We start from the raw sequence: 72,089 nt of genomic DNA on the forward strand, positions 1-72,089 counted from the left end.
CAGAAGCCGGACCCTCAGTCAGTAAATTGATGCGAGGCAATTCATGCAAATGACAAATTCTTGAAGACACACTGTAGCTAACATGGGCACTGTGGGGATCTTGGATATAAAGAGGAGACAAGCGGGCTTAGTAAGATATTCTGTAATCACTAATAGGGCTTCACTGTGTGACTAATTTGTTTGTGCTGACTCTGATGACTCATTTATTGTTTCCCTTTGGCAGCAGGTGTCAGTTCTGGAACATTCTCAGTTGTCCTTTGCCAACCCTGATGACTCACTTGTTCATGCTGACTCTGATGACTTATTTGTTGTTTCACTTTTCCAGCACATATAAGTTCTGGAACAGACTTGAAGGCACTGCGTTCTGGGACAGCACCTCTATTTAAAGAGGGTGTGTCCTTTCAGCTGTGTTTGCTATTTGTGCTTGGTATTGAAAGAAGCTGCCACATTGAGGAGCCAAACACCCAAGAGGTTTCTCATTTCCAGAGAGCTATTCTGGTTTTTGCACAGATCAAGGCTGCACATGTTTCCTGAAACTGCGCTCTCTGGCTCTGTGTGCTTTCAGTCCCTGCTCACCTTCCTCAGATGCTCGGATGAGGTACTGGCTTCTAGCACTCGATCAGGAATACTTCTGGGCAGTAGGGAAAAAACAGCTCTCCGGTAAGGTGGCAAGTTGGGGGGTACATTTAGGCATGCACTAGTGGTGGGTGAAGGTAGATCAACCAACCATAGCACAAGAAACTCATTGGGAACTAACTCCTAGTTCCCCTCAGAAGAGATTTATTTTTGGTTAAACAGACTTGTTTTAGGAACTCACTATTGACCTTGAAAAGAACTGGTACAGCTTTTGATTAATGAACATAAAGAACTTAGTGTAGTTAAAAATAAGTAACTGTAATTTTGGACTTTGTTCCATTGTGTGAATCGTAAAAGAAAAAGTCTTTATGAAAGTAGAATTAAGAAATGGTGACTAACTTACAGAGAGGGGGAGTTGAAAGTCCACAGGTTTTATGTGGAATTTACTAAAGGCAATACATTCTGATGCATTGCACACCCCATGCAACAGGCAGAATGCCAGACTCAATCTCTCCTGCGAAATCAAGTTTGGGCGCAAAGGGAACATACCGGAAACAATTTTGTAACAGTCTATATTATGACCGACAAGCTTATGACAAGAGCACAAAGTGTTCCCTCCTCATGGATGCTTGGCATGTGGGAGCGTGTGCGTGAGTGTGTGCATTTGCAGTCTTGGGGTAGCCACTAGGTGTGTTCTTTATCCATTAAGCACAAACTGCCTGCAGCCTTTTTAACCTTACCACAATGTCCCCTAATCAGTGCAGTGAATTGCATTTTAATTTAATGTAAGTTGTGTCACTTTATTTGATTCTATAATTTTAAGATACTGTTTTGCTTGGTTTTTTAGTAGCTCCTTCTGTGAAACACCTGCCCTGATTCTTCCTCTCTGAAACTTCCACCAAAAATCACTCCTTCTTCCTGGCAGAAATCTTGGAAAGCGACTAATATTTAAAGATTTCTCAAGCATTAAGTCCCAAAGCCTACGTTGCTCAGTTGTAGATTGGATTTAAATATATTTACTCCGAGAAAAAAAAGATTTGTTGACTTGCTTTGTTTTTTCCAGGTCTCCTTCGCTGCAGTACTCACCCTAGTTTCTCTTCCCACTATCTGGCCACATCGATACTCTGGTAAAATGTAAAACTCAGAGTCGGTGCTGCCAGAAGGAGGGATCTTAAGGGCATTGCTTCTGAGAAACCAGGCCTAGCATTTGAGCCCCCACAAAATAGTTTCTCCAAAGAGCCAGGGATTATTTTATGGCCTCAAGTTTGCTATAATAAGTGGTATAATTGATCTCATATGATGTTAAAGATCGAGGAAAGTATGCCACAAGATATACAGTGCCAGTTTCCGGCTCTTTCTGGGAGAGAATGGTTCCAATTACATAATAAGAGGAATATGCCTTGACAATAAATGGCAATTCACTATTTGAGTATTTTGAAATGGGAGCTGTGGTGAAGGATCTTTTCAGTCATCAAAAGGTCTCTTCCTATTTTGCAGCCCACTGATAAATAATGCCTTTCTACGTGAGTCTCAAGATAAGTCGAACGATGTTAGAGAAGCTTGGTACAAAGGGCCTATAACAATTTGCAAAGCCCAATAAAAACAGGGATGTCTTTCATTATTTAGAAGCTGACCACTTTGTCTAGTTCATGTGAAGTTCTTGATACAAAATTCTAAAATCAAGGAAGAGGAGTTTAGACACTTCAATGAATCATTCTACCAACGTTGAAAACACAGAGTAGTGTCTCTGCCTCCTTATGATTTCTTTAACATGTTCTCTGTCTTCTTTAAGGACTTGGGGAACATCCAGATTTGATCCATATAAATTACCTCATATACATTCAAGATGTCCATTCCAATGTAATTGACGAAATGTGAGAATGTCGCCTGGGCTTTGAACAAGCCAAATGATATATACAGGTACTCAAAGTGCGTATATCAGATGTTGGATGTCATTCATCTCACAAATGTATTCTGGCAAGATTCTAAGCCACCCTCAATTTCCACTTAGAGAATATCTTTACCAAATTTGATCTTGTCTGGTAGTGCTGATATGAGAGGCAGCGAATATTGGTTAAGAATTGATATATATTTAAGTTCTCTATAACTGATGGATGGCTGGTACTCTCCCCCTGTTCGTGATAAAAAAATATTACAGCTTCTGATGGGAATGTGAAATGCCGGATAAGTCATTTTTGCTTATTTTCTTGTAAGTAATTATGGAGTATCTCATCCTCCTTTGCCGTGAGGGGATATATCTTTTCATGAGGAATCTAAACTTCAGAGAAAGGAATAATGGGGAGTTGTAGGGCGGGAGGTGTGATAATACATCTGTCTCTTGCTAGTGAAAACATCTACCAACTCCTTATAAGGTTCAGTAATCTCAGAAGGAGGAGATTCTGGTTGTTGTTCAATCTAACAAAGGGTGAACACTCACAGGCCCATTCTTAGTTAACACCTGATCAGTATCTGAAAGCAAGTCTTTTTAAAACGTACAGTCTTGGAGATGAACCTATTTGTTGGAAGAGAACTCAACTGGGGCCCATCCTTTACAGCCATGTTCTGAGGTTTTCTCATAGGTTCTGGCTGCTCTGTCCTGCTATTCCACAGAGGACAATCCTTTTTTTACGTCTCCTTTCCTTTTCCTCAGCTGTGAGGGTCCTGCTGGCATGACCAAGGATTGTGTCACCTCTTCATTGGGTTTTGCAAGGCAATTTTACCAAAGAAGGTTCTCTCTTGGCGTAATTGTTTCTTCTGCACATTGATCAATAGCTTCAAAGCTATGAGAGCAGCCAAGGCTGTGCAATGATTAACCTCTAAAGGTATACTTCATTTAAGTCTTTTCAGAGGCCCTGTTAGAATGCAGTCATGGCTGATTCATTAATCCATGCCTCTTCAGTCACCAATTGTTGAGATATACTGATATAGGTAATTAGGTGTCTAGGTGTCTGGAACCTTGTCGGAGGGTGAGTAACCCTGCACGAACCACCATCTTAGTTTGTTTCTTATGAACAACAGCTGTAAACTGTTGTACAGAGGATGAAAAATTAGACAGCCAACTCATGGCCCATGCTAAAGCATCCTTGTTTAAATATTAAAGGCTAAATGTAACTTTATACTGATCACAGATAAATTGTTGGAGTTTTGCCAAAACATGTTAATTACATTGGGCCCTAAATGCTCGAAATTGATGAGTCATCCACAAATATTTTAGGAGGTGCCTTTCTGATTACAATCAGTGGATGAGATGGAGGTCCTGGTATGGAATACACTGTTCTTTGAGTTGAAATAATATTAGACCTATTGACTGGTGCTGAGTCTGTTGCGCCACCTTTAAATGTGCTTGGAATATTTACTCTCCCGTTTGATTTACCTTTTCTAATGGGTAGGATCGCTCATGTTGCTCTAATGCTTAGTCATCTTGTATCTTATTTATGCCATGGTTTGCAGAGGGTTGGCCTCAGTATCCATTTTTAAATGGTCTGGCAATCTGTCATGACACAGGCAGACTTGTCTCTGAGTAGAAAAGCTAATCCTACCTTTCTTAGGTTCACATAGATACATCGTCCTGATCGCATCTGTCCTGAGTGCTCTCTTGCTTATCCTAATTGTAATTTTTTACGGAATAATTTGCCTGCCCGAGTCCTGAATGTTCAACTGATTATTTTAATCATAACCACTATGTCATTTTCTGTTTGCCGAACAGTCATATGCACGATTTAGCAGGTGGCCTGCAGAGTTTCAAAGTAACTCCACTTATTCGATCCTGAAAGTGCCTCTGACCTCTACTGGCCCCAAAGCAGCTGGAGCTCTGTCATCATAACATGTTTATGGGCCCTAAGCAAGAAATATTTTTGAGCCCCAGACAGCTTTGAATTTTAGTCTCCATTTTCTACTAAGTCAAGTCCAGTTGCATTTTCAAACAATACTTCTGTGAAAGACCTTAAAAGCAAACATACAATTTTACATCACTACACAGTTTAAGATTCAACAACAATTATATCAAACAGCATATTAAAAAATGTGTAAAAAATACACAAGTAGTAAGCAATTTATAAAGTACTTAATATGGTGCATTAATACAACAGCAATAGAGGGCTTATTATGTAGAAATCACGTATTAAAAATCGCAAATTGTGTGTAGTATGCAGACAACTTCTATTTTGCGAGTCGTAGGTTAGTTAACACATAGTGAGCGAATCAGATATAAATACAATTAGTCTTCAGCAAAAGGAGAAAAAGTAATTCATATTGTCTGCCCCAACCCATAAAATAGTCTGTCATATTTACAAATATCATACATTTTGTTTAAGCTTGGAGAAAAAAAAACTACAACAATAATACAAGGCAACAACAATGCTACAAATGTAATCCAATCAAGATGATCCAGAAGAGAGAATCTTGGGTCTGATAGGCCAGTCACTTTCTCAATTCTGCAATTGAAAACACAATGTAGGCTGTAGTGTCTGACCTACAAATTCTCGGTGCGACCCAAGATTGACGACTTCACAACATCCAACATAGGGGCACAATCCAACGCTTCCACTGTCTAGTATATATTGGGCAGAAGAACCAAAAATGTTCATTTGATTCGTCTACCTTCGAACAGACTTGACAGATTGTAATACCTTCAGTGGGACCATCCACCTAGCGGAGAAACTTGCAAGTGGGAGGGCACCAAACCTGAATATAATCTAGAGGGCTTTTGTGAAGGGAGGGTTGTTTTCGTCCATAAAAGGCTCAAACCTGGGTGTTGGTTCTCTCCAGGAATCTGTTTGTGAGTGAGCCATGGTTTCAATAATAGATCACAGCCCTCTCTTCATTCTCCCAGTAAGGATTCTTAACCATTATGGAAGAGGAAGAGGAAATCGGCATTAGGTTAGTCCAAAAGTTTTTAGACCCACAGAGGTAAACACCTCTTTCATGTTGTTAAGCCACTGGAGTATCACTCGGACTGTCTGCCTCTCCCAAATGTCTCTCAAATCAGCTCTATATCATTCTAGCTCAGCAGTGTACCATATCCTCAACCAGTATAAAATCGGCTTGAGTCTCACCTTGTGGATAATGGATTGCATTTCCAAGTCATGATTGAAAATTAACGCCCTCAAGAATTTATTTTCATCTACTCCTAATTCATCAGTATTGCAATGGACCCAAAGTTCCACTCCATTGACGGATGCCTCCACCGCTTAAGCTCTCCAAATTTCTTAATGGGGACATATGAGGTGGAGAGTGGTATTTCTTGCAAATTTCAATGTGGCTTTCGCCCTGTGATTTCACAGGAGTGCGCTCTTTTCAATCAGGCTAACCCAGGATTTACTACTCTATAGGTGGATACCCAGGTAATCAAAATCGAACACTCGCTCGAGGTCCATACCCTCTAGTCTGATAAGACCTTTGAAGTACCTGTGTGGATGTATTGCATTAAACTTTGTTTTGTTAGTGTTTATGGCCAAACCCTGCTTAGTGCAAAGCAATTTGAACCTGGTTAATAATTTGTTTTAATTTTTATAAGCGCATGGCAACCCGAAGGTATCCCAGTGCTGGGTAAGAGGAAACATCCTAACAGAATGGGGAAAGCACCATTAAAACCGATTTATTTGAAGAGCTAGCTCTGGATTGCTTTGCGAAAGCATAGCTCATTGTCTGTCAATTAGATCGGCAGGGGAAGAGAGTTCCAAAATTTTGCTACATTACATCTAAAGGAACGGCCACCCCGCCTTGCTCTTTTAATAGCCGGGAATGTAGTCAGATGAAGATACAGAGACCGGATAGTACGTAGGAGGCAAGATGGCGGCCCCGTAACGGAGGCTGATGCAGTTGGGCAGCGAGGACATCGAGATGCGTTAAGCCCCTAGGACACGGTCCGACCCGACCCGACCTGATTCCGGCAGAAGAAAGTACAAGCTCCGTGAATACAGCAACAAAACTCCGATATGCCGACGGCACTTACCGGGTGCCGGTTCTCGAGACAGGCTCTCCGGCTGGCGCTGGCCGCGTTCGCGGCTCTCACATCTTCACACGGATTCCGCGAGCTTCCCGAGAAGGGGCGGAGTCGGATCCGGAGGCCGCGGAGAGTGGTGCCTTGCAGTCTGCGGCCAGGAAAGCTTGAAAGGGGTAGTTCTGACAATCTCTGTAGGAGATCCGTGGAAGAGGTACATCGACGATGTACTGGTGGTGTGGCGGGGTTCCATTGAAGAGGTTCAGGCTTTTCACATCTGGCTTATTGAACAAAACGCCTTCTTGAAGTTCACTGTTGAGTATAGCAGACAGAGATAATCTTTTCTAGACATCTCCATCTTTCCTGTTGGCAATACCCTACATTGCGAACTTTTTAAGAAACCCATGTCAAGAAACTCGTTACTTTCATTTGACAGTCATCACCCTAGGGCCCTAAGAGAGAATCTCCCTGTGGGACAGTTCCTACGGATCAGGAGGAACTGTTCCACTAGAGATCTCTTTGAGAAACATGCCGAAGGACTGGCATCTCAACTCCAATCACGCCAGTACCCCAAACGATTAGTGCGACAGGCATGGAAGAGGGCCTCTAACAATAATCGTGATGCGCTGTTGGACAACAGCATCTCTAGAGCTACCAACGACAGGATGACTTTTGTAACCACCTTCTCAACCTTATCCAATAGGTTACAGAAAACCGTACGGAAACACTGGCATATTTTAAACGTAGCCTCAGGCAACATTCCACCTCCTATGTTTGCGTTTAAAAAGGGTCCCAGCTTGCGCAATAGCCTGGTACACACACGACCACTGACAAGCCCCACCCGCACTGATAACACTCTGTGGTCACTACCTCCCGTACGAGGCCACTTCCCTTGCGGGTCGTGCAGTGTGTGCCCTCAGACAACTAAGGCCACTTCGATCGACATTGGCACCAATCGCCCGTGGATTCTGAACAGCCACACAAACTGCAATTCCGAATGTGTGATTTATATGATCACATGCCCGTGCTCCTTACATTACATCGGACATACTACACGTAAGATTAAGGTCCGTATCAGTGAGCACAAGAGCACAATTCGGTGCAGGAAACAATCCACTTGCCTTACAGATCATTTTGTGGCTAAACAACATGGAGCCGATGAACTGAGGTGGGTGGTCCTGGAACGACCTCTGATTCCCCAACATGTAACAGACACTACTCAGTTTTTGTTTCTGCGAGAGCAACGTTGGATTTTCAAAATGAGAACAGATGTGCATGGCCTGAACGATAACATTCTGTGGACCTCTTTTTAATGTATTGGTCCCCAGTATCCCTAACGAACCAGTGACACTCCCTGTTCCGTCGTGGATCATTTTCCTAGGCCTCTGATACGCCCGAGGCAGTTGCTGTGTTAACTATCACTCACCCCTGAAGTTATGCACCTCGATAACTCTACAGTAGTTATATGCGACATGTTGTCTCTCTTGAGACTCAGACAAGGGAATACAAGCCCCTCAAGTCCAACTCCCAATCAGATCAAAAACTACTTGCTTGGGTGGCGGGTAAATGAATAGATAGGTAGTGTGGCCCTTGGTACCCCTCCCCAATTCTTTTGTATACATATACACCACTTGCCCTCCTACTCTACCTTTTCCACGAACACTTCTGTGATAGAATGAGATAGACTTTGGGTGATGACATTCGTAAGTCATGGCACAGTCGTGAGATATCTGGGTTACACACATCACTCATATATTGATGAGAGTAGGTTTGGGCCATTCAATGAATCTGACCTAAACATCGTGACACTATTCACAGTGGGCTTTTATATGAATGAGACTGTTGAGCTGTGCACATAAACAATCATGGGTTGCGCGGCAAATGGCTTGTCTATTGTCTGTTCACTCACTGCATGCAGTGTCCGAATTAGACTGACACCCCGGCAGCTGCTCGCATATCAAGTAACAGCTAGATTATCGACTCGAGTTCGCGGTCGTGTTCAATAGGTACACTGGGTTTGGCCCCTCACTGCAAGGGAGAATATACATGCACTGGAGGCGCTTTGCGCGAGTAGCGTCAGTAGAACACAGAATGTGATGTTTCGTAACAATTAGAACTGCGCATGCGCCATAGACAAGTGGCCCGATACCGGCACATGAGCGTTTCAGATATGAGGCTTCCAAGGATTGCGCAGGTGCAGGAGACTAGTGTCCCAATACCGACGCAGGAGTGTTACAGATGGGTGGACCATCGTAGAGGATTATTGCCTACACCTGCGTCCCGAGCGTGTCAGCGCTCTAATCAGAACAGGTATTTAAAGAGCTTTCCCCCCCCTGCCGTGACCTCCCAGACTGCACGGAGTCCAGATCGAGGTATCGACGGACAGGTAAGGGTGGGAAACCTGTGACTGTGTCTGAATAGAAATAGGCATTGGGAGTAAGTCTACATTTTGTTGTAGCCAGCAGGAATAGTAGCGAGTACAATTGGATGAGTACGATTGGATTAGTCTGATGTCTAAGAGCTTTCAGAGATGCAGTGGCATTTGTTAGCATTTATGACAGAAAATATACAGAGCTAGGCTTTGATTGTGGAACTGGATGTAGGATGACTGTATGTTGGACTACATATCGCTCTTCAGTTTTCATAATGACATAATTTCTAAGTCTTTTGGAATACTGGGTGGTATTCTCTGCCAGTTTCAGAATGCAGTGATTCCCCAATATATGTGACTAGGTCCGTTTGAAGAGCGGGCATTTCTACGCTGGACGACATATCGTTCTATAGTCTTCACAATGACATAATTTCTCAGTCCTTTGGAATACTGGTGGTATTCTCTGCCAGATTCAGAATGCAGTGATTCCCCAGTATACGCGACTAGGTCCGTTTTAAGAGCGGGCACTTCTAGAATCAGGGTTTTATTTGGTGTGGTGTTGTTCAATGCTGAGTGGGGGGTTTAAGGAGACAGGTATCCACACGCAACTTGTCTTTGTTTTCTTTCCCCACTTGCTAACAGAGCGGTGCCTCCTTCTCCGAGCAGTCAGCCGGGTGAGGTGAGGCTGTCCTCCCACAGAAAGCTGGGTGAGTTGATTCGTTTTATACATAAATCTTCCCCTTTTATAGTTTCCACATTTTGGTCTTTTGATAAATGAATGCAGTGTCTAGCAGTCACTGCGGAGCGATGGTCATGCAGGATTTTATGCGCACTAATGTTATACCTCTCCTATGGTTGTATTTGTCCTATCTTTCAGGAAAGAAGATGAAGTTCTTCTAATCAAGCAAATAAGGTTGCTTGCCTGGTAGGGTGGCTGTTGCCACACCAGATTTTATGACTTTTTCATTTTTTCACAATTGATCTCTGCACTAGTTGAGTTATTCTTGCAGTAGCTCTATTTTTCACTCACATAGGTCCTGAAGAAAGCCGGGTTAGTTGACCGCTGCGGCTGAAACATGTCGACCTTTTTGAAACCAAGCAGGAAATAGTCTATCCTTTCAAGACTATCTGTTTTTTTTAGATATGACACCTGGTCAATGCCTATTAAACATATTTTTTGCCCACGTAGTCATTTTTAACACACCTTCACTTGTGGCACTGCACACACATTTCAGCTTTAGTTTTGAGTCTGAATAAGTTGGACCACACATTGTGTCAGGAGTTTCTTTATGCAGGGATTAATTGGTTGGGTATCCGAGAGAGCTGGATGGCTCAAGAGTATGGGCCCCAACCATAATACCCCTCAGAGTCACAAATGACGAAGCTCCGCCAATGAGGGTGGGCTGATGGACTCTTTACTTCTGACACAGTAGTGTATCAACTATTCGGTGAGGTTCTCATTTTGTTTGTAGCTCCTGAGTGGCCGTTGTTCTCTAATTTTTGGACTTAGTACCTTTTCGTAGTTGTTGTCAGTGTCGTCTGGGGAACAAAGGTACTTTAGTCGGTAAACTAATCCCCTTCTTTGACCCTTGTGTATCGCGTTTTCTTGTTGTTTGAGCAGCTTCCGCTGCGGGTCATTCCTTTGGACTATAGTTTATCTAGTAGTCTCTTTCCGCTCCCCTCCTTCTGCTTCCCTGATTCTGGTACAGCTTGCTTGTAGAATGGCAGACTTTGCTGGCCTAGCTTTTGATGACGAAACACTCAGTAGCATACTCGCTGACAATCCCAGCATCCTTGATTCCCTGCCAGAAGTGACAGGACATCCCAGGGATGACTGGGTTACTCTGCTTAACCTTAAGAATACACATTCACGCACAGCAGTCCATGGGTTAATTATGGCTGAATATTTGAGAGGCAAATGTGCCCCGACGGGTTTGATAGTCACCAATGCACCCAGACTATTTCTTACAGACAAGCAATTTATGCGAGACTGGTCCCTCATCGCTTGGCGCTGCACCCGTGACTGGTTAATTTTAATTATCAGCACGGCCAAGCGCCAAGCAGATGCGATTCTTATTGAAATCCAGACATTAGAGGGTCAGATCAAAACAACTATTACATCGGCTCTATACAAAAAACATCTGGACGAGGCGAATAAAACTAACAAAGAATACAGGGACAACATCTTAATCAATAAGATTGACAAATTTAAAAAAGATCTGGCTCGCTTCTCGTGGGAGAATATTTATCCCTACACCAGTGATACGTATGTGGCCCCACTTTTCAACAACAAAGGGAGGCGCTACGGATCAAACTATTCCTCCTCTGGGTCTGAACCCGGGTCTACAGATTCTGATTCCTCCAATAATGGGTTCCCCCGAGGACGCGGGAGAGGTCAATCTCGGAGATTCAATAGGCGACGTGGAACACAAGGCTTTTACCCCAATCAGGGACAATGGTGGCCACCGGCTCCCTGGGGGTATCCTCGTTCACCCTATCCATCACATGTGCCATCTTTTCCGCCACCACCGCAACAATTTTATTCCAACCAGTCTTTTTTAGAACAGGACTGAGGCCGCACGAGGGGCAAGCGAAGAGGCACTCCATCGGTTCACTGGCAACCGGATCCGACATTCCCGAACACCCGGAGCAGGAGAGGCAACCCTCAACAAACCTCCAACACAACAGAATGAATGATCTTGTAGTGAACTTAAGCTCCAGGACCCTTAAGGACGATGAACTCACTGTCCTCAACAGAGGATTGGGTTTTGTCCCCACCCATCTAGGTGATCCATTTACTTTGCGAAGTGAGTTGGAAAAGTTTTTCCGTAAAATCAGACTCCATTTCTTCTTTAAAGACAAGGAGCCGAATGATGACACTGTCTCTAGCCCAGAATTACATCTTGCCAATACGGGACTACGCCCTAAGAGTCATTTCACACCTTTGGCACATCAGGTTCCCTCCCAGGTGTGCACTTTTGAAAAGGCGGTGATTTCTGATGCGATGGCCTTATGCGATACACGACCTATGAATTTCTGCAATTTCTCCAGAAAAGACAGACTAGCTCTCCAAAATCTATCAAAGGATACGTCCGTTACCATCAAACCAGCGGACAAGGGGGGAGCTACGGTCTTACAAGATACTACCGTGTACCGAACCGAATGCCTTCGGCAACTTATGGACACTAATTCCTATCGGATCCTACAAGTAGATCCAACTCCAAGACTAACTCTGGAAATCAAACACCTCGTAGAAGAGGGAGAGGCAGAAGGGTGGATAACTTCACAAGAGGCTTGTTTTTTGGTAACCAAGAGTCCGGTGATGCCCTATTTTTACTGCCTCCCCAAAATTCATAAGAGCCAACGGCCTCCCCCAGGACGTCCCATCACTTCTGGGATAGGTTCACTGTTGGAGCCTTTATCCAAGTTTGTAGATTTCTTTCTACGACCGATGGTTTCAGAAATGCCCACCTATCTCAAGGATACTGCTGATGTCTTGCGGCTGCTACCAGATATCGAGTTCAACATCAGTACCGATATCTTGGTGAGCTTTGATGTAGAGTCTCTCTACACCTGCATTCCGCAAGTTGAAACTCTAGATTCCATCAAAGGACTTCTAGAAGCACGAAACCTAGAAAGCATAACCCCTGTAGTTTTCATCATGGAGTGTGCGAGGATAGCCATGACGGAGAACTTTTTTCGATTCGAAGATCAGATCTTCTTACAAATCTCCGGGACATCCATGGGGAGCGTTTTTGCCCCGAGCCTCGCCAACCTCTATGTTCATCTGTTCGAACAACATCATGTACTAAATCCCAACAACCCCTTTTTTGAACATCTGGTGTTGTGGAAGAGGTACATCGACGATGTACTGGTGGTGTGGCGGGGTTCCATTGAAGAGGTTCAGGCTTTTCACATCTGGCTTAATGAACAAAACGCCTTCTTGAAGTTCACTGTTGAGTATAGCAGACAGAGATTATCTTTTCTAGACATCTCCATCTTTCCTGTTGGCAATACCCTACATTGCGAACTTTTTAAGAAACCCATGTCAAGAAACTCGTTACTTTCATTTGGCAGTCATCACCCTAAGGCCCTAAGAGAGAATCTCCCTGTGGGACAGTTCCTACGGATCAGGAGGAACTGCTCCACTAGAGATCTCTTTGAGAAACATGCCGAAGGACTGGCATCTCAACTCCAATCACGCCAGTACCCCAAACGATTAGTGCGACAGGCATGGAAGAGGGCCTCTAACAATAATCGTGATGCGCTGTTGGACAACAGCATCTCTAGAGCTACCAACGACAGGATGACTTTTGTAACCACCTTCTCAACCTTATCCAATAGGTTACAGAAAACCGTCCGGAAACACTGGCATATTTTAAACGTAGCCTCAGGCAACATTCCACCTCCTATGTTTGCGTTTAAAAAGGGTCCCAGCTTGCGCAATAGCCTGGTACACACACGACCACTGACACGCCCCACCCGCACTGATAACACTCTGTGGTCTCTACCTCCCGTACGAGGCCACTACCCTTGCGGGTCGTGCAGTGTGTGCCCTCAGACAACTAAGGCCACTTCGATCGACATTGGCACCAATCGCCCGTGGATTCTGAACAGCCACACAAACTGCAATTCCGAATGTGTGATTTATATGATCACATGCCCGTGCTCCTTACATTACATCGGACATACTACACGTAAGATTAAGGTCCGTATCAGTGAGCACAAGAGCACAATTCGGTGCAGGAAACAATCCACTTGCCTTACAGATCATTTTGTGGCTAAACAACATGGAGCCGACAAACTGAGGTGGGTGGTCCTGGAACGACCTCTGATTCCCCAACATGTAACAGATACTACTCAGTTTTTGTTTCTGCGAGAGCAACGTTGGATTTTCAAAATGAGAACAGATGTGCATGGCCTGAACGATAACATTCCGTGGACCTCTTTTTAATGTATTGGTCCCCAGTATCCCTAACGAACCAGTGACACTCCCTGTTCCGTCGTGGATCATTTTCCTAGGCCTCTGATACGCCCGAGGCAGTTGCTGTGTTAACTATCACTCACCCCTGAAGTTATGCACCTCGATAACTCTACAGTAGTTATATGCGACATGTTGTCTCTCTTGAGACTCAGACAAGGGAATACAAGCCCCTCAAGTCCAACTCCCAATCAGATCAAAAACTACTTGCTTGGGTGGCGGGTAAATGAATAGATAGGTAGTGTGGCCCTTGGTACCCCTCCCCAATTCTTTCGTATACATATACACCACTTGCCCTCCTACTCTACCTTTTCCACGAACACTTCTGTGATAGAATGAGATAGACTTTGGGTGATAACATTCGTAAGTCATGGCACAGTCGTGAGATATCTGGGTTACACACATCACTCATATATTGATGAGAGTAGGTTTGGGCCATTCAATGAATCTGACCTAAACATCGTGACACTATTCACAGTGGGCTTTTATATGAATGAGACTGTTGAGCTGTGCACATAAACAATCATGGGTTGCGCGGTAAATGGCTTGTCTATTGTCTGTTCACTCACTGCATGCAGTGTCCGAATTAGACTGACACCCCGGCAGCTGCTCGCATATCAAGTAACAGCTAGATTATCGACTCGAGTTCGCGGTCGTGTTCAATAGGTACACTGGGTTTGGCCCCTCACTGCAAGGGAGAATATACATGTACTGGAGGCGCTTTGCGCGAGTAGCGTCAGTAGAACACAGAATGTGATGTTTCGTAACAATTAGAACTGCGCATGCGCCATAAACAAGTGGCCCGATACCGGCACATGAGCGTTTCAGATATGAGGCTTCCAAGGATTGCGCAGGTGCAGGAGACTAGTGTCCCAATACCGACGCAGGAGTGTTACAGATGGGTGGACCATCGTAGAGGATTATTGCCTACACCTGCGTCCCGAGCGTGTCAGCGCTCTAATCAGAACAGGTATTTAAAGAGCTTTCCCCCCCCTGCCGTGACCTCGCAGACTGCACGGAGTCCAGATCGAGGTATCGACGGACAGGTAAGGGTGGGAAACCTGTGACTGTGTCTGAATAGAAATAGGCATTGGGAGTAAGTCTACATTTTGTTGTAGCCAGCAGGAATAGTAGCGAGTACAATTGGATGAGTACGATTGGATTAGTCTGATGTCTAAGAGCTTTCAGAGATGCAGTGGCATTTGTTAGCATTTATGACAGAAAATATACAGAGCTAGGCTTTGATTGTGGAACTGGATGTAGGATGACTGTATGTTGGAATACATATCGCTCTTCAGTTTTCATAATGACATAATTTCTAAGTCTTTTGGAATACTGGGTGGTATTCTCTGCCAGTTTCAGAATGCAGTGATTCCCCAATATATGTGACTAGGTACGTTTGAAGAGCGGGCATTTCTACGCTGGACGACATATCGTTCTATAGTCTTCACAATGACATAATTTCTCAGTCCTTTGGAACACTGGTGGTATTCTCTGCCAGATTCAGAATGCAGTGATTCCCCAGTATACGCGACTAGGTCCGTTTTAAGAGCGGGCACTTCTAGAATCAGGGTTTTATTTGGTGTGGTGTTGTTCAATGCTGAGTGGGGGGTTTAAGGAGACAGGTATCCACACGCAACTTGTCTTTGTTTTCTTTCCCCACTTGCTAACAGAGCGGTGCCTCCTTCTCCGAGCAGTCAGCCGGGTGAGGTGAGGCTGTCCTCCCACAGAAAGCTGGGTGAGTTGATTCGTTTTATACATAAATCTTCCCCTTTTATAGTTTCCACATTTTGGTCTTTTGATAAATGAATGCAGTGTCTAGCAGTCACTGCGGAGCGATGGTCATGCAGGATTTTATGCGCACTAATGTTATACCTCTCCTATGGTTGTATTTGCCCTATCTTTCAGGAAAGAAGATGAAGTTCTTCTAATCAAGCAAATAAGGTTGCTTGCCTGGTAGGGTGGCTGTTGCCACACCAGATTTTATGACTTTTTCATTTTTTCACAATTGATCTCTGCACTAGTTGAGTTATTCTTGCAGTAGCTCTATTTTTCACTCACGTAGGTCCTGAAGAAAGCCGGGTTAGTTGACCGCTGCGGCTGAAACATGTCGACCTTTTTGAAACCAAGCAGGAAATAGTCTATCCTTTCAAGACTATCTGTTTTTTTTAGATATGACACCTGGTCAATGCCTATTAAACATATTTTTTGCCCACGTAGTCATTTTTAACACACCTTCACTTGTAGCACTGCACACACATTTCAGCTTTAGTTTTGAGTCTGAATAAGTTGGACCACACATTGTGTCAGGAGTTTCTTTATGCAGGGATTAATTGGTTGGGTATCCGAGAGAGCTGGATGGCTCAAGAGTATGGGCCCCAACCATAATACCCCTCAGAGTCACAAATGACGAAGCTCCGCCAATGAGGGTGGGCTGATGGACTCTTTACTTCTGACACAGTAGTGTATCAACTATTCGGTGAGGTTCTCATTTTGTTTGTAGCTCCTGAGTGGCCGTTGTTCTCTAATTTTTGGACTTAGTACCTTTTCGTAGTTGTTGTCAGTGTCGTCTGGGGAACAAAGGTACTTTAGTCGGTAAACTAATCCCCTTCTTTGACCCTTGTGTATCGCGTTTTCTTGGAGATCCGTGGTGCCCAGAACACAGTGGGATACTATGCCCCCAAAGTTGCTGTTGGCTCCAAATCTACGCTCCATTGGGGGAAAAAATCTCAGAAGGAGGAGATTGAGGCTGAGAGGGCTGAGGACCTGCGAGGACTCCAGTTGCCAGCAGGACAAACGAAAAGGAAACAGCAGGGGGGAGGCAGGACCCGGCCCGCAGCAGCTTGAATTGCGGATATCTTTCCTAAAGTAGGTAAAGAGAAGGAGAAGGAGAAGACTGTCGAGGTCGTTGTGAATGTATCGGCAGATACTCTCTCTGGTAATTCTTCTTTGTCTGTTGAAGAGCGTATTGACTCTGCCACTCCCACTGGTCTATCCTCAATCAACATCTTAAGCCCCCCATCTGCCCCTGCAGATAAGGAAGCCCTTCTAGTTGAGCCTCCTCCCCCCGCTGAGGCCGCTACATCTTCTTTGGATGTGGGGAAAGGATGCCGTAGTGTAAACAACGAGCCACAGAAAACCGATCCATTGTCTATCGGTTTGACTACCGAGAAAGTGCCGAGCGAATATTATTTGTCTGTCTCTGATGGGGCAGAATGGTCCGAGGAAGAAGAGCATAGCTCCTATTCAGGCGCAGAATGGGACTCTGATGATGCTCTTCCGATAACGCGGCCTCCGGTGGTCAAGAGTCAGTCTTTGAAAATTGGTCACTCTACCCGAGAACTGAGCTGGGATGACTCGCCTGACCTGGCCCTGCAAGGTGGATCTGTGCCTGGTAGTCCTCATCGTTCACTCTTGGAGACTATACATCAGGAGATACTTGCTCATAGAGAGGAAACCCGCCAGGATAGTCGCAAGGCACAGGCCGCCATGAGGAAGATGCAGGGAGTCGTAAGGAAGCTATTGAAAGTCTGCACGAATACGGCAGACAGAGTGACTAACTTGGAAGAGAGGGTGGTATCCATGGAGGCCGAGGCAGCTGCTGCTATATGCAGTGTCTACGCCCAAAGTTTCCAGGTTGTGGACCTACAGTGGAAAATGGAGGAGATGGAGAACAGGCTTCGTAAGAACAACCTGAGGGTCTTGGGGATTCCGGAGGGGGTGGAAGGGTCGGACATAAGAGTGTTTATCATCAAGCTCTTCGAGCAAGCTTTCCCAGAGCTTTCAAGCTGGAATTGGTCTACAGAAATACAACGTGTTCACCGTACCCCCTTTAAGGTTCGCTCTAAAGTTAAAGAAGGTGACAAACCTAGAGCAGTTTTGATATTTTTCGGTAATTTTATTTTGAGACAGTCCATTGCAGAAGAGGCTAGACCAGATGCTAGGAGGAGCGGCGATGGGTTTTCCTTCTTTGTTCGCCCTGATTATTGCCACACGACTGTGGAGTGGAGATGGCGTTTGAGGGAAATGATTAAACCCTTTCAGGAGAAGGGAATACACGCCTATCTCATAAATCCAGCGCAGTTAAAAGTGATCAATGAAGGGAGGACCCTCTTTTTTCCATCTGAAATCAAAGCGAAGGAGTATCTGGCCTCCCTGGGCAAGAAGGTCGATTAGTTACTGGACTGGAAATAGGTTGGGAGTATAATCATATAGGTACTGGGGGCGGGTCGGGAACCGAGTTTTTTTTGTTCGGAGCATTTAGCTTTAGCTAAGCTAAGGGGCTATAAAAGGTACTATTAATTGTGTGTTTTTTGAGTTGGCGGCTTGTTCTACCCAATCTTCAACAAATAGGGGGGTCGCGATCTTATTAAAAACGTTCTTGGGAGGGGTCAGGCGGACTAAGTCGTATAGTCACGGGAGGTGGGCCTTAGTGGAATTAGAAAGGGGCCTGACACTTTGTGTAGTATATGCGTCAAATGATGACGATCCAGAGCTCTTTGACCTTTTAGAATTAGAGCTAGCTTCCTGGCCAACCCCCATAATTATGTGCGGCAATCTAAATATCTCCTCTGACTGGAGCGATTCTGTAGTGTATCAGGGCCGAAAACCAAGAGTTTTTAGGGCAATAGAAGCCCTTATCAATTCACATGGGTTGAAGGATGTATGGGGTATGAAAGAACCGTTAAAACCCGGCTATACTTATTTTTCAAATCCTTATCAGAAGTTTACTAAGTTGGACTATTTTTTTATCTCCTCTAATGAAATGAATAGAGTAGGAATAATGAAACTCCCAAAATTTTTGTCCGACCACTATCCCCTGATATTGACTTATGTATTAGTGGGACAGCATCGGGTTGGGACCAGGTGGACCTTTGAGAGGCGTTTATTGTCGGACATTAGATTCACCGGGCAATGCTGAAATGGGTTGACGAGTTTATTGCGGCCAATAGGTATAGTGCTTCCAGGAATGGTGTGCGGGAGTCATTCAAAGCTGCTCTAAGGGGCGAATGTTTAAGTAGTGGGTCCAGGATAAGAAAAGAGGATAAAAGGGAAGTCGAGGGGTTAATGGGTACTCTGTCTGCCGTAGAAGAGCAGCACATGAGAGATATAACCTCCGGAGGGGATAGCAGCAAGAGTCAGAGCGAACTGTTGAAAATCAGAGCAGAACTCCAGAAGCTGATTATTCAGAAGGCTTCTGGAGAGTACCAAACATCTAAGGCCAAACGCTACGAAACGGGAGAGCAGGCTGGCAGGGTTATAGCTTTACAAATTAGGCAGGGGAAAGTTAGTAATATCATTTCTTTGATTGAAGAAAACGGGGAGGAATATACAGAGATAAAGGAGATAACTCAGGCTTTTGAAAACTTTTACCAACGTCTGTATGATGAGGAAAGGCGGGATAAGAACCATGGGGTCGAGGTGGTCGATAATGGTCCTCGCCTTGATATTTTGGAGAAGGATGAATTGGATAAGGATATTAGTGGGGGTGAGATAATTGAGGCTTTGCGTGAGCTAGCTTCCGGTAAGGCCGCCGGCCCGGATGGGATCCCTCTGGAGGTCTACAAATGTTTCGAGCCAGTGATTATACCATTTTTACTTGATCTATTCAATGGAATAATGTGTACAGGAGTGGTTACAGCCTCCTGGCGAGAAACCAACATTGTAGTCTTCCATAAGAAAGGGAAACCCCGTGAGAAACTGGGCTCCTATCGACCAATTTTGCTAATCAATGCGGATATAAAATTATCCTTGAAGATTTGGGCGAAAAGGTTGGGCAGGATCATTGGTCGTCTCGTCTCCCCCTGGCAGCATGGGTTTATCCCGGGTCGCAGTACTACGGACCATATCAGAAGAGCAATAGCGTTGTTCGATGCCCAGGTAGCAGGGGGAGGGGAGATGGCCATGATCCTGCTCGACGCAGAAAAGGCCTTTGATAGGGTCGTATGGGATCTTATGGGGTGTGCTGGCTGGGAGAAGTTTCGGGGAGAAAGTTATCAGAGCTCTCAAAGCAATGTATGTAGATCCAGTCACGAGGGTGGTGGTCATGGGTGAGAGCTCTGAGAAGATATCCATTAAGAGAGATACCCGCCAAGGCTGCCCTTGCTCTCCGATCCTCTTCGCACTGTACATCGACCCTCTTATTCAGAAAATTCTAGGGTCTCCCAGGATTAGCACGGTGGTTTGTAATGGACATTCTAGTAAATTCTTGGCCTATGCCGATGATCTGGCAATTATTACTACCAATCCCCAGCAGGCCCTGGTCGAAATAGCAGAGGAGTTTGGCAAGCGGTCGGGTTATCTTTTAAACGAATCCCAAACTCAAATCATTTGTACCAGGAATTTATGCAAAAGCGACACAAGATATGTGGATTCAGCAACATATCTAGGGATTAAGATCAACGCCTCAGTAGAGGAAATAATAGCCGAGAATTATCCTCCACTTTTGAAATCCATCGAAAAGGAGCTAAAGAGGATAGATGTGTTTCACCTTTCCCTGATTGGGAGGGTAAATGTTTTAAAAATGTCAATATTTCCTAGACTGCTTTATTTGTTCAGAGCTATACCCCTATTTTTGGAGGACAAACTAATTAAAAGTTTGGAGTCTATTTTTATAAGATTTATCTGGCAGTTTGGCAGGATCAGGCGGTCTACAAATTATATGTCGCTCCCCAGGGAGAGGGGAGGGCTGGACTTACCAAATCTGAGATTATATCATTGGTCCTGTCTTTTGACTCAAATGTCTATTTTGTTTCAACATAAGGTTATGCCCGGTGTTATTAACTTGACGGTCCAGGACCTACCTTCTATTTTCGAGTTGTTAATCGGGGAAGAGGCCATAGGGTTGCTCTGGCGTGAAGTCGACCGTAGATATTATAAGCGGCCATGCCTGAAGATCTTGGAAGGGGTCTGGGGGGTTTGGAGGTCTATCTCTAAGTATTGCAAAATCCCAAAGGTAAATCGCTATCTCCACCTGTGTAACTCTAGTCTGCTCCCCTATGTGGGGGGCGATAGGAATTTTCAGGTATGGAGGGATCTCGGCATTAGGTCCTTTGGGGATATCTGGGGGGGCCCCGAACCATTCGGTTTTGATGATCTCCAACAAAGGTTTGGCATCCCGGTCAATCACTGGTTTTTGTTTAGTCAAGTTATATGCTCATTAAAGGCATTGAGACCAAAACCCATCTCAATGAAGGAGGTCCCCATAATCGAATTGTTAATTGTGGGACATAGGAAGATAAAATGGGTCTATAAGCAGCTAATCGCAGAATCGCGAGATGATATGGAAAAAACGGAGGCAGCTTTGGCTTTGAAATTGGGAGACCCTGATGTAGATCTTGATCTGGCCCTTACTCTGAACAGAAATGTATTCAGATCTACAAACTTGAGGGCCCAGCATTACAAAACTATATTTAATCTATATCATTCTCCTGCCAAATTATTTGCTTGGGGGGTTAGGGTAGATGAGAGATGCCCCAGATGTAATGCCGGTCAAGCTGATATGTTGCATATGTTCTTTAAGTGCAGCTCATTGTCCTCATTATTAAGGGAAGTTGGAAAGTTTTGGGAGGGGCTGCTAGGTCATAAGATCGATCTATCCTCGACCCTGATGCTACTGGGGTGTGATCATAAGCAGAAATTGGCACAGGCTGAGGAAGCGCTGGTTTTCATGTCTGTGGCGGTGCCGCGGATCTTAATTGCCTCGGGCTGGAACGATGTATCGCCCCCTTCCTTTCAAATGTGGCTCTCTAGACTATTGAGCATTCATAACAGTGAGAGATGCCTATATGAGTCGAAAAGTAAAAAAAAGCGGGATTTTGGAAATAGATTATGGGCCCCAGTATCAACTTGGAGGGAGATAGCTAGTAGTTAGGTCATAAGTTTTTAAACCTGCTTTTTTAAGTCTTTTAAGTCTTTTTTTATACAGCGCTTATCAACAGTATGTATTGTATTTCATGCTGGCTTGATATGTTTCTGTACTGATGTATTCAAACTGCAAATAAAATATAATAAAAAAAAAAAAAAAAAAAGAAAGAAGATTCAGAGACCAAAGTGGTCTATTTGCGGTTTAGGGCTGACAAATTGGTGTAGAGTAGGCACGCCCTGACCTTATAGAGCTCGATAGGCAATACATAGTGATTTAAATTCCACTCTTTGGCCTCTCAGTCCCTGTCTAACTGATTGTGATCTAGGAAGTCCCAGCAGTATGTGTGGAGTCGCGTTTTGGGTAATCTGAAATTTCCAGATAACTTCTTCAGGGGGCCCCAGACACAGGGAGTTGCTGTAGTCCAAATGCGAGAGAAACAGGGTCTGGACTACCACTTGTCTCAAGGTCTGAGGGAGCAGAGGAAGAACCGTGCACTGTAACCACAGTACTCCAAAGCAACTGACCGCCGTTTTGTGTGACACTAACAGAGTATCGTCCGCAAACAGAAGGGATCGGGTTTTTACACCCCCCCCCCAAAAACAGGTACGTCAGTTTCGCAATTCAGTAGAAAATCAACGCATCCATTTATAAAAAGAAGAAATAAGGTTGGGGTGAGGATGCATCCTTGCCGTACTCCCTTAGCCACATTTATCTCATCTGTTGTTTCCCCATTGGGACCCCATCGCACTTGTGCAAAGTTGTCTGTGTGTAGCCAGACTATTATTTCCAGTAGGGAAAATGGAAGCTCCAATTCTCTTTAAGTGCACCAAAGCCTTTCTCTCAGGACCATATCGAAGGCAGCCTTCAGGTAAACAAAAACTATGTATAAACTTCCCCCATTCAGGTCCACCACCTTCCATCTTAAGAGCTGGAATCTAAGGACTTGGTCCAGTGTGCTAGTGGAGCAAAATCCAGCTTGGAAGTGGGAAAGGATCCTGTTGTCTTCCATCCATGTAAGAAGATGATCTAGAATTTGCTTGCAGAATATTTTCTGTGATACATCTATAGGGCTTATTGGGCGGTGAATACCAGGGTCCGATTTTAGGGCCAGGTGTACAAAAAACTTATTTTGCGTTTCTTAAATATTGACTACTTAGAAATCGCTACTTAGAAAGTGCTAAACGGTATGAACAAAAATAGAGATTCCATAATAGCGATTCCTACAAAGTAGGAAATGCTATTAGGAAATCGCTATTTAGGTAATGCCAAACCATTCGTACCTATTTTGAAATCGCAAATTAGGGAATGCTAAAGCAAGGGTGGTGTTTGGCCTATAGCCCTCCTTGCTGAACCCCGAAAAAAGTGGTGCCCATGTAAGGTACACACATGCCTTAGGGGCATGTGTACACTAGATAGCACTTTAAAATAAAGCTTTTTGTAATGTTTTTTTTAAATAGCACATGGTGACAATCGACTTTGAGTCAATGATAATTGCATTTACTAAATGCCCATTTCAATCATATTTAGGAAATGCTTTGTACATGTGCTAAGAAATTGGAAATAGGAAACCCCTATTTGCGATTCCCTAAAGGCCTTTGTTTATAGGAAAAGGCTGTTTCGCATTTCTTTTTTTAAAAACATTTTTATTGACATTTTGAATAATACAAGCAACAATCACAGTGAGCTTCAGATCTATGATACATACATAGTGATATGTTATGTTATACAATGGGCTACTGGTGGACTCTGTCATTATGGGGGGTTCAATACTGACCTTCGCTTCTGGGCGATCTGAACACATAACCTCATACTGCCTCAGTTCTACTCTGGACCAGTCATTCACTGCTGTCTGACAATGAATCCTCAGGTGGGGGCTCACAGATATTTCCACGGTATGTATTCCAGCCTCCCCTGTTTCGCATTTCTTAACGGGAAAAAATTGCGATTCGGCCCGTTAAGAAATGCAAAAGGCCTTTGTACATCTGGCCCTTAATTCCTTTTTAAATATAGAAATGATCATGTTCCTTTCCAGGAAGCAGGTATTTGAGCACCAGCCATGATGGCATTGGCATCACGATTTAGGTAAAGTGCCCAGACAGTAGGCTTGGATCTAAAAAGGTCTGCAAGGATCTTATCTGACCCAGGGGCCTCACCTGCTTTCTGCAATCAAATTGTGCGATAGGTTTCAGTAAGGAAAAAAAAATGTGCCACTGTCTAATTCCCACACCTTGGAGCAACTTATCATTGTAGAGTCTAAATCTTTGTGGTCCGAAACGGTGGAAGGGAAGGAATCAACAGTACCGTTACAGTAAAGAGCTTGGAAATGGTTTCCCCAATCTTGAGGAAGAACATTGTTCTCTGGTTTCATTGTGGTTGATTTTGAACCGTGACGTATCAGGTGCCAAAATGCTCTCTGGTTCCCAGAACGATCTGAATCCAGAATGTCATCCCAGACGGAAGTATCCCAAGCTATTTTTCCTGCTTTTGAGCTGCTTTGTAATCAGTTCTGGCAATTTGAATAGCAGAACTAAAGCCACTTTTGATAGCTGAAATTAAAGCTTGTTTAGTTGTCCTGCAGGTCTTATTCTATCAAGTATGATTAATATGAGGGGACCAGCTCCTCTTTGAAAATGGTTTAGTAAAAAAATAGTTTTTTTACTTCCACAAAACACTTGGCATGAGAAGCCATAACTGACTGGAGAGAAGCCGGAGCGTAACAGACTTCCCCGTGCCTCGTAATCTTGAGGGGGGCCCCTCAACCCTGGTTGTGTTTGCTTAGCTGGCCTACACTATCTTTTTAATAGTCTGCTTGCTTCGTGTTTTTGCGCAGCAACTCGATAAATAACAAAATGCAAGAACAATCATTTTGGGGAAATTGACAAAAGGTCCCTTCAGTTAGTGAATGGAATTCCATGTCCAAAGAATGATCTATTCCTCCAAGGTGGTTATTAGCATGCTTGGTGATTATTGCAGTTTCCTATTGTGCAAATGCGACCCAAAGGAATTGGAGCCCTTTACATGAACACTAGTTACATCACACAAGGTCACATTCCTTATTTAGGTACCTGGGGATTACAGATCTAATAAGAACTTTATTGTTGGTTAATTAAAACCCTTAAAATATAAAACCGCTAGCAACATATTCTGAAAAGAAACATTAATTAAAGTTATTAAAGTTACAATTAACATTTTGCTTAGAACTCTGCAGAACTTCTCAGCAATTAATGTTCGACTCAAGGGCCAGGTTCTGGTCAACAGTTTGCTAATGGTCGTCAAACTGTTGCTGCGTCCAATGATGGGGTATTGCGCTACTGTAGTGGGGCGTGGTTAGCGGCACCGATGGCTTCCAACAGATTCAACGCCTTGATATCAAATTTTGTTAACCCGGTATTCAACTTGGTGTTGTCCGGGTTAAAGGCTGCTATTATGACTTGACGCATGATCGAATTGCGAGCCTTATCCATTCTTCTCGCAGAAAAATCCTCTAAAAGTAAGCATTGCAGGGCATAAACAAGCTCTATGTTCACTTCCTTCTGTGTGGTAGCCACACAGCCTACATTGGGTATGATTGTCTTGGCGGCGCCATTCTGGAAGATTCTTTAGAAAAGGCCATTCACCCAACCTCAGAGCCAGGAACTTTCGTTTCAAATAAAGTGCGAAGGTGCTTGATAGATAAAGGGGTACAACTCCTGGTTTAAAGTTGGTAATCACTGCCCAAGCGTGTTTCCTTCTTGACAATATTGCCCTATCCGAGTGAAAGGACCACAACCTAACACTCTGCTTGATAACTGCTTTTAATGCTAGCTGGGAGGGGTTTGTTCCCCAGAATTCCTTAATACCGAGTAGTTGTAAACTGTGGCCCAGGTGGAGCCGATGTTTGTGACTGGCATGACGTTTCTGGATTTCTTGCCAGAGTCTGGCTTCCAATGAACCCTCCCAGGCGTGACGCAGTCTGTTGCAAAACTTTCTAAATGCTCCAGCCTCAACGCCGTGGTGGAGCCGATGCTTGTGACTGGCATGACTTTTCTGGATTTCTTGCCAGAGTCTGGCTTCCAAGGAACCCACCCGGGCGTGACGCAGTCTGTTGCAAAACGTTATAAAAGCTCCAGCCTCAACGCCGTGGTGGATTAGTGATTTGCCCAGAATCACAGGATGCTCAGAGGCATAGCCGAGGGCTGTGCAGGCCCGTGCAGCACCACCCCCCCCCCTCCTCCCCCCCCCCGCAGCCCCCAGGTCAGACCAAGTGTGCAAATCCAAGAGAATGAGGTTGATATTGCTCTGGCAGGAGTTTATTTTAAAGGTCGAGCATCTAATTATGACAGAGACAGTACGACCATTACAGGCATTCAGGTGACAACTTTAGCACAGATTTAAAATTTGAAGAGCTGCCTTAGCCAGGACCTGCGATTTGGGGAATAACCCAGATTTTAGTTTTCTTTTTGGCAATGGCTTTCAAAAGAGCAGAAGGCTCAAAGGTTGTACTGAAATCTCCATCGACAATATGAACTGCTTCCTTGGCTAACCCTTCAACTAATTCAAGTCCCTTGATGCAAGCAAAATTGACTTACATGGGAATGGCTGGGATACAGAAATAGAAGTGAGATAGAGAAAAAGTTCACTTTAATAGAGGCATCTTGAAAGGTGGGACCCTGGGCAATTGGTCACTTTGTCCATACCTTAAAATGTCTATTATGGTGTGTACATGTCCAATTGATCTATAAATCTCTGTCCTGTATGTCTGTAGTCTCCACTGCCATCTTCATCATTTGTGAAACTTCCTGAGCCTTTTCTGTTTTGTTTCTCTCGGCGATCTGACAAAAGTCAAAACAAGAACAAGAGTATCAAAACAAATACATAACTGACTTTTTACATCAGCTGCAAGGAAATCAACACTGATTACAGTGAGGAAACATTCTAGGCACCAATTCAAATGGGAGGGGACTTGGAAATTAAGCAATAGCAACATTCAAGTACAGAAAGTCCCCACTATATAATAAACTGAAAAAAAACAGACCATAGTGTCAGAGGAGAACAGGCAGGTGCAGAAGATTGAACCAAGACCAAGAAACATCATGGTGGAAGTATGAGGTTACATCTGAACAGGTCTATGAACAATGCAAATACTGGTAAACATACCAGAAAGCAAGTGACAACACCACAGGACATACAAATGCAACCTTTAAGTACAGAAAGTCATAAGTATAGGATAGGCTGTAAAAACAGAAGCACCATAATGTCTGAGGAGAACAAGCAGGTGTAGAAGGTTGAGCCAAGACCAGGCAACCTCATGGTGAAAGTATGAGTTTATATATGAACAGGTCTATGAGGAATGCAAACAATGGTAGACACAACAGAAAGAAAGTGACAACACTACAGGACATACAAACGCTGAAAACTTTAATGATACAAATATGCATTCACACATCGCCCATCTCTACATAGAAAATGACTTGGAAGGTACCATTGACCAAAGTACAGCACACAAGTAACCCAAACACCTACATGCCCAAGCAAGTACCTTAGAGTTCTCCCAAATATTGAAGTTAAGATTCAAATATGACTACCCTGTGAGGAAGCATGAGGAGAGGAAGATGACATCAAAGTAAATTTTCCAGACAGCTGCCACTTGGCCCATAACATTATGGTTAACATTATCACAGAACGCTAGTGAAAGAAACAGCAGTCAAAAGATTGTAACAGGACACCACTGCAAATGAGCAGGATTTGTAGGGTTACTAGAACACATAGCGCATGATAGTGACAGCAGAAATCCCTTCTGGTCCATTAGGCTAAGGTCTACACAACACAATCGACAACTACAATCTACCTTGCCTTTCCCCATCATGCTGCAGGACGCCTTCTCTACTCCTGAAAAGGAAAAAAGGCACAAGCAATATTCATGTCATGAAAGCAATGCCAGTGCACTTCTCCTCCATACATAAGACTCCCTGTGCAGAAACAGCTAACCACTGAAACAGGAGGTAATGGTGCCTAAAACATTGCAAATCAAGAACACGGCTGCAGACCTGAATGGAAGATGCCATGATGTGGTTAAATCCAGTCAAGATGCCTGAAAAAACCAAGGTCCTGAAAAAAAACGAGTAAGCACGGGACATAGACAACAATACAGCTCTATACATTTTTCATTCATTATTTTGTTTTTTATAATTGCTATACAAGCTTGTTTGGCCTGAAACGAAAAACAACCCCTTTGGCATATGGATACTTGTGCATAATTCTGCCAAGCAAAGCCATGCATCTGATATCCTGCAAAGGGGCCCTGTCTACCTCGTATCTGATACAAAGTGAAGCTACCAATTCTATAAAGATAAATGTGAAGATTGCCCAGAGATAGGGATGTCACATGAAGCTTACTTAAAAGGGTTTATGGCTTTAAAATTATTAGATCAACGTGTGTCAATTCCTAAGGTAAAAGGAAAACACCAGGACAGGAGGACCATGGTCCAGTCCTTTACTACAAATCCCAAAACCAAATAGCCTAGGCCATGCCTTTCATGCTTTTACATCATCTTGCAACATTTCTACATAGTTGCAGGTGGTCCCATGTTGTACGGTGCACCTTCAGCAAGCTTTGTGTTTTTTAGCCAACATTCTACCTATCATGGAAAACTGGCACCTCTACCCCCATGCCAGACATTGGTGTAAAAGCTACAGCTGACTGAAGGTGCCACTCATGTGATCGAGTTGCTTTTACCAGCTATGCTTCAACTAAGTGACATATACGGATTTTGGACTTTCACCCTACATTAATGTTTATTAAGTAAAGAATCAAGGGGCATATTATCAAGCGCGGCGTTAAAATTATCGCCGCTTTAGCAGCAGAAAGCTGCCGCTAAAGCAGCGATAATGGGCTTGATAATATGCCGCAGAGAATTCCCATAGAAGACCATGTTGACACCAGAACTCACCAGAATTCTCAAGGGCATATTATCAACCCCATTATCGCCGCTTTAACCCCTTCAGTGCCCATGACGAGATAGTCTCGTCATGGAGCGCGGTTGCGCTGTGCCCATGACGAGACTATCTCGTCATGAACCCCGCCCGCTAATGAAAGGCCCGGCACAGGGCGGGGAAAGGGCGGGGCACTGAAGAGGCTAAAGTGACAGTTTTCTGCCGCTAAAGCGGCGAAAATTTTGACGCAGTTTCTTGATAATATGCCCCTAAGTGGGTTTGTCAAATGAATTTCATAGTGGGGGTGTTTACACATCAAGCAATGGGGATCAGGGACAACATACCAAGGGATGTGGTGGAGTTAACATGTCAAGCAATGGGGACAGGCTATCCACTTCACCAATCTGGGGAGCAGCACGTCATGCATTTCAAACACAATGGGCAAAACTTAAAACAAACCCCTTTTTACGCACTTGACACATTTATAGGCTCCCAACAGTGACTCATCCACTGACTCATTCTTGCATTCACCGACTCACCAATCTGTAATAACACAGACACATAAACCCAGCAAGCATGGGCTGAATATATTAAAATAATGAAAGCAAGCTGAGAAGCCTGCAGGACTGCCTATAGAGTTGCAAAACAAAAACAAAAAAAGAAAGAAGACAAGAAATGAAAGGAGAGATATAAAAGGAAAACTAAGGGGCATATTATCAAGCACGGCGTTAAAATTATCGCCGCTTTAGCGGCAGAAAACTGCCGCTAAAGCGGCGATAATGGACTTGATAATATGCCCTTGAGAATTCCAATAGAACCCCATGTTGACATCAGAACATGGGTGTTAGACCTGGCATCTTTGGCGTGGTTTCCCCTGACTTTTTGCCTCTACCACCTGTATTTTTGACGCTGTGCTGGATTTCGTTTTTGCTGGTTTAGATGCTTGGGTCACTTTGCCACTGCTGATCGGTGTCAAAGTGAAAGTGCTCCCTAAGTAAATTGTTATATTGATTGGTTTATCCATAATTGGTATATTTGTTTCACCTGTTAGCCCCTAGTAAAGTGCACTGAGTGTGCCAGGGCTGGTGATTCAAATGCTACTAGTGGGCCTGCAGCACTGATTGTGCCACCCACAGGAGTAGCCCTAAAATGATGTCACAGGCCTGCCACCGCAGTGCCTGGGTGCAGTTGCTAACTGCCATGCTGACCTGACCAGTGCCACACTGGCCAGGCCTAACCCTTCCCTTTCTATACACATTGGACACCCCTATGGAAGGCCCTAGGTACCCCCCTGGGCAGGGTGCAGTGTATGTGAAAGGTAGAACATGTACTGGTGTAGGTGACATGCTCTGGTAGTGAATTACAGCCATTTTCGTTTTTCACTATTGAAAGGCTATCTTGCCCATAGGCAATAATGGGGAATGCTGAGTATAATGTTTACCTGCGTATCTTCCCATAGGAGCAAGATAGAAAATTAAAGTCTGATATCCCTGAACTCAGAATTTAATAACACATCTTTTAGGAAAGATGTTTTTTAAATCCTGTGTGTGAAAACAGCACTTTTAGAAAGTGCCTGTTTCCTTTCCTGCCCTTTCTGTGTGCCTTGGCCTGTTTGTGAATTGACTGTCTGGTTTGTGAGTGACAGGGACAGGTGTGGCTCCCAGAGGCTGAATGAGTCAGCCCGGAGCTGAATAGGGAATTGCCCTGGAGATGGGTGGGAGGAGTAGCACCTGGGCCTGAATAGGGCTGTGCCTGCCTTCCACAATGCTGGCTCCACCCCCTGCTGGGCGGCTGACGACCCTGCCCCTCTCTCTCAAAGGAAAGAAGAAACCAAGTAAACAGAGTGCTCCAGGACTGACCAGAACTGGTTCAGACTGGGCCAAGGCCCCTCTGCCCTCAGAGGACAAAGGATTTTGGGGTATAATTATTGGGACCCAGACTACAGAAAATTAGATCATCCTGGAATCAAGAAGGAACCTCTGCCAAGGAGAAAGCTGGAAGACTGAAGAAGAAGGACTGACCTACTTTAAGGTTGACCAGCAGTTGCTTTGCTGCCAAAGAGAGAATAAGGACTTTGCTGTGTGCTGTGTCCGCTGGCTTGAAGGAATCTCCAAGGGCCTGAGTAGAGCTGTCCTCCTGTTAAGAAGTCCCAGGAACACAAGGACTTCACCCCAGCTTCCCCCTGAACTCTGCTATGTGGGTTCTGCCCTTCCTAGAGTGCTTGATCCACTTGTGGGGCCTCTGGAAGTGGTGCCTACTGTTGGGAAGCTGACCAAGAGAAAAGAAGTAAAAGATCTGCAACTTTTTCACACACCGCCGGCTTAGCGAGAAAATTTCCGTCGCCGCGAAGATCGTTGCAGCGCCTGTCGACGCTGCAACGTCAACGCCGCGTTCATCTTCGGAGCGCATCGCCCCCGGAGCGGGAAGATTCCCATCGCTGTGAGTATCGTCGCAAAGCCTGCCGCCACTGAGTAAGATCGTCGCACCGCTCGTTAGCGGGCCGTATTTCATCGCTGCGAACATCGTCGCAGAAACATCGAAGATCGTCGCATCGTGCCTTTGCGAGTAAATTTCTACCGGAGAAGCTATGCCTTGGAATCCATACAAGTATAGCCTCAATCCCCATACAGGCCGGATTTGTCGCACACGCCTGCTGCGTGCAGCGGGGTTGTCGAATCGCCTCCCCAGGGTCTCAGGACTGACGCTGTTGCTTGTTTTTCAACACCTAAGCGCCGCTAGGAACTTTTATCGCATCACCAGGTACTGTTGGCTAAAATCAAAGCTAATGTGGATTATTTTGTCGCTAAGCTAAGAACTCTTTTGAAACCATATTCTTGAACTGTGTATGTTGGATTTTTGTTGTTTTGGTCTTGTGTAGTTTATATAAAAGTACTTTATTTATCTACACTGGTGTGGAGTCCATTTGTGGTGTTTTCACTGTGTTACTGTGAGTGTTGGTACAAATACTTTACACATTGCCTTTGATAAACCTGTCTGCTCGTGCCAAGCTATCAAGGGTGTGAACAGGGGTTAACTAAAGAGTGTATCCCCCTTACCCTGACTAGAAGTAAGGGTCCCTATTTGGACAGTGGTACCTACCTCTAGAGACCCCCAGATCTAACATTGGTGGTCAGCGGTGAGGATTAGAACTTGTATTTGTACTTGACCCACAGTAATTGGTGTACATCACTAGTTTAAGTGCAGACCACTACGCAACCACATACTGTGTTTTTGGTTCTATTTTTGAGTAACTCTCCTAGAGCATCATGTCTCAGGTGGCAACAAGTGAGAGGGCAGGATTGGAGTTTTCCATTGAGGGTCTGTATTCGTTCAAAGTTGAGGAGCTCAAGCAATTCTGCAAAGACCTTGGTTGCCCTGTGAAAAGCAGATCTAGAAAAGGATGTGCTACAAAGAGTCTTGAAGGCCTGGTGGGAGGCCCAAGAGGACGATGATGCAGGTGAAGAGAATGGTTTTATTCCCCAAGATTTGCCCGTGGGCAGACCAGTCTCAAGGGCTGGCAGCAACCATTCCAGTAGGGGCTTCACCCCAGAAGAGTTAGAGGAGAACCAAAGGGTGAGAGAGCATGAATTGGAAATCATGCGAATGAAGATGAGCAATTGGAAGTAGAGAAAAAAGAGAAAAGATTGCTTTTGGCTCATGAGTTGAGCATGAGGGAACTGGACATCTGAGCCAAACAGGTGGAGACCAGCTCCAATGGTGGCAACACACAACCAGTGCAAGGGGGTAAAGTATATATCCCCAAAGATTTGGTGCAAAATTATAATAGGAGTGAGGATATCTATGCCTGGTTTACCTCGTTTGAGATTACGTTGAGGATGAATGGTGTGCCTGATCAGCATTGGGGGGCGGGCCTGTGGAAACATTTTGAGGCTTCTGGGGGGAGTGCTCTAGAGCCCTTGGAATTAGCAGGTGCCATGACCTACCCCAATATGAAGGAGGCCCTATGTCTCAGGTATGGACTTACTCCAGAGCAGTATAGACTGCAGTTTAGGAACTCCAAGAAGAAAGAGTCTGAGACTTGGATGGAGTGTGTGAATCTGTACTCGCGTGCACTGGAAGGTTGGATGAAGGGCAGCAAAGTAACTGATTACAAGGGGTTGTTGCATTTAATTAGTTGGGAGCACTTGAGTAGTCTATGTGTTCCAGAGCTGCGCCAGCATCTTTTAGACAGCAAGCTGACAGACCCCATTGAGCTTGCTAAGGAGGCGGACCGCTGGACCAGTACCAGGGTCCACAGAGGAATTGTGGGTACCACAGCCAAAGGTGGGCAGGGTCCCCAGCAAAAGGGTGGGGGGGAAAAGGGTAACCAAAAAGAGTTCTCTCAAGGGCCCCAAAACAGTTCCCAGGAAAAGGAGTCCCAATCCCCTAAACCCAAACTGACCTGGCCCCCTAGGAGCAGGCGGGACCCCAGAGGCCCACCTACCTGCGATCACTGCAAAGAGGTGGGGCACATTGCCCCTAGTTGCCCCAAGCAACCTCCAGCACCCACTGGTGCTCCTAAACTGGGTTTAGTGAGTATTGCTTTGGGGGAGGATTTAATTTATAGTGAAGGGGAGGGACCAGCAGTTATGATCCTTGTCTCTTTAGGAGACCAAGAGATGGTCCAGGAAACCTACCTGCCCGATAACACTAAGAAATACGGGCAGTGGGTGACCATCAATGGGAGAAGGGTGGAGGCTCTGAGAGACACAGGAGCCAGCGTGACATCTGTGAGGTGTCAGTGGGTGTCTGAAGAGCAGGTCATTCCCAATAAACTTCACCCAGTAGTTGCAGCTGACAACTCAGTGGGCCTCTGCAAAGTGGCACAGGTTCCCTTTGAGTGGAGGGGGGTCTCAGGTCTCTTGAAGGTTGTTGTGAGTCCATCCATGCCTGTAGACTGTCTGCTAGGTAATGACCTGGAGAGTTCCCCATGGATGGAGGTGGAACGCCAGGCTCACATGGAGATGTTGGGTTTGCCTGAGTGGATGTGTGTGACCACTCGGTCTATGGCAGTCAGTAGGGGTGATTCAGCAGGCCTGGAGCCTGAAACAGTGGCCCAGGTACCTGCCCAGAGGAGAAGGAGCAGAGGGCATGGGAAACCAGCCCCCACCGTTCCCACGGTCCAGGAAGGAGCAGAACCTGAGGGGGATGCCCTGGAACCTACAGGGGTACAGGTGGCCGAACTGGGGGACCTTCCTGAGCTGACCCATTGGCAGCAAGAGGGTGGGCCCTCCAGGGAGGAGTTCTGCAGGGCGCAGAAGGAATGCCCTTCCCTCATTGGTATGCAGCAGCAGGCTGCAGACCAGGCAGCAGGTGGAGCGGCCAAGGATCATCTCATTTACTGGGAGGATGGGTTGCTTTATAGCGAGCCTAAGTTCGCTGAGCCCGGTGCAGCCCGTGTGCTGGTGGTACCCGAGCGCTTCAGGGACTTCCTACTGGGTATGGCTCATGACGTGCCTCTCGCAGGACATCTGGGGCAAGACAAGACCTTCCCAAGGCTTGTCACCCACTTCTTCAGGCCCCAGATGAAGAAGCACGTTGGGACATTCTGTAAGACTTGTCAGGCAAGTGGGAAGAGCAGAGGGAAGTGCAAGGCACCCCTCCAACCCTTTACTGTGGTGAGCACCCCTTTCCAGTGGGTGGGCATCGATATTGTGGGGCCACTGGACCCCAAGACAGCCTTAGGCAACAGGTTCATCCTGGTCTTGGTGGACCACGCCACCCGGTACCCGGAAGCAGTCCCTCTAAGGACAATCACAGCACCCATGGTGGGCCGTGCATTGATGGGGATCTTTCCCCATGTGGGCTTCCCCAGAGAGGTGATCTCTGACCGGGGTACCAACTTCATCTCTAGGTACATGAAGTCTCTGTGGGAGGAGTGTGGGGTAACTTATAAGTTCACCACTCCTTACCACCCTCAAGGAAATGGGTTGGTTGAAAGGTTCAACTGAACCCTGAAAGGTATGATTATGGGCCTTGTGGAGCCCATGAGACGGAAGTGGGACTTCTTCTTACCATGCCTGTTGTTTGCCTACAGGGAGGTGCCTCAGAAGTCCTTAGGGTTCAGTCCCTTTGAGCTTCTGTATGGCCACCCTGTTAGAGGACCTCTCACTCTGGTGAAGGAGGGGTGGGAGAAATCCCCTGGGAAAACCCCCCAGGGTGTGTTCAGCTATATGCTGGCCTTCCACAACCAGACACTGCGCTTCAGGAAGCTCGCCCAAAAGAACCTAGAAGCCAGCCAGCCAGAAGTACAACCAGAATGCCACTCTGGTCGAATTTCATCCTGGTTAAATTGCAGACCCCCCAGGCAGCCCCTGAGGGTCTTACATGTGAACCGCCTCAAACCCCACTTCGAGAGGTCTGATGTAACCATGCTCCTGGCTACAGATGCTGGAATGGAAGAGGACAGTGACCCTCTTCCTGACCTCCTGGCAGCCAAGGAGCAAGATGGGTCAGTGGATGGTGTGGTCCTCTCGCCCACCCTGACCCTAGAACAGCAGAGGGACTGTCGCCAGGTGTTGGGTCAGTTTTCCTCCCTGTTCTCCCTGGCCCCAGGTGTCACCAATTGGTGCGTCCTTGATGTGGACACTGGAGATAGTCTACCTGTAAAGCAGAAATTCTACAGGGTAGCTGACAAGGTCAGGGCCAGCATCAAGGAAGAGGTTTCCAAGATGTTGGCGCTAGGGGTAATTGAGCCCTCCAGCAGCCCCTGGGCTAGCCCAGTGGTCTTAGTTCCAAAAGCTGCTGCGCCCGGTGTCACTCCACAACTCCGGTTTTGTGTGCACTACCGTGGGCTCAATGCGGTCACCAAGACTGATGCACACCCCATCCCCAGAGCTGATGAGTTTGTGGATCAGTTGGGAGCTGCCCAGTACTGCAGTACGTTTGATTTAACTTCTGGGTACTGGCAGATTGCCTTAACCGAGGGGGCCAAGGAGAGGTCTGTGTTTTCAACGCCAGAGGGGCACTTCCAGTTGCGAGTTATGCCCTTTGGGTTGAAGAACGCCCCTGCCACATTCCAGAGACTGGTCAACCAGGTACTGTCCGGGTTAGAGGAATTCAGCGCTGTGTACCTGGATGACATTGCTGTGTTCAGCTCCACGTGGGAGGAACACTTGCAGCACCCCTGTGAAGTGTCGAAGGCTCTGCAAAGGGCAGGCCTCACTATCAAGGCCAGTATGTACCAGATAGGGCAGGGTTCTGTGGTGTACTTGGGACACCAGGTAGGGAGCGGCCAGGTGGCGCCCCTCCAAGCTAAGATTGATACCATCCTGGTTTGGGAGCCCCCCAAGACCCAGACAGAGGTGAGAGCCTTCCTAGGACTCACCAGGTATTATCGCCGATTTGTCAAGGGATATGACACCATTGTTGCCCCCTTGACAGAGCTGACTTCAAGGAAGCAGCCCAGGAGAGTGAATTGGACCGATGCCTGTCAAACTGCTTTTGATGCCCTGAAGACTGCCATGTGCACGGCACCGGTGCTCAAGGTGCCTGATTTCTCCAGTGAGTTTGTAGTGCAGACAGACGCTTCAGAGCATGGTGTGGGAGCGGTACTCTCACAGATCAACGACGGGGGCTTGGACCAACCTGTAGCTTTCATTAGTAGGAGGCTACTTCCCAGGGAACAGAGGTGGAGTGCGATTGAAAGGGAAGCTTTTGCTGTGGTCTGGGCTCTAAAGAAGCTGAGGCCCTACTTGTTTGGGACTCACTTCCAGGTTCAGACAGACCACAGGCCCCTCAGATGGTTAATGCAGATGAGGGGCGAGAACCCAAAACTGTTGAGGTGGTCCATCTCCCTACAGGGAATGGACTTTACGGTGGAACACCATCCCGGTACAGAACACGCCAATGCTGATGGTCTGTCCAGGTTTTTCCGCCTTAGCGATGAGAACTCCCAAGAGTTCTCCCCACTTTCAGCTGGAGGGGACACGTGTTAGACCTGGCATCTTTGGCGTGGTTTCCCCTGACTTTTTGCCTCTACCACCTGTATTTTTGACGCTGTGCTGGATTTAGTTTTTGCTGGTTTAGATGCTTTGGGCACTTTGCCACTGCTGATCGGTGTCAAAGTGCAAGTGCTCCCTAGATAAATTGTTATATTTATTGGTTATCCATAATTGGTATATTTGTTTCACCTGTTAGCCCCTAGCAAAGTGCACTGAGTGTGCCAGGGCTGGTGATTCAAATGCTACTAGTGGGCCTGTAGCACTGATTGTGCCGCCCACAGGAGTAGCCCTAAAATGGTGTCACAGGCCTGCCATCACAGTGCCTGGGTGCAGTTGCTAACTGCCATGTTGCCCTGACCAGTGCCCACACTGGCCAGGCCTAACCCTTCCCTTTCTATACACATTGGACACCCCTACGGAAGGCCCTAGGTACCCCCCTGGGCAGGGTGCAGTGTATGTGAAAGGTAGAGCATGTACTGGTGTAGGTGACATGCTCTGCTAGTGAATTACAGCCATTTTTGTTTTTCACTATTGAAAGGCTATCTTGCCCATAGGCTATAATGGGGAATGCTGAGTATAATGTTAATCTGCATATCTTCCCATAGGAGCAAGATAGAAAATTAAAGTCTGATATCCCTGAACTCAGAATTTAATAACACATCTTTTAGGAAAGATGTTTTTTAAATCCTGTGTGTGAAAACAGCACTTTTAGAAAGTGGCTGTTTCCTTTGCTGCCCTTTCTGTGTGCTTTGGCCTGTTTGTGAATTGACTGTCTGGTTTGTGAGTGACAGGGACAGGGGTGGCTCCCAGAGGCTGAATGAGTCAGCCCAGGGCTGAATATGGAAATTCCCCTGTAGATGGGTGGGAGGAGAGGCACCTGGGCCTGAATAGGGCTGTGCCTGCCTTCCACAATGCTGGCTCCACCCCCTGCTGGGCGGCTGACGACCCTGCCCCTCTCTCTCAAAGGAAAGAAGAAACCAAGTAAACAGAGTGCTCCAGGACTGGCCAGAACAGAATCTGACTGGGCCAAGGCTCCTCTGCCCTCAGAGGACAAAGGATTTTGGGGTATAAGTATTGGGACCCAGAGTACAGAAAATTAGATCATCCTGGAATCAAGAAGGAACCTCTGCTAAGGAGGAAGCTGGAAGACTGAAGAAGAAGGACTGACCTGCTGTAAGGCTGACCTGCAGTGGCTTTGCTGCCTAGGAGAGGGGAAGGACTTTGCTGTGTGCTGTGTCCCCTGGCTTGAAAGAATCGCCAAGGGCCTGAATAGAGCTGGCCTCCTGATAAGAAGTCCCAGGAACAAAAGGACTTCACCCCCAGCTTCCCCCTGATCTCTGCTGTGTGAGTTCTGCCCTTCCTAGAGTGCTTGATCCAATTGTGGGGCCTCTGGAAGTGGTGCCTGCTGTTGGGAAGCTGACCAAGAGAAAAGAACTAAAAGATCTGCAACTTTTTCACACACAGCCAGCTTAGCGAGAACATTTCTGTCGCCGCGAAGATCGTCGCAGCGCCTATCGCCGCTGCAACATCAATGCCGCGTTCATCTTCGGAGCGCATCGCCCCCGGAGCGGGAAGATTCCCGTTGCTGCGAGTATCGTCGCAGAGCCTGCCGCCGCTGAGTAAGATCGTCGCACCACTCGTTAGCGGGCTGTATTTCATTGCTGCGAACATCGTCGCAGAAACATCGAAGATCATCGCATCGTGCCTTTGCGAGTAAATTTCTACCGGAGAAGCTACGCCTTGGAATCCATACAATTATCGCCTCACTCCCCATACAGGCCGGATTCGTCGCACTCACCCGCTGCATGCAGCGGGATTGTCGCATCGCCTCCCCAGGGTCTCAGGACTGACGCTGTTGCTTGTTTTTCAACGCCTAAGCACCACTAGGAACTTTTATTGCATCACCAGGTACTGTTGGCTAAAATCGACGCTAATGTGGATTATTTTGTCGCTAAGCTAAGAACTCTTTTGAAACCATATTCTTGAATGTGTATGTTGTATTTTTGTCGTTTTGGTCTTGTGTAGTTTATATAAAAGTACTTTATTTATCTACACTGGTGTGGAGTCCATTTGTGGTGTTTTCACTGTGTTACTGTGAGTGTTGGTACAAATACTTTACACATTGCCTTTGATAAGCCTGTCTGCTCGTGCCAAGCTACCAAGGGGGTGAGAAGGGGTTATCTAAAGAGTGTATCCCCCTTACCCTGACTAGAAGTAAGGGTCCCTATTTGGACAGTGGTACCTACCTCTGCCAACTAGAGACCCCCAGATCTAACAATGGGCTTCTATTGAAATTCCCAAGGGCATATTATCAAGCCCATTATCGCCGCTTTAGCTGGAGTTTTCTGCCGCTAAAGCGGCGATAATTTTAAGGCTGTTTCTTGATAATATGCCCCTAAATGTCTGGCCCACAAGTGCAGCCCTGAAGCACTTTTGTTTTCAGGAAGAGGTGTTCAAGTGAAGAGGAAAGATGTAGCGCTCATAGGGTAGTAGAGCTAAAGGCAGAAATTGACTAATCCATTACACCCATGCAGGATGCTCTCACGAAGAGTGTCAGAATGTGAATGGCACTCAAACGGACAGTAGAAGGTTGACTAAAAGGCCTTCTATATATGAATACATTTGTAATTAGAAAGGCCTGGCAGACTGGTCTAAGATGTTAAGCAAAGAAGAACACAGTGCCGATCTGCAACCATGGGGTTTGTCAAAGGAAATAGCCAACAACAAAATGCTTATCTGTTACAGTGAGATTTTATGTAACAAAACACGGATGTTCATGCTTTAATGCAGTGCAATAAGAAACCACACTTAAAAAGGCTATGGCAGTTTGGATGCGCCTCAGTGCAGAGGCCGCCCTGGGGGCACTGAGTGTATATATGATAGTGTATTGCTTGTACGTGTCCCGGATGTTCTGAGATTCCATGCTCTTGATTGGCTGGACTTGGGACCGGGGTCATGTTCAGGCAGTGAAAGAGGACTGATGGCTTCGGAATAGTAGAAACCGAGTTGCGAGAGGCTTGACGACGCTGGGGGTCAGACGGAGGAAGAAACGGTGGCAGACGCGGTGTCGGAAGTCGAAGACATGACGACATGGGAAACAAGCATTTGCAATGCAATAGGTCTCGCATTCACACGAGTTTGAGCTACTGGCATTGTAAATGACAATGCCTTTTATTTATGTTTTGGGTTTTAAAACATAAATCAAAGGCATTGTCATATACAATACTAATAGCAAATGTGAGTCCTATTGCATTGCAATAAAGGGCCTTCTCGACTGCTTGTTAGATTGTAAATATCGTCTTGAAAGTAGGCTTAAATAGTGCAGTGAAGAAGATGTATAAGTGTTGTAAATTACACAGACACAAAGTGTGAAGTGAGAGTTACATATGATCTGAGCTATAAACACTACCAAAGCACTCCAACACCTTTCGTGCTGTGATTACACTGTCGCGGCTCAGGAGGAAGAGCGGGAAGGGGAGCTATTTCCTGCCCTCTCCGTGATTTGATTGCGCAATGTGGCATTGCGTAATGTTATTGCTTTCTTTGTCCTAATAAAAAACACGCCAGTTGTAGTAGGGCCCTGGCTTAACCTACTGGTGCAGGGTGGGCTGTGCTTTATTACAGGCATGGAGGGAGGGAGGAAGGGATGGTCTCGGCTGCAGCTCCGGCCTCGTACAGTGCCCCTGCTATTACTAGTGATCGAGAGGCAATGAGTATTGGTATTGATGGTGGTGGTATTGGTGATGTTATTGGTTGTGGCGGTATTTGTGGTGGCAGTATTGGTGGTGGTGGTGGCATTGGTGGTGACGGTATTGGTATTGGTGGTGGTATTAGTGGTATAGGTGGTGGTGTTGGTCTTGGAGGTATTGATGGTGGTGTTGGTGGTGGTGTTGGTGGTTGTGTTGGTGGTATTGGTGGTGGTGTTGGTATTGGTGGTAGTGGTATTCATGGTGGTATTGATGGTGGTGGGGGTATTAGTGGTGGTTGTGTTGGTGGTGGTATCGGTGGTGGCGGAGGTATTGGTGGTGGTGGTATTGGTGGTGGTAGTGGTATTGGTGGTGGTGGTGGTATTGGTTGTGGTATTGGTGGTGGTGGTATTGGTGGAGCTGATGGTATTGGTTGGGGAGGTGGTACTGGTATTGGTGTTGGTGGCGTTGGTGGTGGTATTGGAATTGATGGTGATGGTATTGGAGGTGGTATTGGTGGCGGTTGTATTGGTGGTGGTATTGGTAATGACAGTGGTGGTATTGGATTGGTGGTGGTATTGGTGGTGGTGGTATGGGTGGTGGTGGTGGTATTGGTGGTGGTGTTATTGGTGGTGGCAGTATTTGTATTGGAGGTAGTGGTATTGGTATTGGTGGTGGTATTGGTATTTGATGGTGGTGGTACTGGTATTGGTGGTGGTGCTGTTGGTGGTGTTATTGGAAATGGTATTGGTGGTGGTGGTGGTATTGGTGGTGGTGGAATTGGTGGTGGTGGTATTGGTGGCGGTGATATTGGAGGCGGTGGTATTGGTGGTGGTGGTATTGGTGGTGGTATTGGTATTGGCGGTGGTATTGGTGGTGGTGTTATTGGATTGGTGGTGATGGTATTGGTGGTGGTGGTATTGTTGGTGGTGGTGCTGGTATCGGTGGTGGTGGTGGTATTGGTGGTGGTATTAATGGTGGTGGTATTGGTGGTGGTATTGGTTGTGATGTATTGGTGGTGGTTGTGGTATTTGTGGTGGCGGTATTGGTGGTGGTGGTATTGGTGGTGGTGGTATTGGTACTGGTGGTGGTGGTATTGGTATCGGTGGTGGTGGTATTGGTATTTGTAGTGGTGGTGGTTGTTGTATTGGTGGTATTGGTGGTGGTATTGATGGTGATGGTAGTATTGGTGGTGGTGGTGGTATTGGTGGTGGTGACATTGGTTGTGGTAGTATTGGTGATGGTGGTATTGGTGGTGGTGGTATTGGTGGTGGTGGTATTGGTGGTGGTGCTATTGGTGGTGGTAATATTTGTGGTGATGGTGGTATTGGTGGTGGTGATGGTATTGGTGGTGGTCGTATTGTTGGTGGTGGTGGTGGTATTGGTAGTGGTTTTGGTGGTATTGGTGGTGGTTATGGTGGTGGTTGTGGCATTGGTGGGAATATATGTCTTTGTCCTGCAGTGATTCACAACGCGGTCGTTACAACAACCGCGTTGTGAATCCCTGCGGGGAAAAAGTTTCGTCATAAACATTGTTTACCATCGGTGGTGGTGGTATTGCTGATGGTGGTGGTATTGCTGATGGTGGCATTGGTGGCTGTATTGGTGGCATTGGTGGTGGTGGTATTGATGGTGGTATTGTTGGCAGTGGTATTGGTGGTGGCATTGGTGGTGGTGGTATTGATATTGGTGGTGGTAGTGTTGGTGGTATTTGTGGTGGTATTGGTGTTGGTGGTGATGGTATTGGATTGGTGGTGGTGGTATTGGTGGAGGTGGTGGTATTGGTGGTGGTGGTATTGATGGTGGTGGTAGTATTGGTGGTGGTGGAATTGGTGGTGGTGGTGGTATTGATGGTATTGGTGGTGGTATTAGTGGTGGTGGTGTTGTTGGTGGTCGTATTGGTGGTGGTGTTGGTGGTTGTGTTGCTGGTATTGGTGGTGGAGGTATTGGTGGTGGTATTGGCAGTGGTGGGGGTATTAGTGGTGGTTGTATTGGTGGTGGTATCGGTGGTAGTGGAGGTATTGGTGGTGGTGGTATTGGTGGTGGCGGTGGTATTGGTGGTGGTGGTATTGGTGGTGGTGGTGGTGGTATTGCTGGTTGTGGTATTGCTGGTGGTGGTGGTATTGGTGGTATTGATGGTGGCATTGATGGTGGTGTTATTGGTGGTGGTATTGGTGGTGGCGGTATTGGTGGTGGTGGTGGTATTGGTACTGTTGGTGGTTGTATTGGTATTGGTGTGGTGATATTGGTATTGAAGGTATTGGCATTGGTGGTATTGGTGGTGGTTGTTGTATTCGTGGTGGTGGTAATGGTGGTGGTATTGGTGGTGATGGTGGTAGTGGTGGTATTGGTGGTGGTGGTATTGGTGGTGGTGGTATTGGTGGTGGTGGTATTGGTGGTGGTGATATTGGTGGTGGTGGTATTGGTGGTGATTGTTAGAAATGGGGGTCTCTAGTTGGCAGGGGTAGGTAGCTATGTCCAAATAGGGACCCTTGCTTCTAGTCAGGGAAAGGGGGATACACTCCTAAAATAACCCCTGCTCACCCCCTTGGTAGCTTGACATGAGCAGGCAGGCTTATATCAGAGGGAGTGTGTAAAGCATTTGTGAGCACATACAGTAACACAGTGAAAACACCACAAATGGACACCACACCAGTTTAGAAAAATAAGTAATCTTCATCTAAACAAGACCAAACGACAAAAATCTACAAAAAATATGAAAAATAAGACTTTCAAATGGAAGAAATAGTTCAGTTCAATGCAAGTTGTAAATGTAACACTTTTCCAACAAAGTACCTCTTATGCGTCACACAAAACAAACGAAAGGGTCGCAGTGAAGGTGAAGTGTCGGTTCCTTGCTTTGCGGGAGGTGATGCGTCGTTTTTTTACTGCAGCGCAGGGGAGTTGATGCGTGGTTCCTTACCGGAGAGGAGGGGATGCATCAGTTTCTTACTGCATTACGTTTAGGATGTGACAAGATGGCGCATTGATGCGATGATCCAGTGCAATGCGACAAAATGGCGGTTTGATGCGGTGCGACGATCCGGCACAATGCGTGTATTTTTGCAGCCGCATGGCAGGTGCAGCGACGGTCTTCTCGGCGATTTATCGGGACCTGGTGTGGCTGCAGCGCGCTTCTTCCTGGTTGCCCGGTGAGGCGTCGGAACCAAGTGCAGATGCAGCATGCTTCTTCCCCGTGACTCTGGGATGAGCCGGGAATCGGTGCGGATGCAACACGCTTCTTCTCGTTGCATCGATCTTCCAGCTCCCAGCGACAAACAGTCTCCAGAGGTCCTAAACAGCAGCAGGCACCTCTTTGCAGGTTAGAATTCCCTGCAAGGAAATTTAGGGTAGCTGGTGGTGAAGTCTTTGTGTCCCTGAGACTTCAGAACAGAAGGCAAGGTCAGTTTCAAGCCCTTGGAGAACTTTTCTTCAAGCAGGTGACAAAGCAAACAGCAAAGTACTTCTTCTCCTTTCCTTGGCAGCAAGCAGCCACTGCAGGCCAACCCCAGACAGCAAACAGCACAGGGGCAGTATTCCTCCTTTAGCTTATCCGGCTCTTCTCCTTGGCAAAGGTTCCTCTTGATTTCCCAGAAGTGATCTAAAAGTCTGGGGTCTGGGTTCCCCTTTTGATACACACAAATTATTTGTTCTCTGAAGGCAGAGAGTGTCTGTACCCAGCCAAAACCACTGGTGCAGCTTCCTGGCAGGAGGTGGAGACAGCATTGTTGAAGGCAGACCAGGTCCAGGCAGGTGAAAGGAAATCTCCTCCTCCTACTCTAAATTCAACCCAGGTCCAATTCAGCCCTGCCCTGACTCATCAGACTGCCGGAGCCGCAGACCTCTCCCCAACTCCTGTCACTCACAAGCCAGACATGCAATACACAAACCTAGCAGAGTCATACTGGATGGTTAGGCAAGAAAATACCCACTTTCTAAAAGTGGTATTTTCAAACACAGAATGTAAAAATCACCCTTACTAAAAGATGCACTTTAACATTTTGAGTTCAGGCATACAAAACTCTATTTTCCTATCTGGTTCCTAGGGCCAGTTATGTTTATAAGATGTTATAAACTAACTGTCCATTCTGGCCTATGGGACCAGATAGCCTTGCAATTGTGAAAAACAAAATTGGCAGTTTTTCACTACCAGGACATGCCACACACATCAGGGCAGGTCCTACCTTTCACATACAATGCACCCAGGCCACAGGGGTACCTTGGGCCTACCTTAGGGGTGATGAACATGGAGAAAAGGGAAGGTTCGGGTCTGGCAAGTGTGTGCACTTGCCAAGTCGACATGGCAGTCCCAGACTGCACACAGACTCTGCAATGTCAGGCCTCAGCCACATTTTACAAGCTGCTTCTGTGGGTGGCAAAATAAGTGCTGTGAGCCCACCAGCAGCATTTGATTTATAGGCCCTGGGCACACATGATGCACTGTACTAGAGTATGACAAGTAAAACAAATCAGCCAATCATGGAATCACTAATCCATTACAGCAATGTACAAAGGGAGCACTTGCACGTTGGCACTGAACAGCAGTGGCAAAATGCCCAAAGCATCTAGACCAGCAAAAACATAGCAAAAACACAGGAGGCAAAAGCAAAAAATGGAAGGGAGACCTACGCCAATGGTGCCAGGTCTCACAGTGGTGGTACTGGTGGTGGTATTAGTGATAGTATTGGTGGTGATATTGGTGGTGGTGGTATTGGTGGTGATGGTGGTATTGGTGGTGGTGGTGTTGGTATTGGTGGTGTTTGTATTGTTGGTGGTGGTGGTATTGGTGGTGGTGGTGGTATTGGTTGTGGTATTGGTGGTATTGGTGGTGGTGGTATTGGTGGTGGTGGTGGTTTTGGTGGTGGTTGTGGTATTGGTGGTGGTAGTGGTATTGGTGGTGGTATTGGTGGGGGTAGTATTAGTATTGGTGATAGTGGTATTGATGGTGGTATTGGTGGTGGTATTGGTAGAGGTATTGGTGGTGGTATTGGTGGTGGTGGTATTGGTGGTGGTTGTGGTATTGGTGGTGGTGATATTGGTGGTGGTGGTTGTATTGGTACTCGTGGTGCTGGTATTGGTATTGGTGGTGGTAGTATTGATGGTGGTGGTATTGGTATTGGTATTGGTGTTGGTATTGTTGGTGGTGGCATTGATGGTGGTATTGGTGGTGGTGGCATTGGTGGTGGTATTGGCGGTGTTGGTATTGGTGGTGGCGATATTGGTAGTGGTGGTATTGTGGTGGTGGTGGTATTTGTGGTGGTATTAGTGATGGTATTGGTGGTGGTATTGGTGGTGGTGGTATTGGTGGTGGTATTGGTGGTGGTGACATTGGTATTGGTGGTGGTGGTATTGGTGGTATTGGTGGTGGTGGTGGTATTGGTTGCGGTGGTATTGGTAGTGGTATTGGTGGTGGTGGTATTGATGGTGGTGGTATTGGTGGTGGTGGTATTGGTGGTGGTGGTATTGATATTGGTGGTGGTAATGTTGGTGGTGGTATTGGTATTGGTGGTGGTGGTGGTATTAGTTGTGGTGGTATTGGTGGTGGAGGTATTGGTGGTGGTGGTATTGGTGGTGGTAGAATTGATGGTGGTGGTGGTATTGGATGTGGTATTGGTGGTGGTAGTATTGGTGGAAGTGATGGTATTGGTGGTGGTGGCATTGGTAGTGGTATTGATGGTATTGGTGGTGGTGATGATATTGGTGGTGGTTGTGTTATTGGTAATAAAACAGGTTTTTGAAAACAACCCATCAGGTAACTTTAGTACAGATGACATGTAACACAGATGTGCTGTTGTCAGATTCAGCTGCTTAGCACAGGATTATGTGCTACCTGGAATTCTCATGACTTAATTCGCTAATCATTTCTAAATCAATTTTACTAGGGGGGTTGAAACAGACACAAGATAATGGTGGGTTAAAGTGATTGAAAGCGGGCGCCCGTGTTACGGGGCCGCTGTGCTGCTTAGAAAACACCCAAGCACTTTCAGCTGAAGCAGCGCATGTCCGGCCTGCAGGATGAGAAACTCAATAAAGTAAATAGTGCTTACAGACTAAATAACAGGTCCTGTGCAACAACTGAAGTAAAAAGGCCAGTCACCAATGGAGGGTACAAATAAAGACAAGGCCGTACTAAGGAGGGACTAACAAGCCTATCAACAAAACTGAAAGCAGCATTTACGAAAGACAATGACACAAGCCAAAAGCAAAATATGGGGGGAGAGTGGGAGCGGCTTCTCTCCCATACTGTTCCACAGCAGTCTCGCAGAGCGAGCAGCGCATGTGTGCTGCCATTGGGCTCTACCTAAAAAGCTTGGAGAGCAGAGGAGCGTATGGTGGAAGATATATGGTGACCGCTGGGCGTCATCAAGAACACCTGAGAGACGGCGCGCTGGATGAGGCTGCCGTGACTCCAGTTTAGGGTCACGGCTTCTAGCTAATGTATATAGCATGGTGGGAGTGTGGCTTGCGATATGTAATGCTGTGTCTTTGTGGGAGTTGGTGCTCTCCTTGGGACTGAACGCTGTTTAAGCAGTAAAATAAAGACACTGTTGTTTTGGAAACAGCACGACGTGTGTCATTTCCGTCCAGTATAGTAGACTTCCATCGTGTTTTGTTTTGGGCACTAATTGGTGGTACATGGGGGCATATGTATCAAACTCCCCTCTAGCGTATCCTAATTTGCGATATTTTGCGATTCGCAAATTCAGATTCGCTAAACGGGATGTAAAAAATAAATCGCTAATCATTTGCGATTACTTAAAAGTCGCAAATAAATCGCAGAAAACCGTATTGCGATTTCTTAATAGCGAAAATCGCAAATTAAGAAATCGCAAAAACGGGAATCTGCAAGCCTGGTGCAGGCTGATGACATCACAAACAGGAAACTGGAGTGATTGCCTGCACCTGCTCACCTGAGCCACACCCAGAGGCTGTTTGTGGAGTGTGAGGAGGCTTTCCTGGAGACAGCAACCAGCAATGGATCCAAAACAACAACAGCAGGGCAAGGATGCTGAGAAAAGAAAGCAAAAACACAAGTTTTCTGAAAAGGAGCAGGAGGTCCTCATTGAGGAGATGGTCTGCAGCCATGAGCTCCTCTTTGGGAAGAAGGCACTCAAAGTCCCAGAGGCCAGGAAGAGGAAAATCTGGCTTGAAATACAGAGCAAGGTGAATGCTGTTGGAGTCACCACACGTACCATCGAGGAGCTGCGCAAGCGGTGGTACGATATGCGCCAGAGGTCCAAGGAGAGGGTGGCAGCCAGACTCAAGGATGCCAATCAGACTGGAGGAGGACCATCCACTGCAGAGCAGCCAACCCCCATGAGGAGCTCGTGGAGTCTACCCTCCTGCCTGAGAGCGTTGGTGGTGTGGCTGCAATAGACAGCTCCGACCCCTCATCCAGCAGACAAGGTAAGATGCATGCAAAATCAACCTGCACTCCTCCCCATCCCTTGCACACTCCCCCAAATGTGCATAGTAAACTCCCAAAATGTCAATCCAGGCCAGGTCTTACAGCACACACAGCAATGCATCATGGGACTCGTAGTACTGTGTCTGACTGTGTGTCCATGACACCATCAAAATTAAATGCAACATATGTGTTTTGGGGATCATTGAATGAAAATGTGTCAGAGGTTAGCCGTCAAAGAATTGTAACTTTATTGAGTGCCACATGCAGACAGTAACACAAACTCACGTAGTCCCCTTTACATCCACAGCACATGGCATGCCACAAGAAGACAGCGCAGAGGGAGAGGAGCCTGCAGACCCTGCAGACTCCAGCGATGACACAGAGCAGCAGCCAATTCAACGCAGGAAGCGCGCACATGTGCCCCCACTGCCTCCATTTGACGAGGATTTCCCAGCAACAGGCGATGACACCGTCAGGAGAGAGGGGAGTCAGGGTGTGACAGAAATGCCCTGTCATGACGCACAAACATCAAGGCAAAGGGCACAGGCCACATCCAGATCAAGGCCCAGGAGCAGCACTGCAACAGAAGGAGAAGGGTCCGTGTTCTCCGGCTTGGAATAGTGCATGCTGCAGGAACAGCACCTGCAAAGCAAGGCAATGCGGTCAATAAATCGCCAGCTATGCCGCATACATCAGGACAATAGGAACATGGCAGCGGCAATACATGAGCTCTGTGCCACTTTGAGGGACACCCAAGCTGCCAATGACAGGGCTGGACGACGTGCCAATGCACGCCTACACAATTATACAAAGGCAGTCAACCGCCTCTGCACCACCACCAGTGCACTCACACGCAGAAGCGTAACAATGCAGGTGGACATGGCACATTGCTGCCAGGACATTGCACGAGGGCTTGCGCAGGTGACCACTGCTGTGGAACAGCTGCAGACAGCCAATGCTGGTCGCAGCGCACTAATGGCCTCTGCTGAGAGTGAGGACACATCAAGTCGCAGCAGCATCACTCCAACCTTGCCAGGTGAAAGACGCCGCAGTGGCAGACAGGTAGCAGGCCAAGGGAGCACCATGGGGGGCACTCACCATGGACGGCACCGACGGAGGTGATCATCTGTGGGGACACTGCCTGCAACACGGGTGCATTAACCCAAAAAGGTTGTTTGCCCTATTACTTGTGCCTTCTCTGCACTGTGTGTACAACATGTGCTGGGGACAATTACTATTTCTTGCATGTGAAGTGTGATTAAACACTTGAAACATCATCAGGCTTTGTTGTCTCATTTCATCCATACTCACCTAAAAGTAGTTTTGTGTGATCTCAGTCCATCTCTGGCGTCCAGCAACTGCCCCAACTCCTGGTGCTGGTCTGGCAGGGAGAGCAGGGCGCTCGTCATCCGATGTGTCTGTATCGGTCACATCAATTGTGGTGCCTTTCCTCATTGCCATGTTATGTAGCATTGCACAGCTTGCCACGATTTTACAGCAGGTCTCAGGGCTATATTGCAGTGCGCCTCCACTTTTATGCAGGCACCTGAAGCGGCTCTTCAGGATTCCAAAGGTTCGCTCAATGACGCAGCGTGTAGATCTGTGTGCCCTGTCGTAGCTCCTCTCACTTGCATTTGCAGGATCCAGGTATGGGGTCAGGATGAAGTCGCGCACTGCATAGGCACTGTCACCTGCATGGAAAAAAACACAATAGGTGAGTCAATGTCCCCCCCCCCCTCAAGTGATGTAGTGGATGTATTGATGTGTGCAATGTATTTACCAAGCAGGTACCCCTCCCCAAAGTCTCCAGCACTCAGACGTCTGTGTATTCCACTGTGTCTGAAGATGAAGGAGTCATGTGTACTGCCGGGGTATTTGGCTACGATGTCTGTGATGTGATACTTAGCGTTGCACACAATCTGTATGTTGAGGGAATGGTAGCATTTCCGATTCCTGTAGACATATTCAGTTTCTGCTGGGGGTGTGATGGCCACATGGGTCCCGTCAATGCAGCCAATGACGTGGGGGAAACGTGCAATCTGGTAGAAGTCCAGTATCGTTTGCTGTAATGCCTGTTGGGTGGTGGGGAAGTAAATGTAATGTGAGAGCCTCAGTAGCATTGTCTAGGAAGGCATGAAAGATGCGCGAAAGTGCACTCTGTGACACCCCACCAACCTCCGCTATGACCCGTTGAAAACTCCTTGACGCCAGGAGGTGCAGGGAGCACAGGACCTGCACATGTGTGGGAATTGTTTGTGTCCTGCGTGTAGGGTGCTCCAAGTGGGGTTTCAGCTCCTCAATCAGGTCCATTATGGTCTGTGGGTGCAGTCTGTACTTGTCATAGATGTCCTCTTCAGTGTTCTGGAACAGGGTGATGCGCAGCCTGAATATACCTTCCTGTCTCATTCTCCTGTGAGCAAGGGCCCGAATACGCAGCCTCCTGGCTAGCATGTACATAGCAGCCATTGTGGGTGTGTTTGTTGCATTGTGGGCTGGTTTATGTACCTTGCACCAGTTTACCACCTGCAAGCAATTGGTGTTAATAGCGATTTCTTAAATTGCGAAATTAGTAACATCGCAATTTGCGCAATTTTCAAACATGTGTTTGCTATTTCTTAGCTTGCGATTTCTTGTTAGCGATTTTCGCTAAGCAAAGAAATCGCAAATTAAGTATTCGCTAGGAAATTCGCTGTTTTCATGTTTGGCAGCCTAAGAAATCGCTAATTTAGCGATTTCATATTTTTCGGTGTGGAAGTGTGTCATACATATGAAACAGCGAAAAATCAGTCGCAAGCGCTGTTTTTTGCGATTTGCAGCGTTTGCGACTAATTTTTCCTTTCATACATATGCTCCTAAGTGTCTACTGTTAAAATCCACTAACTGAAGGGGTTTTCTTGACAGGCAAGAACTGATCATTCCTTTCACAAAGGTGTTAATTTGGTGAAGGATTTCTAGACGGAGAGCCTGGTTATTAATGGTCTTGTATTTATTGTTTCCCCAAGGGTGCTGATGCCAAAGAGAAGGATTGGGTGTGAGCAGACAGGCCAAAAAAACCAAGACCTGCAAGGATTGACGGTCTATTTTTGATACTTTATAAGTGACTGACTGTGTTTCAGATGGAGAAGAAACTACTGAGAGGGTCCTATATCTCTTGTCCTGTCACAAAGGCCAATTGGCTTTAATATATGACTCTCATAAAAGTCTGCCCTACTGCTTTTGTTTTATTTCTGCATAACAAACCGACCGGGCCTAAGGCATCTGTCATTACATTTTTAATGAACCAACCAGGCTTACAACCTTTATCATGGCTCATCACCACAACCAACTCCAAGCATAAGCTTTCTCACAATGCAGCCATCACTTGTCAAGGTTTACAGACTAATGTTTAACATCCAAAACTACTGCCTGACAGAACAGAGCCAGTTGGAGTTCTGCCTAAGGAAACAGTCCTTGGCAAAGCAAGGTGCATTCATTGTCTGTTGGCATAAGATCAGGTGCGCCGGTCCTAATACCTTGAATCACCTCTTCTGGCAAGAGCTGTAGCACCGAACCACATCGCCTGCCAGGAACTTCCTCCAGGAATCCCTAGCAAACACTGGACTGTTCCAGCTCTGGGACACTCCAACCAGTCACGCAGCCTTCAAAAATTGGTCCGGAAATCATTTAACAGCCCCTCACTGGTAGAAGACAAGGCTACATTCTCAGGCTGAAGTCACATCTGGATGACGATCAACAGCTGCCGCACACTTGTACCTCAAAAATATTTCAGAGGTTATCCTAGAAACATAAAAGAAAAAAATTTGAACACCATCTGGGTATACTCCCTTTGGCTCTGCACCTTCCACGATGGCAGAGGGAGCAATCCTCAAACTTTGCCGACTATGTTGTTCAGACACTGAAGACCTGCTTCACCTGCTCTGCATCTTTGGCAAACTGAAATGAGAAAGGATCCCACTGCTCAAATCTCAGTTCAACTCAAGAGGGATCCAAAAGTGGAGAAGGAAGTGCTGACCTGCTTCAAGCCAGAAAATTTGCAGCAAAACTGCAGGCTGGTAAAGGATCTTGGGCTGGTAGAAAGAAAATGCTGAGAGCAAGCCAACACACTGCACCCTCTGTATCTGCAGGCTCTACAGAAGTGAGCTGCCCTTTACCCGCACTTTATGAACTGGGCTCATAAGCACCACACTTCATAGCCCCTGACCTGGTTCCTAAACCGAAATCCCCCAACAGACATGTAGACAGGAAACACCCGTCTGTTTCTTAAGGATGCACCGCATTTTGCACCTTCCAAGGACTTTCACGCAAGGAAGAGTCAGAATAATGATAAACCAACCCAATTGCTGCCTAATATGTATTTATTTTAACTGTGGTTTTCACATATTTTATTACCTTAAACTTTGGTTGTACTGCACTGGTTTTAATTAACTATGCAAATGATAACATTGACAATTGCCATTCTTCCTCTCTGCTTTTACCACCCATCAGCAATGGTCCCACCTTGCCATCACTCTTGGCTTGGGCTGCCCGCACAAAAAAATAAAACAATAATAAAATCATCTTATTACAATATTATTTTTCACATTTGCTGCAGTTGCAGCAGGGAAGAAATGCTCTTCCACCCTAATGGAGAAACCACTACTGGCTGGTATGCTGCCACAGAGCAGGGCAAAACAGTGCAAAGCTCCACTTTACATTGCTCTGCATCAAGGGGGCATTCCATGAATGGTACATGGGAATTCGAATGCAACCACCCATTTTTTTTATGCAAACCCCTTTCTATTAACAATAGTAGAAAAGGTTTTGCATGATAAAAACCAGAAATCCTTGTATTCCCCCTAACCTTTCCCACTTTGCATGTGTGCTGCACTGCAATGACCCCTCCTCTCTCCTCAATGTATTGACTGTCTCCTGTCTCCTCATTAGGCTAACTGCCCCATCTCTTAGTTGTCTGTATAGTTATTTCACAACACTGTGTACAGAGGTGCTGGAGTTATAGTAACTTGTGTGTGGGGCAGTACATGAGTGTACATAACAGCAGTCCTACAAATATCCATACCAATTTTATGCTTTTCTTGTGCTAAAATATGGATGGGTATGTTCTTCATTGGCTGGCTAAATTATAATATCTAGAAAATCAGCACTATTTAATTGCTGTCATGAGAGAATTATTACTATCTTAACCTGATGATCTGTATTACAAGATATCAAAAACACCTATAGACAACTGTGCAACTCTTTCGTTGAGAATCTTACATGATTTCTAGTGGATTCCTCTGCTCTTCAGGTTTGTGTATCAGTTTGATCACAGGTTGATCCCACACACAGTAAGTGTGTAGTTAACTTTAATGTACTATTTCATAGGTGTGCATCATGTTAAACGAAGGTTCAGCGGTGCCAAACAAAATAAATGAATGGTAGGCCATTAGGAAGGCGAAGAGCTCTGTCAAGTTTGTGCCTGTTTGAGGGGTTGTGTGAGTGGTTGAATCACTGAATGTGGGGTTTGTGACAACGGGTGAAGGAGATGATTGTGGAAGGAGAAATGAGCGAGTGACTTTGAGTATGAATGGATGAGTGAGCAAGTAAGTAGCAGTGGTGAGAGTGCCTCTCTGCATTGCTGATGCCCATGTGGAGTTTGTTCTTTTACTCTGTTGTGGGGTGCTTGCACTGCTGCTTGCTCTATACCTGTTCTGTCAATATGGGACTCTTTTAACCCCTTCGATGAGTGTGCTGGCCAATGGTCGACACACGCCGGCCTCCTCGTCGCACACAAGGAGACCATCGTGGGGGACGATATACAGAACGGATTAACGTTTGTCAAATTTGGAAGCCTATTTACAGAAGAAGGGTGCTTATTGACCGCCCAGCGGAGCTCACATTTGTTGTAACAATTTGGAGAACACCCCACGCCACAGGATTAATGTGGCCTGGAATTATCGCCACATTAGGAACTATATTTCAGTATTACTGTTCAGCCGTGAACCAGTCGTGTGTATAAAATTACTGAGGCGACGAAACACGTGTTGGCTTAAGAACGTTTTACAGACTGGAAAACCTGAAGTTTGATTAAAGAAAAGAAAAAGAAAAGAACTCGACTGATTGATTAACTGTTTTGTGTGAATAAATTGGGGAAAAGAACCATAATTTGAATATCACGTGTGCTCGGGTTTTGAATCATTACTGATACATCCACAGAATCACTGACGCACCCACAAAAATCCCTATAGAACTTTTCATACAACCACTCCCACACAACCATTTACAAACCCATTCACAGACCCATACCAGTAATTACACACTTACTCACTGATTCATAGATCTACATACACATTCACTCACGCACCCACATGTCCATTAATCTCCCACTTACTCACTAATTAAGCCACTGACATATCCATTCACATACCTATACAGCCACTCACAAACTGAGTCAGTCACCCATAGAGATTCTCACACACCTCCTCACTCACCCATGGAGTCAACCACAGAGCTACTTACTCACCATACAGTTATACACAGCCACTCACTTACTCATACAGATACTGACATGTAATCACTCACTCATGTAGTCATTGATACAAGCATGCACTTACCCATACAGTAACTCTCACATTCACTCATTCATCCATACAGTCCCTCACATACCCAGTTACTCACCCAAATACCACTGACACATCCACTCACTCAACCACACAGCCATACACATACTCACTCACCCATACAGCCCTCACACATGTACTCACTAACCCATACAGCCACTAACTCCCCCACTCACTCATCCATGCAGGCAGTCACACCCCCCTCACCCACCCACGCAGATACTCAGACAACCATACAGGTACTCAGACAACCACCCAGTTGTAGTGATGTCACTGACCATGTCATGAGTGATGTAATATGGGAGATGATAAGCAGTGCAGAGTGGGACGTTGTAGTTAGGCTCAGATTTCACTTCAACTTACATCCCACAATGCACTGCTTTTGATTTCCCATATTATATCATTTCTATGTTTTTTTAAATTCTATTTCCTGACTACAACATCAGTTTTCTTTTAGTGTTATTTCCTAACTGTAACCTGTAACCTGAGGTAGAGAGAGAGGTAGAGAGTAGAGAGTGAGTAATATATAGTGAGCAGTAGAGAGTGAGTAGTAGAGTGTGAGTAGTAGAGAGTAGTAGAGTGAGTAGTAGACAGTGAGTAGTAGAGAGTGAGTAGTAGAGAGTATTAGAGAGTGAGTAGTAGAGAGTGAGTAGTAGAGAGTAGAGAGTAGTAGAGAGTGAGTAGAGTAGTAGAGAGTAGTAGAGAGTGAGTAGTAGAGCATAGTAGAGAGTGAGTAGTAGAGAGTGAGTAGTAGAGTGTAATAGAGAGTGAGTAGTAGAGAATGAGTAGTAGAGAGTAGGTAGTAGAGAGTGAGTAGTAGTGAGTAGTAGAGAGTGAATAGTAGAGAGTGAGCAGTAGAGAGTGAGTAATAGAGAGTAGGTAGTAGAGAGTGAGTAGTAGAGAGTGAGAAGTAGTGAGTAGTAGAGAGTGAGTAGTAGAGAGTGAGTAGTAGAGAGTAGTAGAGAGTGAGTAGAGAGTAATAGAGAGTGAGTAGTAGAGAATGAGTAGTAGAGAGTAGGTAGTAGAGAGTGAGTAGAAGTGAGTAGTAGAGAGCGAATAGTAGAGAGTGAGTAGTAGAGAGTGAGTAGTAGAGAGTAGGTAGTAGAGAGTGAGTAGTAGAGAGTGAGTAGTAGAGTAGTAGAGATTGAGTAGTAGAGTGAGTAGTAGACAGTAGAGAGTGAGTAGTGAGTAGAGTAGTAATAGAAAGTGAGTAGTAGAGAGTAGTAGAGAGTGAGTAGAGAGTAGTAGAGAGTAGTAGAGAATGATTAGTAGAGAGTAGTAGAGAGTGAGTAGTAGAGAGGTTCGGCGCCTTATGATGCACTGGGTTCGCATGACAGTGTGTTTTGTGTTAAGTTTGCGCTACTTTTTTCAAACTTTCATGTACATAACATGCATATGTATGCATATATGTATATGTATGCATGCATACATTTGTATTTATGAGAGTTAGAGGTAGAGAGTAGAGAGTAGTAGAGAGAGAGATAGAGAGTAGAGAGTGAGTAATATATAGTGAGCAGTAGAGAGTGAGTAGTAGAGTGTGAGTAGTAGAGAGTAGTAGAGTGAGTAGTAGAGAGTGAGTAGTAGAGAGTGAGTAGTAGAGAGTGAGTAGTAGAGAGTATTAGAGAGTGAGTAGTAGAGAGTAGAGAGTAGTAGAGAGTGAGTAGAGTAGTAGAGTAGTGGAGAGTAGTAGAGAGTGAGTAGTAGAGAATGAGTAGTAGAGAGTAGGTAGTAGAGAGTGAGTAGTAGTGAGTAGTAGAGAGTGAATAGTAGAGAGTGAGTAGTAGAAAGTGAGTAGTAGAGAGTAGGTAGTAGAGAGTAAGTAGTAGAGAGAGAGTAGTAGTGAGTAGTAGAGAGTGAGTAGTAGAGAGTGAGTAGTAGAGAGTAGTAGAGAGTGAGTAGAGAGTAACAGAGAGTGAGTAGTAGAGAATGAGTAGTAGAGAGTAGGTAGTAGTGAGTGAGTAGTAGTGAGTAGTAGAGAGTGAATAGTAGAGAGTGAGTAGTAGAGAGTGAGTAGTAGAGAGTAGGTAGTAGAGAGTGAGTAGTAGAGAGTGAGTAGTAGAGTAGTAGAGATTGAGTAGTAGAGAGTGAGTAGTAGACAGTAGAGAGTGAGTAGTGAGTAGAGTAGTAGAGAGTAGTAGAAAGTGAGTAGTAGAGTGTAGTAGAGAGTGAGTAGAGAGTAGTAGAGAGTAGTAGAGAATGAGTAGTAGAGAGTAGTAGAGAGTGAGTAGTAGAGAGGTTCGGCGCCTTATGAAGCACTGGGTTCGCATGTGTTGGAAATACTCCACTCCCACACCGGAAAGGGTTGGTGGTAACGGGGTCTTTCCAGGACATACAGTGGTAGCTTGGCTCGAGTGGTCAGGAATCAGGCACCGTGCTAAGCATACGTCATACCCATACAATAACCATGCGTGCATCCGTTCCAAAAACGACTCTACACCGTAAAAATTATGAAAATATCTCTGTTTATCTTCTTTTTCTCTTAGTTGCTGATTAGATAAATAATAACACAATCACAATATACAAGGCTTTCTAAGAAGTGCAGGTCAAATAAATACTGGCTTAAAGATTCAATAAATAGGGGTGATCATAAATAATTAAGGCATAAATATAAGTGCAATACATACAGGCAATTAAATATTCTGAGGCAATAAATACTGTAAACCAATAAATATTGTGCGACAATAAATACTGTGGAACAATAAATACAGTGGAGCAATAAATAGGTTAAATACAATAAATACAGTGCTCTCAATAAATAATTAAAAGCTGCCAGTGACACTTATAGAATCAGTTCACATTTAGATTATTATGGGCTGATTTGGCCCAGGCACAGCTTGTGGTTAGGTGGATGGCTTGAGGGTGTCTGCTCCCTAGCTTGGTCAAGGCTGAGGCCTAAACTGAGGTAGATCAAGGGGGGAATACTAGAGACCTGGCTCTCTCACTCTACACAACCCCTCTGAATTAGTCTCAGCTCACCCCTGGCACAGTCAAGCTGGTTCCAGCACCTCTCTAACCCCTAGGGTAGTCTCTCAGGATTCCACAGGGCCTTAGGCGCCCTCTATTCCACTTACTGCCCTTTTTCTGAAGCTCCGACGCCGCTGGAGTCGTGTCGACGCCGTGAGGCGGTTCCGGTTCGATGTCGGCGGCCTCGGCACAATGTCAGTTCTTGACGACGCCGGTAGGCGGTTCCGGTTCGATGTCGGCGGCCTCGGCTCGATCTCGACCTCCGATTCGATGGCGTCGGGCAGTCTTGGCTCGATGTCGACTTCGGGCGGCTCCGGTCCGATGGCGACCTCAGTTTCGATGACGTCGGCCGGCCTTGGCTCGATGTCGACTTCCGGCGGCTCCGGAGTGCGATCCCCACTCCCGACCTCCGGTGCTCCTCTCCTCAGGTTCCGGCGACTCCGGAGTGCGATCCCCACTCCCGACCTCCGGTGTTCCTCTCCTCAAGTTCCGGCGACTCCGGAGTGCGATCTCCACTCCCGACCTCCGGCACGCTTCACCTCGGTGTCCGGTGACTCCGGAGGGCGGACTTCACTCCCCCGTCGACGCCGCTCACTCGACCTCGGGTGACTTCCTCCTCGACCTCTGGTACTCTTTACGACCTCCGTCGGCGCCCTCTCTCGACCTCTGGCGGCTCCGGGTACGACGTCTGCTTTTCCAGTCAGCGCCGCTTCTCCACCTCGGGCTCCGGGTCTCAGGCTTCTCGACGTCGGACTCCAGGGAAACCAGTATCCAGGTCAGGATCTTGCTGTTCTTGGATTCTAAGGCCTGTTCCTGCTGTCCAGGTTCTTAAGATGGTTTTTCTTGCTTCTTCCCACACAGGGCTCCAGGCTGGGCTCAGTCAGTAGGGACTAGTATCAAGGGTGGGTTTATGGACCCCACTCCAGGCACAAGTTTCCACCCCTGCTGCCTCACTCCTTCCTCCTTCAGGTTTCTGCTGCTCACTCTTCACCAGTCAGGTGCCAACTGCCAGCTCCAACTGCCAACTCTCTGTCTTAGCTTCCCAACATTCTAAACCGCCTCCAACTGTCACAGGGTTCTGGAATGTTCTGGAAGGTGCTAGTAGGTTCCAGTGGGTGCTGGTGATGTCACAGGTGGCCACCATTTTGTGCTCCAGGCCCTCAGACAGAAGTTCCAGGGGTAGATAAAATGGCTCCCTGAATCTGCAGCAACACTAAAAAGTCTGGTGGTTCCCAAAAAGGAAAAATACCAACAGGGTTTGAGGCAAAAGTGGGACAAAATAAATAATGATGAGGAGGGACCACCCAAAGGGCTGACAGGTCTAACAGCATGACAGTGTGTTTTGTGTTGAGTTTGCGCTACTTTCATCCGGTTGTAACCATAGTGTATGCTGATTTGGGACAGTGCCCCGGATCTGGTCGCACTTGGCAAACTATACGACGTTGTGTCCATGCTGTGCGCATAAAGGTGAGAGGGCTCTGTGTAGCTGCTCTAGCACGAGCTGTATTGGTACAACAGGTTACAAGCAGTGGCTATCAGATGTTTATTTAAAAACTCCCTCGTGTCGATGTTTTTAGTATTCCGAGGGCAAGCTAAAGGCGAAAAATCTCCCATTCCTTATCATTGGGCGACCTCTGCTTTGCTCAAGCTTAGGGCGTGTCTGACTCCAAGTAAACCTGAACAGGAGGCCTCGGGCATTTCCCTCAATGCAACATGCCAAAAAGCAGTCCTACAAGCTGCAGAAAGCGCCTTCAGAACTGGTCTGTTCTAGAAGGGACGACACGCGCTGCACTTTTAATTTTTTTTTAAAGTTTTATATAGCGCTAGCTTGACCCGTAGGTATCAGAGCGCTTTACATACACACTGTAAAAAAACCAGAAGGAAATTACATTACATAGTAGGCCGGCAGTAAGGAAGCAAGAAGGAAATTACATTTCATAGTAGGCCGGCAGTAAGGAAGCAAACCAGAGGTAAAAAAAATACAGCATGGAAAATAAATAAACAGTGCATCGGAGGGGGAGAGAACAATAAAAAGAAAAAGGTGATTAACATAGTCCTGTCATCAACTATCCTTGAATGTCAAGAGAGAGAGGAGTTAATTCAGATATGGAAGTCTAGGTTAGTTGACGTTGGTCAGGAAAGTATTTTGAAACAGGAGAAGGAGGGGTTGCATCTGAGGACTCCAAGGACAGCGTTCCACATCCTGGGAGCGTAGTCAGAGGAAGATCGGTATTGTGTGGTTTTCTTTTTCAGTTTCGGCTGAATAAGAAGGAGTGAGTTGCAGCTTCTGGATTGACCTGCAGTTTGTTGTTCAGGTAGTTGGGGGCCGGAGAGTGAAGGGTTTTGTGTGTAATGCAGGCCAGCTTGTAAGTACACCTCCCTTCCATGGGAAGCCAATTGAGGGAGTTGAGAGCTGGAGTGATGTGTTCAAATCTTTTTACTCCAGATACTAGTCGAGTGGTCATGTTCAGCACTGCCCTTAGAGGGGCTAGGTGAGCTTTTGGAGTCCCTGTTAGGATGGCGTTCCCGTATTCGATTTTGGAGAGAACTAGGGATTGGACTACTGTCTTGAGGTTATCATGGGGAAGAAAAGGTTTCAATTTCTTGAGGTGTTTTGGAGAGAAAAGAGCACTTTTTGCAGAGTTTTTGATGTGGGCCTCCATTGATAAGTTCTTGTCAAGGGTGATGCCTAGAGACTTAACTGAGTCGGATAGGACAATGGGGAAGGTTAAGGGCGACCAGATTCTTGAGCCACTCTTGGATTGGACGATGGTTGCTTTTTGGAGAGAATATGATTAGTTCCATTTCATCTGGGTTGAGCTTTAAGTGGTTTACGTTGAACCAAGTTTGGATCTTGGTTAGAGTGGCATTGAGGTGCTGGATGTTGCTGGGAGATTTGATTTTGAAATAGATTTGGGTGTCATCCGCGTAAAGGTGTTAATTCACTCCACCTTTTTTCAAGATGATTGTGAGGGGCTCCATGAAGAGATTGAAGAGGGACGGGGAGAGGATCGAGCCTTGTGGGACCCCAAGTGTGACTTTTGTTGGCTTTGAGAGACAGGAGTTGATTTTAATTTGTTGCGCTGGTGCTGGACCACCGCCATCATAACAGGGGCATGCTTCCGTTCAGTAAGACTTCACAGCATCCCATCAAATAACCGGCTTGGTAATAATGGAATTAAAACACTTCAAATTACTAGTGTATTAGCCATCCAGTTGCACATTTTATCGACCTCGGAAGGATGCAAGGCTTACCAAATACACACTGCATCGGCTTTGGAAGGATGAAAGGCTCGCCCCACCCATTAAGAGTTACCGGTAAGGGCCAATTGTACGCTTCCACTGTATGGAAATATTGACACCTCTCCAGGGGTAGCAAGCACTATATAATTGCAAACCTTTTCCCTCCACTCTCCTTCCCAATCCAAACAACTGACCAACATATCGACCGCCCAAACCACCTCCATATTTCACCATACCAACTCACCACCAATCACTTATGGGTGCTGGAGTAGAGCGCCACTCACTGAAAAAATGCTTCAACACATTATCAGGGGTAGCAAGCGCCACACAAACGCAAACCCTTTCCCTCTTCTATCCCTACACTATCCCTCTCAATCCAAACAACCGACCAACATAATCACCACTCAAATCACTTTAATTTTTCACCGAACCAACCCAACAACAATCCCTTATGGGTTCCGGAGTAGCATGCCACTCGCCGAAAAAAGCGCCACACCGCCTCGTCAGGGGTAGTAAGCACTATATCAATGCAAATACAATAGAATACATCATAGTAGAGAGGTGTGGTGCAGCGGCCAGGGCAGCTGACTTCGGAGCACAGGGTTCACGGTTCGATCCCTGGCTCTGGCGGCAGCTCAACTCAGCATCCTGTGACTCTGGGCAATAGCTCACTTCATTTCCACGACGGCCCCCAGCCCCTTGAGACCCGTAAGGGTGAGTAGTTTGCGCTTTACAAATACGGATTTCACAGTAGCTACTTCGACAGCTGGCGGTTATTATTAGCATTTGTAACATAACTCGTCTTTTCTGGAAAGTCGCTAAATCTGGGGTGCACAACTAAGGTCCAAGAGAGCTGCAAAGATGCCCCCCTTTCAAGCTAACCACGACATGCATTTACAAACCATGAATGCCAATGAACATCATTTGCATATCCAATTATTATCTCGGAAGTTGTTGGACATGCCTGCTCTAAAAACACTGAAGACTACATTTCGCTTTCTCTGAGATTCTTAATACTCGGATCATCCACTTTTTCCAGTCAGCTCACCCCCCTCTTCACATTACAATTTCAAGACCACTCAGGAATATGTTGCAGCAGTTTTCCAAAGCTGGTGGCCGGTTGAATTTAAGTACATACGTAGGTAGTAAAAAGAAAATGCACCTTACTTCAAATAACAAAAGGATAGTAAATGGCGCCAGTGACTATGCGAGTGAGCAAGAGTTAGAATGCTGATGTTCTCCTGTCTGCAAAGTAAGTGTGAACGCACTCTTGCAAGAGAGAATGAAAGGGTTGTCTGGGAAGGGCACAAATTGCGCTTAGGTGGAATGTTTTCGTCCTGCTTCCAAGAAAATGATAAGGCAAGCGTTGAATAGATGGCGACGCCGATAACAAGGACATTTTCTGCAGCGCAAAGTAGGTGTAAATGTGACAGCATGTGTCTGAAAGCACAGACTGCTTTGGTTTAGGCGGCAAATTTTACCTAACAAAAAGATGGTCCATAGACACTTCGGCAACACTTGCTTAGACGCTAGGAAACCGCCAGGCTGCAGCGCGTGTGGGCACCGAAGCCCGGGGGCACCGCTGTCACCACCCCCGCCGTCGGCAGCACACACGCCCAGGTGCACAGACACACGCCGGGCTCTGGTTCTGCAGAATCGGGAGGGGAGGAACGCGATTTGGTCTGGAAATCAGCAGAGCAAGAAAAAGCAAAACTAATCCAGGCAACAGAGAAAAGCCACATCGAATTCATCTACAATGTTGCCTAACGCAATCTACGAGGTGAGGCGGGTTCAAAGTGCACTGGATGAGAGCACCCAAGTGCAGCTTACATGTAACAAGCAGCAGTGAAAGCGATCGCTTTTCGTTGCTATGACAACGAAAACACCGCAAGATGGCGTCGGACTGTCCACAGTCCGTAGGGACACGCGCATGCTGTCTGCTTTGGACAGATGGCGAGAGCAGCCATATTTGTCCATGCAGGCGCGTGCATGAGCCCACGGGCAGAATTGATTCCAAAAGGTCCTCTCTGGCGAAAGCGGCGCATGCGCTGCTTTCGCTAGGCGAGACCTAAAAAGGGTAACTTTTCAGTGGGAAAATGCAATGCCTCCATGTTGCGCTTTGGGCTGTTTGCAGTCGCTGGCACTAGGCCCACTCACACAAATGAAGTCCCATATTTATCAGGATACTTGTGGGAACGCCGGGTGGATGGAAGTTTGTGGTTCCCCACAAATTCCAGGACTTTCAATCACAGAAATATGAAGAAAATTCGATTTTTTCTTCAAAGTTTGAGGTTTGCATGGGATTCCGTGTAAAAAAAAACCTGGTAAGAGCCACACCCTGGATACCCCAAGGTATCTAGTTTTAAAAAATGTACAGGTTGGTTAGGTTTCCCTAGGTACCGCCTGAACTGCTGATGGAGCAAGGACTCGTAGAAAAGAGACGTGCTGATGGCATTTTTGAGCCATCACTATGATCTAAAGTCTTTAGCTACACACATTGGAAAAAGGGTCAGTTTTCCATGGAAAAATGCGATGCATTCATGTTGCGCTTTGGGCCATTTCCTGTCACAGGCACTAGTCCCACCCTTTCAAGTGAGGTACCATTTTTATCGGGAGACTTGGGGGAATGTCGGATGGATAGAAGTTTGTGTCTCCCCACAGATTCCAGAACTTTCCATCACAGAAAAGTGTGGAAAAGGTTGTCAAGTATGAGATTTGCATAGGATTCTGGGTAAAAAAACCTGGGGCAAGCCACACAAGTAAGCCCATCCTGGATACCGCAAGGTGTCTAGTCTTAAGAAATGTACAGATTGGCTAGGTTTTCCTAGGTGCCGGCTGAGCTATTGGCCACAATCTTCAGCTATACACATCGGAAAAAAAGGCTCAGTTTAGGTGGCAAAATGTGATGCGTCCATGTTAAGTTTTGGCCCATTTCCTGTGGCGAGCACAAAGCCCACCCACACAAGTAAGGAACCATTTGTATTGGGAGACATGGGGAAATGCTCAGTGTGTGGAATATTGTGGCTCACCGCAGATTCCAGAACTTTCCATCACAGAAATGTGAGGAAAATGTGTGTTTTTTTTGTCAAAGTTTGAGGTTTGCACAGGATTCTGGGTTAAAAAAACCTGCTGAGAGCCATGCAAGTCAGCCCACCCTGGATACCCCAAAGTAACTAATTTAAAAAAATATACAGGTTGGCCAGGTTTCCCTAGGTGTCGGATGTTCTACAGTCCAAGATCTTCAGCTATGCACATTGGAAAAAAAGGGTCACTTTTCCTAGGAAAAATGCGATGCATCCATGTTGGGTTTTGAACGTTTCCTGTCGCGAGCACTAGGCTCACCCATACAAGTGAGGCACTATTTCTATCGAGAGACATGGGGGAATGCAAGGTGAATGGAAGTTTGTGGCTCCCTACAGATTCCAGAACTTTCCGTCACAGAACTGTGTGTGTTTTTTAGTCAAATCATGAGGTTTTGCCTGGGATTCTGGGTAAACCAATCTGGTGAAAGCCAAGTAAGTCAGCCCACCCTGGATACCCCTAGGTGTCTATCTTTCAAATATTTACAGGCTGGCTAGGTTTCCCTAGGTACTGGCTGAGCTATGGTCCAAAATCTCCAGCTACCCACATTGAAAAAAAGGGTCAGCCCACCATGGGTATCCCTAGGAGTCTAGTTTTAAATAATTTACAGGTTGACGAGGTTTCCCTAGGTGCTGCTGGGACTACCCACACTTAAAAAGGGCCAGTTTTTGGTGGAAAAATGTGATGCGTCAATGTTGCATTTTGGGTCTTTTTCTGACGCAGATACCAAGCCTACCCACACAAGTGAGGTACCATTTTTTATTAGAAGGTCTGTGGGAGCAGAGAATACTACAATATTTGTTATTACTAATCTGATTTAGCTGCATTTGTGCCTGTAAGCCAGTGTATAAAAATGATGGCATTTTGAAAAATACTCTCTAAATCAAATGCTAGTACGGGTACCCACAAATTCAGAGATGTACAAATAACCACTGTTCCTAAACTCCATATCTTGTGCCCATTTCTGAAATGTATAGGTTTCCTAGATACCCATTTTTTAACTCTGCCTATTTTGCTATGTGAATTGGTCTATACATACAGCGAGGTTTGGGCTGCACATTTTCTCACTGTGTTGATTGAAGCTTGCACTGTTGATGGCCATCTGGGGCTTTTTGGCAGTATGTAAGTCACTTGTTGGAGTGCACATGGTTGCAGGTGGTGAGTTACATGAGTGCAAGGAAAGATTGCACTTCTCATGTTGAGGTTGTGCAGATAGCATGTCCTTCTGCTACCTTTGTTCCACCTGTTATGTGTGGAGTGGTGGAACATTTTGCTTCTGGTATATGTATTGTACCAATTCATTGCGTGAAAGAATCTTGCACTACTTGATGGGGTGGCTGATTGAGTTGATCAGATGGCCTTCCATGGTGTACCCTGCCAAATAGGTGTGGACCCAACGGGGCTAGGAGTTGCAAATGGCAATGCCGTTGGACTTTGAAATTCTGGCGGGAGAAGGGGATGCTGGAAGGAAGCCCCAAAACCTGATGTAACCATGATTGGCAGAGAAACTGCTGCAGTAGTGGTTAGATCAGCGGCAGGGCACCAGGAAGTCCACATTTAACTCATAGGGGCCTGTGAGTTAGCTTCATTTGCTCACTCCGTTCACTGCTTCTCCTCTTTCTAAACCCTTCTGTGGATGTCCATTTTCTTTTTCCCTCTCTCAGTCCTGTATGCTTTTCTTCATCTGCAGCTCTTGCGGACCGAGAACTGACAAATCGGGATGGTGCAGAGGTGCCCAGCAGAGGCAGAGATGGATACCCTAACTGGTTTTGGCAGACAGATTGTTGAGGGAGGAACAGGCAAGTTACTGCTGAGCGCTATTGTTCCCGTTATGCATGGGGTGGTGGAACATTGCACTGTTGTTCTATGTATTGACCCATACCTGCTAACTTGTAGAACAATCTCACAGTGTGAGGAGGGGGCGGGGATTTGAAGGGGGGGAGCCTCATGCCGAGAAGTACCTAGAAGGCACTTTTGAACCTCACCCCGCCACCATACCCCCTTCTCCCAATAATAGCAAGCATTTACAATGCAATGGTCTCGGCATTGTTAAAGTTAGAGCTATTGGCATTGCTCATGACATTATTTTTGTTTATGTTTTTGTTTTTAAAACATTGAAAGAAACGGCATTGTTATTTACAATGTCAATAGCTTAATCTCTCTCAAACGCGAGACCTATTGCATTTGCACCCACACACAGAGCCACACACACAAAGCCACCCCCACACACAGAGCCACCCACACAGAACCACCTACACAGAGCTCTTCACATAGAGCAACCCACACACAAATAGAGCCACCCAAACAGAGCCACCTACACACACAGATTTACCCACACAGAGACAGAGCCACCCACGCATAGAGGCACCTACACAAAAAGCCACCCATACAGAGCTACACACACAGAGGCACACACATACACACACACACACACACACATAGAGCCTCCCACACACACACACAGAGCCACCTACACACACACACAAAGCCACACACACAGAGCCACACATACACAGAGCCACATACACACACAGCCACACACAGAGAGCCACACACACAGACATACAGAACCACACAGACACAAATAGCTCTAGACACATACACATTGATCTTGGGAGCCAACGCAGAAGTAGCACGCACTTCACCTCCAGTTGTAAGAATTATTTTAGTGAGTAGTATTTATTGATAGTAGTAGTTAGTGAGAAGAGAGTAGTATAGTGTGGGTAGTATAGTGATTTGTAAGTATTATAGAGTTGTATCGTAGTGGAGTCAGTTATTTTGTATTAGAGAGTTATTATTAAAGAGTGAGTAGTAAAGTGTTATTTCTCGAGTGTTATTAGCATAGTCATTTGTAATGAATAAGTAGTGGAGTAGTAGAGTGTTAATATTTGTAGTACAGTGAGTATTAGAGTGAGTAGTAGAGTAGCATTAGATGAGAAAGAAAGACAAGATGGCTTCCCTAAGACCCACAAACAGCATCATACATACCGGGCAAAGCACTCCATGCACGAAGCTGCACGGAGACAACACGGGCCGGGGCAGACCTGAAAAAGAAACACAAAAAAACATTAGATGTGAAAGAAAGACAAGATGGCTTACCTAAGACCCGCAAACAGCATCATACATACCGGGCAAAGCACTCCATGCACGACGCTGCACGGAGACGACATGGGCCGGGGTAGACCTGTAAAAGAAACAGGAAAATGCATTAAATGAGACACATAGACAAGATGGCTAACCTAAGACCCGCAAACAGCACCATACATACCGGGCAAAGCACTCCATGCACGGCACTGCACGGAGACGACACGTGCCGGGGTAGACCTGTAAAAGAAACAGAAAAGTGCATTAGATGAGAAAGATAGACAAGATGGCTTACCTGAGACACGCATCCAGCAGCATACCTACCGGGAAAAGCACTCCTTGCGCGACCCTGCATGGAGAAGACACGTGCCAGTGCACACCTGAAAAAGAAACACAAAAAAACATTAGATGAGAAAGAAAGACAAGATGGCTTACCTAAGACCCGGAAACAGCATCATACATCCCGGGCAATGCACTCCATGTACGACGCTGCACGGAGACGACACGGGCCGGGGTACACCTGTAAAACAAACAGAAAAATGCATTAGATGAGAAAGATAGACAAGATGGCTTACCTGAGACCCGCAACCAGCAGCATACATACCAGGCAAAGCACTCCTTGCGCGACGCTGCACGGAGACGACACGGGCCGGGGAAGACCTGAAAAAGAAACACAAAAAAACATTAGATAAGAAAGAAAGACAAAATGGCTTACCTAAGACCCGTAAACAGCATCATACATTCCGGGCAAAGCACTCCATGCACGACGCTGCACGGAGACGACACGGGCCGGGGTAGACCTGAAAAAGAAACACAATAAAACATTAGATGAGAAATAAAGACAAAATGGCTTACCTAAGACCCGCAAACAGTATCATACTGACCAGGCAAAGCACTCCGTGCACGTCGCTGCACGGAGACGACACGGGCCGGGGTAGACCTGTAACTTACCTTGACACGCCGCTACACACAATCAGAAAACAGTCCAAGAAACAAAAACAACATTAAGCAATGACAGTAATTTAACAAAAGGCCAAATACATAAACAATAGATTCATATTGTTAACAATAATTTTTAAACTAAATACATATAAACAATAGACAAAGATTGTACTTACCATAATGTAGCTGCGTCACGCCTACCGTTCATTCTGGAAACCAACAGAACATACCGACTACCCGCAGATTCAATGAAAAACGTGCCCCGCCCTGCCGTAGTCAAATGAGGAATTTCCCACAAAATATGAATTACAGCACTTTCGAAAACAACGTCTATTAGCATCACCCTAAAATATATCTAAATAAACTCACTTACTATTACAAAAAGCAAAGTAAAAACTGGACAAAATATAGAATAAAACACAAACAGATTATGCCAAGAATTAATTATTAACTATAAAATAAATACATAACGATACCTATTGGACTTACCTTAAAGAAGCTGCAGTGACAATCTAACATAAAGCAATTTCAATCAACCAAAAAGTAGCCTAATACATAAAAGCCAAGTATCACACCCTTCCTTAATGTAGCTGCGTCACACCATAGTAAAACAGGCTAACTTGCCTTGACACGCCGCACGCAGATGACACGGGCCGGTGTAGACCTGTAAAAGAAACAGAAAAATGCATTAGATGAGAAAGATAGACAAGATGGCTTACCTGAGACACGCAATCACCAGCATACATACCGGGAAAGCACTCCTTGCACGACACTGCACGGAGACGACACGGATCGGGGCAGACCTGAAAAAGAAACACAAAAAAACATTACATGAGAAAGAAAGACAAGATGGCTTACCTAAGACCCGCAAACAGCATCATACATACCGGGCAAAGCACTCCATGCACGACGCTGCACGGAGACGACACGGGCCGGGGTAGACCTGTACAGGAAACAGAAAAATGCATTAAATGAGAAACATAGACAAGATAGCTTACCTAAGACCCGCAAACAGCATCATACATACCTGGCAAAGCACTCAATGCACGTAGCTGCACGGAGACGACACGGGCCGGGGTAGACCTGTAAAACAAACAGAAAAATGCATTGGATGAGAAACATAGACAAGATGTCTTACCTGAGACACGCAACCAGCAGCATACACACCGGGCAAAGCACTCCTTGCGCGACGCTGCACGGAGACGACACGGGCCGGGATACACCTGTAAAAGAAACATAAAAATGCAGTAGATAAGAAACATAGACAAGATGGCTTACCTGAGACACGCAACCAGCAGCATACATACTGGTCAAAGCACTCCTTGCACGACGCTGCACGGAGACGACACGGCTGGGGTAGACCTGAAAAAGAAACACAAAAAAACATTAGATGAGAAAGAAAGACAAGATGCCTTACCTGACCGGGGTAGACCTCAAAAACAAACACCCCAAAAAATAAATTAGCAAACAAGAAATGTAAATAAACAAAGATCTCTTACCTTAGAGGTTCGGAAATCGCTCTGTACATCCCAGCAAGAGACACGAATAAACACGAGAACGTCCCTGTAAAAAAAAAAAATACAAACACGCCCACCAGTGTAAAAGGGACGGTGCTTAAAAAAGAGAAAGAAGCGAATAAAAAAAAAACCGAATCTGAAAAAGACGGGGCTTGTTTCCAAAGACAAAGCTCTTCTCCAATGGCTGACCGGCATTTAAGAGGCCAGCCAATGGAGAAGAGGGGCGGGTTCAAGCCCCACTACTGAAAAACGTTAAATCTCGCCAGCGAGACTGCGCAAGCGCAGCCTTCGCTAGCCGAGACCTAAAAAGCTTGCTGAGGCTGGTGCCGATGTCTCGGGGTGTTTTAACACCCCTTAATGGCCGTCGGCAGTTTAAGGCTTCTCGAAAACGAGCTGGAAAACTACTATTTACAGTGGTTTTCAGCTCGTTTTCCCTGCCACAGTGTGATATCAGCTCCTCGCCGGGTGATAGTGTGATGGGAGCCGCTATTGTGTGTCACTCTGTGGCACTGTGTGAGTTGGCAGGTATGTTGACCCCATTTTTTATGTTAAAGAATTTTGCTCACTACTCCCCAGCAGGTACCTTCTTGAAAGAGTGGTCGATGGAGTCTGGTCCAAACTAGCTGGTAGCTGAATTGGGCTGAACTCAACCCCTCTTATTTTGTGCTTTTCTAGCACATTAAGAATCACCTAAGTAGCACTTGCCACGTTCAGACTCGATGAAAACCGCCCCCAATATAATGGGAGTATGTGTTTTCAATGGGGCCCAATACATCAGGCATAACTGTTCCTGAATAACAGACATTTTTCTAATGCATGGCACTGTACTGGGCATGCAATTCATTGATGGGTACATCATTTATTTGCTGCTGTGGAGGAATAGTGCTCTTGGTACTGTGGTACATTTTTACTTATTGAGCAAACTTCATTATTCAACTTAGAAATATATATGAGGATGGAGGGGTCTATAGGGGAAGAGTTCAAAATAATAAACTTCCCAGTGGTGGTCAGATGCCTCAGCTCTACCATCTTTCAAAAACCATTGCCTCAAACGCCATTGTTCAAATCTGCATTTGCTGATTTGGTTCAAATAAATTGAGCCAAAGCTTACTAACAGAATGCAGCGACCCCTAGCTGTAATCCCAGGATTGGCAGATACAGCCCTGGTGACATGGAGTCACGTGATAACCAGACCTTTGTTTCAGCTTCAGAAAAAATATCTTTCTGTGCAAACAGCACTATGGTAGACATGATCTTAGAATCCATAGAAATAAGGGTTGTATGTCAGAATGACGTATACAAAAACATCCGCCGACATAAATATCGTCCTAAATTTAATTTTCAAAAATAATGTTCCATTGAGAGTACATTTTCTATTATTAACTCAAATGGGGTGAGATTTTTGTAGACTATATTTAGGACGCAATATCTGCCAGGTGACATTCTAAAGCAGATATTCTATTACCACAGCGAAATGGGAGGTTAATTTGGCGTTTTCCGGTTTCGCTGTTTTTATTTAAAGTTGACTGTCTTCTAATTCTATTTTAGTTTGTATTCTCCTCAATAAGACTTCCCTTATACCTTTGAGATTTCTATTGTGCTCCTGTGGCTGAATTTTCTTTTAAGGTAGACTTTACGTTTTTAATAAAAGGGCAGTAGAAAGTTTGGTCCAGAAACGTAAGTGAGATGCTGAATAGTTGTTTGTCTTCGAAGCTGGGAGAATTCGATGCGGAACCATTTGTAACTGGAACATGGCTCCCCCAGACAAGGGGGCTATTCATCAGCATCTGCTGGGAGCCCTGCTCCCCATAGGACATTATTGGATAGGGAGACACGCAGGTGTGTCGAGCGAGGCTAAGCAGACCCTAAAGTGAGTACCACATTTTGTTGTTCCAGAGCACGCCGCTGCATTTTACCGACATCTATTAATAAAAGAATATAGGGCTTTAAATCCTGAAACTCAGCTTTAGACAAATACGAGATGATGTGAGCTCCAGCATCTGAAGCAAACTATGTTTGTCGAGTGCCTAAAATGTTGGGAAATCAGGCGTGCACAATGTACATGTCTTAATGCTTTGGGTTCCAACTATCTCAGTGTCCACAGGCTGATGAATCTACTTCTCTGTGCGGTTGCTGTGGACTGAATTTACCACTGCACAAGTACCTACTGGATCTGTATTTGGGTCAAAGCGTTCAATGGGGAACTTAAAATATATAGTAAGAAGGATGCCTTCGTAGCTGCACACATTCACATACAAGCCACTAAACGAATTCATGGATGGACAACTTCTGCAATAAGGAGTGGCTCAACCAATGTCATGGGTGGTGATTCAGCAGTATGTAATTGGAGCAGCAGAAGTGGCATTGGGCACACCTGGACCCCTTAAAGGCATATCACCATCAACGCCTTGTCCCACACCTTGCACATCAACAGCCTTCTATTTGCAGTAGGCTGGGTAGTAGAAGGGCATGAGGTGGAAACTACAGAAAGCAATCCAGGCTCTTTGAGATCAGTTTACTTTCCTTTTCTGCCAGTTCTTAATGCCTCTTGAGACCAAGGGTTAAGCGACAGAAGAGCCAGGACTTCTTCTTTTGAGATCAATGTATACCTGTATATCGATATAAATGAATCATACAAGGGTGTCTGCACCAGAACAATGGAAGAAACAAGTTCACCCACTCAGGCTGCATGGAAAGAGGTGTACCCACTATAATTGAATAGTGCCTAGGCAGTGTAAATAGTCGCTCTTCCTTTTAGAATATTTACAGGCTCCCCCAATGTAAGTGCTAGGTTAAAAGAGATTATGATGCAGCTTTGCTAGGAATAGTAACAGGGGCTGGTCCAATAACGTTTGGTTGTTCTGTGACATTAGTTTAGGCTGAATAAATTGCTTTATTTTACCTTCCAATTGATCAACACGTGACTACTATCCTAATACCATTAGTGAACGATTGAATCGATGGACCCTTGAACCTT

The sequence above is a fragment of the Triturus cristatus genome, chromosome 5_1 (genome assembly GCF_964204655.1).
Source record: "Triturus cristatus chromosome 5_1, aTriCri1.1, whole genome shotgun sequence".
Taxonomy (NCBI): domain Eukaryota; kingdom Metazoa; phylum Chordata; class Amphibia; order Caudata; family Salamandridae; genus Triturus; species Triturus cristatus.